Source organism: Oreochromis niloticus, linkage group LG5 (assembly GCF_001858045.2).
Source record: "Oreochromis niloticus isolate F11D_XX linkage group LG5, O_niloticus_UMD_NMBU, whole genome shotgun sequence".
In the NCBI taxonomy this organism is placed as follows: domain Eukaryota; kingdom Metazoa; phylum Chordata; class Actinopteri; order Cichliformes; family Cichlidae; genus Oreochromis; species Oreochromis niloticus.
The window spans coordinates 36239007-36310695 of NC_031970.2; the positions used below are offsets into that span (position 1 = coordinate 36239007).

The 71689-nt window shown below is 40.9% G+C and overlaps 4 protein-coding genes, 1 long non-coding RNA gene and 1 other non-coding gene across 11 annotated transcripts in view; 2 read left to right on the forward strand and 4 right to left on the reverse strand.

The window, feature by feature from the left end:
- Positions 1 to 1511: 1511 nt before the first annotated feature.
- slc2a10 (solute carrier family 2 member 10) lies at positions 1512 to 7381 on the forward strand. Of its 4 annotated transcripts, none has more exons than XM_019358525.2 (6): positions 1512 to 1666; positions 2890 to 3048; positions 3853 to 5121; positions 5260 to 5382; positions 6686 to 6821; positions 6904 to 7381. In XM_019358525.2, exons 2-6 carry the CDS (start codon positions 3006 to 3008, stop codon positions 6998 to 7000), a joined length of 1668 nt encoding a protein of 555 aa, XP_019214070.1. In that variant the 5' UTR covers positions 1512 to 1666; positions 2890 to 3005; the 3' UTR covers positions 7001 to 7381. The 4 variants fall into 4 exon arrangements, with proteins under 4 accessions (XP_019214070.1, XP_005452255.1, XP_025763319.1 ...); XM_005452198.4 differs by having other exon boundaries at positions 2893 to 3048; XM_025907534.1 differs by lacking the exon at positions 1512 to 1666 and adding an exon at positions 1742 to 1916.
- Positions 7382 to 9903: 2522 nt separating this feature from the next.
- csnk2a4 (casein kinase 2, alpha 4 polypeptide) lies at positions 9904 to 28190 on the reverse strand. The gene is made up of 13 exons (XM_019358527.2): positions 28034 to 28190; positions 20470 to 20770; positions 20267 to 20378; positions 20088 to 20189; positions 19130 to 19180; positions 18781 to 18840; positions 18435 to 18518; positions 18105 to 18215; positions 17653 to 17754; positions 16568 to 16668; positions 15936 to 16084; positions 15739 to 15828; positions 9904 to 10443 (listed from the first exon to the last, which is right to left on the reverse strand). Exons 2-13 carry the CDS (start codon positions 20568 to 20570, stop codon positions 10325 to 10327), a joined length of 1182 nt encoding a protein of 393 aa, XP_019214072.1. The 5' UTR covers positions 20571 to 20770; positions 28034 to 28190; the 3' UTR covers positions 9904 to 10324.
- Positions 18937 to 19073, reverse strand: LOC112847020 (small nucleolar RNA SNORA57). The gene has a single exon (XR_003220293.1). It is a non-coding gene; the product is annotated as a small nucleolar RNA SNORA57 (small nucleolar RNA).
- Positions 28191 to 40671: 12481 nt separating the features above from the next.
- Positions 40672 to 43691, reverse strand: LOC100703713 (transcription factor 15). The gene is made up of 2 exons (XM_003446480.5): positions 42803 to 43691; positions 40672 to 42041 (listed from the first exon to the last, which is right to left on the reverse strand). The coding sequence occupies exons 1-2, from the start codon at positions 43283 to 43285 to the stop codon at positions 41976 to 41978; spliced, it is 549 nt and encodes a 182-aa protein (XP_003446528.1). The 5' UTR covers positions 43286 to 43691; the 3' UTR covers positions 40672 to 41975.
- Positions 43692 to 60552: 16861 nt separating this feature from the next.
- Positions 60553 to 61393, forward strand: LOC112847010 (uncharacterized). The gene is made up of 2 exons (XR_003220280.1): positions 60553 to 60790; positions 60868 to 61393. It is a non-coding gene; the product is annotated as an uncharacterized LOC112847010 (long non-coding RNA).
- An 8030-nt stretch (positions 61394 to 69423) lies between these two features.
- LOC100711115 (transcriptional repressor scratch 2) overlaps positions 69424 to 71689 on the reverse strand; it is an 8552-nt gene continuing 6286 nt past the window's right edge. For all 3 annotated transcript variants that reach the window (XM_025907613.1, XM_025907614.1, XM_003446507.5), the window contains one exon: positions 69424 to 70742. In XM_025907613.1, coding sequence (XP_025763398.1) covers positions 69931 to 70742 — 812 coding nt within the window. In that variant the 3' untranslated portion in view covers positions 69424 to 69930. The remainder of the gene's footprint in view (positions 70743 to 71689) is intronic.

Here is a 71689-nt window from a genome sequence, read left to right on the forward strand (position 1 = left end):
GATGGGGTCAGGATGAAAAACTGTTCAGCAAATTAAGGATAAAGTAGAATTTGTAAATCCTGTGGCTTTGTTATATCACTTTTCTTTTCTTTTTTTTCTTTAATAACTCAAAGATCCCTGAATCTACATTTCTGAGAGGATTATGAAAAAGAAAAGACACTGGTGGAATTTTCAAAGGAAAAAGAAAACTTTCTTTATATCCAAAACTTCTGGTAGTTTTATGTCATTGTTGTCAAAGGAGTTTGCAAAGAAAAGCGTCTGGACTTCTTTAAGTTGCTTGAAGACGTTTCACCTCTCATCCGAGAAGCTTCTTTTTTTTTTTTTTTTTTTTTTTTTTTTTTTTTTTTGGGTGAAACGTCTTCAAGCAACTTAAAGAAGTCCAGACGCTTTTCTTTGCAAACTCCTTTGACTACGATGACCTGGATGACTGAGAACCTTCACAGACTTATGTCATTGTTATTTATATCACTGTGACTACAGGTTTTAAAATTTGTTTAGACAAAACTTCAAAATAGCTGCCCACAGTAGTTTCAACATGGATGGTCTTGAATGAGGGTGGTGAAGCTCATTTTTAGAAATTTGAGATCAAATTGTCTTCTTTATATATACTTTGGAAGACTCCTACAAAACCATTTTAAAAATAATTCTATAGTACATTCTGTCCAAAAAAAATAATCCATTGGCAGGTTCAAACTGAAGACAAATGGCAGCTTCCTGGCCTACCAGATGTTGATAAATTTAAAAGGGGATGGCAAATAGGAGGAGAGGAGGAGAGGGGCATGAAAACAATGATAAACTTGTGTGTGGCAGGAAGTCGACGTTTATAGACACACCACTGGAAGGGGGATTTGTGGGGTGTGGTCCTGCTCTTGAACTTCAGATACATTATCTCCGGTATGATAGTGAATTCCATATTAAGCACATATTTCTAAGGTACCATCAGCGCAACATTTTCATTGAAAATTAAATCGATCATATGAAGTAAGAGCAGAATTTCCAGTTTACCAAACCAGAATAAATGGCAGGCACACACAAACAGAGGTTGTTAAACAGTATTTCTGTTCAGCTACAATATAGTGTAATTAATTAAGGCAAGCCTACAGTGTATACAGTATATAGATTGCTTACATATCTCTTTTTTTAAACGTAAGAATATATTCTACAGCTTTAATTATTCTAGAAACCTTCAGTGTCAGCACTGCAAATTATGTGATATTATATTATGTTTACTGCACTGACATATCACTATCATCACCAGTAATTATATCACAGTTAATAATACGCGCAAAATGCAGTACGAGTATGTTTTTAACACTTCAGATCTTTATGCTACTCAACTCAGCACGTCACTTTCACGTTAAATGATTTCATAACGGGGTGTGGGGTTTTCTTTTTCGTCATTAATGTGTGTGTGTGTGTGTGTGTGTGTGTGACAAAGCGAGCGGACTGGTCCTTCTCTCTGCTCTGGCCGGCTGTGGGCGGTGCTTGCAGATCCTCTGCCTGGATTACCTTCCCGGGAAACTTCCATAGCTGACGACCTCTGGCGTCAAAACTTGGCCAAGAAATTCTTCTTTGCAATTCGACACTGCTGCCACGTAGCCCCAACTTCCTGGAGGGCCAGAGGTTTTCCAGGAGCATTTTTGTGTATTGTTTTCTGCTGCCAGAGGTGAGTCCATTTCTCTGTCCTACCCAAAAATATGTAAATTCACAACGGATTGCCCTGTGCGTGCGTGTGTGCGTGCCCACTGTGTCTGCTTAAATACGGTGGGAGAGATGAATAATGGAGCTACATTTCTCCACAACAGAAGAAGCTGGAGCGTTAAAATAGGCTGCAAGAGAGTTGTGAAGAGGAATTTTACGGAATTTAGAATTTTACGCAGAGGGAGAAGAATATGGTGACATTTACGTAACTAAAAGTAAAAATGCTATTGAAGTGTTTTATAAGGAAATATTTTACTTTTTACTGTCATGGTTTTAAGTGCGAAACCCAGCCGTGCTACAGATTTCTAAACATGGTATTTAATTCCAGGTGGATTGTTATTATTATCATCATTATTATTATTATCATTATTTTTGCAATAATAGTCAGAAACAAATATAATAGTTGTATACCGTATTTACTGCCTTACTATCTAAAAAGCACAGCAAATTTTGTAACTTATGAGAGTAACTTATGAAATCATTCTAGTTGCAGATTTTAAATATTTAAATATTTAATGAATTGAAAGATTGAATGAATCCATCTTTCACACAAAAACGTTTAACAAAAAAATTAATTGTTTTAAGTAAAGTGATGAAAAGTTACTCTGTTAAACTAGTTAGGTTATTCTCATAGAAGGCTCTTATACACCTTGGACTGACATGCGGCTAGCACAAAAAGACAGACGACTCTGCCAACATATGTCAAAGTTTCAGTTAAAGCGTTAAGTTGAATCGTTGTCTTTTGTATGTTAGTTATGAGCACTGTCCAAGTTATTGATCAGTGAATGAACTGTTGAATGACTCATCCACCAGTCAGGAAAGTTTGGATGTTTCAGTGACAGTTCAGTGTTCCAGCTACTGAATACTGAAGCTTGTCAGTGATAATTAATGGCTTCCAGAGTCAGCAGAGACACAAGTGCTTTTTAACTGCAGTAATGGTGTTCCTCTCTTGATATTTCAGAGCGACACATCAAATTCTCCACTGCCCTGTCACTGTCAGGTGACAGGATGTTTGGCAGAATTACACTTTGACAAGCTAACTGCTTTCTACACAGACATGTTTTATTTCATTCTTTTTATACCTACTTTGCATGGACTCCCTAATGAAATCATTGTAATCAACAAGAGCGTTGTCATGGCAGCGGTGCTGCAACAGGCTCTGATGGGCTTCCTTTGATTTTCTGTCAGCAGGGCTTCCTGTGGGCGCCAGAGCAGGAGGACAGCACACGAAATGCAGATCATCTTTTTATTATTTCCCATATACTCTACAGTGAATGTCTTCTGAAAGATGGATTTAGAGCTGCATGGTCTGGCTTAAATGTGCACATAACAAGACAGAAGCAATGAGTAGGTAATTTTATGTAAATTAGTTTACCACAATAAAATGCAGATCTCTACTGTGACATAAAGTCAATTGGTGTAAATATTGTGTAAAATGCATTAGCGTTGACTAATGTGATCTGCCAGTGCAAATGCATGCTTGATTGTTCTAGCTGCTGATAGCTCACATTTCACACTGAAGCCCTGAATCTACATTCAGAACTTGATTATTGAACAGCACAACATCTTTAATTACTCAAAGGTGCAAAGGTGAAAATTAAATCACTACATACACACATATGAAGGGAAGACTGAACTCCAGCAGGTTACATCTTCATCTTTTTCTGCCTCATTTGCATTTCACTCAATAGATTCTGAACATCAGAGAACCACAGGTTGATCACAGTGACCAATGTGGCTCATTTATTAGGGTACTTTCTAATGCTAAAATGCACCTGTTGATCTAACGTCATCAGCAAGATGAAGTTGTAATACCACTTGCTGATGATGTCAGGAGTTTAGTAAACTGTAAACTAACTCCTGACATCTGAAGGATTTAAGATTTTGTCCAAATAACATCATCCAAGTATGCACCAAACCAAGCTGTTTCAAGTTCTCTCTTTATTTCTAGACGCTAACCCAACAAACACAAAGAAAAAGAATGTTTCCAATTCAGTTTACCACGAATAACATAAAATGAATGGAGGCAAATCTTATAACCTTTCAGTAGTTTTCTTCTGTGTAATTCCTAACAACTGAGATTATTTGGGAGGCAATACATTTTCTTTTATACTTTGAAAATTAACCATCTTAATTTTTCTTTCCTCACAGGTCGTCCTATCACCCCACTGGCCAGTGTGGTGTCTACTCTGGGCGGACTTGTCTTTGGTTATGAGCTGGGCATCATATCGGGTGCTTTACTGCAGCTCAAGGCTGATTTCAGGCTGTCGTGCATTCAGCAGGAGGCGCTGGTCAGCTCCTTGCTGATAGGAGCCTTGCTGGCCTCGATCATTGGCGGCTGCCTAATTGACCGTCATGGCTCCAGGAACTCCATCCTCATCAGCAATGTCATGATCCTGACAGCCAGCCTGGTTCTGCTCATCAACTCATTCTTAGCACTGGTTATAGGAAGGATCACAATAGGCTTTGCCATGTCTGTATCCTCCATGTCCTGCTGCCTCTTTGTGTCTGAGGTAGTAAGTCCAGACCGCAGAGGTTTCCTGGTAACACTGTATGAGGCTGGGATTACTGTGGGCATCCTGTCAGCTTATGCCATTAACTATATCCTGTCTGGCTCTAAAAGAGGGTGGAAGTGGATGTTTGGTCTAGCTGTGGTACCAACACTGGTACAGCTCATGTCCATCTGCTTACTCCCTTCCAGTAGTAAGGATTCTTTCAACCAGAGTCAGTGCTTTCAAAATGACAGGACTGAAGCCCAAGAAGCAGATGACTCAGAAGTGCAGTCTAGCAAGAGAAATAAGAAGGTTCAACACAGCACTTTCTACCTGTTCAAGCGCCAGGACAATATGAGGACTCGGACTGTCATCGGGCTGGGATTAGTACTCTTTCAGCAGTTCACAGGCCAGCCAAACGTACTCTTTTATGCCTCCACCATCTTCCACACAGTGGGATTTCAGAGTGACTCCTCAGCAGTGTTGGCATCAGTTGGGTTGGGATTGGTCAAAGTGATTGCTACTCTGATATCCATGGCGTTTTCAGACAGAGTGGGCAGAAGGCCTCTGCTCATCGGAGGCTGCTCTGTCATGGCTCTGTGCCTAATAACCATCGGACTCCTCAGTGGACATTCGCAGGTGACCGCTATGAGACCTTGTAATTCTCAAAACATTGACGATAACGAAACACATGCATATCACTCACCTGTTGGCAATGACTCTGTTTTTGATATGTCTCTGGCTGGAAGCCACTCTCTTTTTAAAAACACCACACAAGATAAAGATGTAGTGTTCAATAAAATCGGCCACATTTCTTTGGAACCCACTCCAGAAACTTTTCCTAAAGTCCACGGCAAAGTATTCAACTGGATCATCCTCCTGTGTATGATGGGTATTGTCAGTGCATACTCTGTTGGATTTGGACCAAGTGTGTAAATTCACTCAATATTATTTACTTTATAGATTTAAAGCTTGAAATAATTTCTGTGTATTTGTCAAGCATAGCTTTACCTCCAATACAATTTTTACCTGTGGGTTATCATAACTTTTTCTTTTTTTGGATCAGTGACATGGCTCCTCCTGAGTGAAATATTTCCAGCTGCTGTTAAAGGAAGAGCATTCGCATTCACCAACTGCTTCAACTGGGCTGCAAATCTGCTGGTCACCTTCACCTTCTTGAATGTTATTGGTGAGTTTTGGAGTTTCAATAGCACTATAGGTTTTAAAGTAGCTAGATGTTTACCTTTAGTTTACCACAAAAAATAAATGAATGAAAAAATCATAATAATTATAATAATAACATGCTTCCAAAACAAATGTTCATTACATCTATTGATTTCATGATACATGATAAATGGACTGATTCTTATATCAGTCAAAGCCCTCTATACAACATGCCACATTATCCCATTCACACAAGCACTGTCTCTATGCTTTGAAGTGCTTTCTAACTGCCAGTCACACACATTAATACTCCAATTGATGCATCGGAGAGCAACTTGGGGTTAGTATCTTGCACAAGGATATTTGCAGAGTAGGGGGAGCCGGGGATTAAACCACCAGCCTTCCGATCAGTAGATTATCGGCTCTACCTCCTGCGCTACAGCCACCCACAAAAATGTGGAACGCTTCGCTTTAGTATTGTAAAAAGCGAGTTACTCTCTCATTCCCACCTCCAGTTTTTATCAGATTTGCTTCTGGCTGTGGATAATACTCAAATACTACAATTATTTGTGCTTCTTGAGATGGGAATTCGTGATTGGTGTCATGCTAGCATATAAAAGTTGAAAGCTGCTTGAAAGCTTGTTAACTGTCAATTATGTGAAAATTCGGAGTGACTTGTTTATAACTGGAGACAACTCTGAAAGTGTGAAATATGGAGAATTATACTTTATTTTTTTCCTTTTTTTAAACTAAGATAGCTATAATGTTGACTTTTAAATGAACCCAACCTTGACCCTAAAAGTTCAGCGTGAAATGTGATGAGCTGGGTCTCCTGTGCAGAAGGATAATTTGCATGAAGTTAATAGTATACCAAGATAAAAGATCTCCAGTTTGAAGTTAAATGTGTTGCACAAAATAGTTTAATATTTTTTAATAATAAATAAACTCAGAAAATGCAAAATATAAAATCTATAAATGCAGAATTTTTTTTGAAAGCTCAAAGTTTAACCATTAACATTACTTGTTTGATTTAAAATCCACTGTTGTGATTTACAGGAGCAAATTTCTTTTTCTTTATTTATTTTCATTATTCAAAAACTTATGGCCCTAGTTGTATGTCATTGACCTAGAACCCAACACACAAATGGCAGCCTGTGTATGTAAAACTAGTTATTGAACATTTAGGATTTTTAAAATAAAAGATTAATGTTCTTTTTAAATAATTGCTTTAGTATGAGAGGGGATCTTCAAAAACATATCAAGACCCACAAGTGTAAATATTTTTTTGAACATATTAGCAAAAAGAAATGTGTGTTTTAATTCTGCAGATATGATTGGACTGTCAGGGATGTTTCTTGTGTATGGGCTAACTGCTGTGGCAGCTGCAGTGTTCTTCTACTTCATGCTACCAGAGACAAAAGGGAAGACTCTGGAGGAAATAGACAAGGAGTTGCGTTTGAACAGGTGTGATCTGCAGTCTATTCATTTGATCAAATAGAGAGAGTCCCGAGTGATGCAATGTGAGGCCTCCACTGTTGTTTTACAGGTTTTACCACCATCGGGAGTGCTGTGGCTTCATCAGCAGCAGAAATACCTCCCCGCGATACCAGAGAGTGCACTATCAGGTTTGCACATCGGACTGAACCAAAAAGATAATGAACTGTTTAGGAAGACATCACCTCAAACAGCTGACCTGAAATCTTTAGTCAAAATAAAAGTCGATAGTTAGCGTGTGCCTAAGTTCATGAGGGTTGAACATGAATGATATAGGACTTTGTAACATGTCTTTTGAATTTAACTGGGTGACATGAGTTTTTTTTTTTTTACCATTGTGGGCTTATTGGATTTCTTTGTTAAGGGAACTTAACAGGTCAACTATCTTTCCAGCTCTTCCTTTAGAACAAACAAACAACCTTTATTTGTCACATACACATTCATACAGAGTACAACATGTAGTGAAATGCTTGTGTCCAAGCTGCAGAGACATAGATGTAGCTGCGGCATTCCAGGACATGGTTTTAGCATCCGGGGGGGGGGGGGGGGGGGGGGTCTAGCCAGGACCCTTACTGGATACTGGGTGGGGAATACAAACGTGCGAGTCTCACTCCAAAGGTGTGTAGTCTTACCACTACACTATCCAGCTGCAGGGGATAGTGGGGATGAGAGGTGACTGTCAAATAAAAAGTTTGCTTGTTTATCTCAAAGTATCAACATTAAGTGCCCCTCCCCCCGAAAAAAGTGTTAGGGAGTGCATATAGACACTGGAATTGGGAGCTGTCTACTAGAAACGTGAACTTGAGTTCAGCAGGTTTAAACACTCAACACTATGTTTTGCAAGGGGGCAAAATGATTGTCAATGCAACTGTATATGTGTGGTTTCACTGTCAAATTAAATTACAGCTTTTTTTTTCCCCCCCCCCATACACTGAAACAAAACAAACACCATTACTACTCCACTAGTTTACATAAGTGTTACACACAAGATTATAATGCAGTGGAAGTTCACAGAAGTCTTTTCATAGATTTTACAGCTTGTCCTACTGAATAAATCTTTCATACTACACCAAAGTAACTGTTTCCCCACCATCTACAACAGAAATGTGTGTGTGTGTGGAGGGGGGAGTTATAGTCCATCACAACTGGCCTATAAGCAGACACATCCTTATGGTAGACTTTTTGAATGGGAGGAGGACAATTAATGGCAGGAAAACCAACTGTGTTCCATCTATGTGAACAGGCTTCAAATTCTTGATACTGTGCAACATCTGAAGAAAAACATCCACTTCAACTGGACACAGATTTGTTTTTGCACAGAAAGAGGTAGTAGATTTTAACAAGTAGTAGAAACGGCATACATCCGATTGGTGCTGTGGGACAGAGTTGTAAACACTGAACTCGAGATGGCAACACCTTTCAAAACTGAAGTTGCACTTTGGGATACACACACACTTCTTCTGCATATTTATATTTTCAGTGTTCATTTAGCATCAGTGCATCTTTCTTAAAAAACTCTTAATTTCCAGATGTTGCATTTGTAGCAGCCAAGTCTATGTAATCATGACAGACATGAATCAGACAGATTTACCTGATAAATAAAACACATTTATTTACACAAATATTTTCAAATACTAGTCTTCTACATAAGGACAGAAAAATATATACAGTGATGTAGGGATTTAAACTGCTCCATTGTCAGGTCAATGTATACATGTTTTGATTTATTTGCATTTTCAGGTTTTGAAATGGAAAAAAGGCAAATGTACAGCAGGATCTAAAACTTGCACTTTCAAACTCTGGCACTAAAACATTAGGGGAAACTATCTTTCAAATGCTATTATACTCCACCGCTTCCCTCAACGTGTTGGTGAAAGCCAACAAACTGCGGGACTCTTCAAAAAGCATGTCACTCACTATACATAAGAGGTGAACTTTTCTCTAACAGTCACCAGCAGGTAGGGCTGTCTCAGTGAAAGGATTATACCTGCCCTACGCAATGCAACATTAATCTTAATTTACTTTACTTACTCTGGATTTTAAGAGCTGCAGTTCCCTCATTTAAGCACACTCCTTTTCAAATAGATTGGAGTCTATCGCATTTTGCTGTCATTTCTGGTTGCACTTGCTTCTCAATTCTGTTTCATTTGTGGAGCGGCACGTGAAGAGAGTTGATGACAGCCCCTTATCTTATTCTTCAGTTCCATAAAAAGTTCAGCAGAGGAACATAGAGGGCCAACAATGTTCCTCCTCTGATTGTGTCCTGATTACACAAATATACATCCTCGCATGTGGCTTTAAAGCACAAAGGTGTTCCAAAAAAAAAAGAAGAAAAAATATACATCACTGTACTTCATTTTGTTGGTATTGTGACAGCCCTACCAGCAAATGACAATGTCCTATGTTTTCATTCCATTCACTACACATCACACTGTCCACTCTGTGAGAAACTCCTATTAAACAAGCTTCCCACTGGAGGGGAAGGGAAAAAAAGCAATTGGTCAGCCTCTTCTTCCAAACAACTTGAGTAAACTTTGGTTAGAGCTTGAAGTAATTCAAGAAAAGCCACTTGAAGTATTTCAAGGAACTGGAAAGCAGCGCATTTAGAGAAACCATTTCTTTGAGAACCTGAATGACCCTTACCTGGCTTCTTAAAAGATCGCACAACAACACTAGAGTCGAACAGACACCTTGATGGTAGAGAACTTTTATCCAGCAGTCCACAATGTTTTGGATTAGAGAAAATAAAAAAAACAAAGGAGGATGACGTGACAGGGAGTCACATAGCAAAAGAAGACGAGTGATCTTGTTTGGTAAGAAAGGCAAGACAAAGCTACTCGGGCAGAGAAAGTGTTGAAGTGTCATTGTGTTTACATACACCTGGGGTACAGAACAGCACCAAAATCTTCCAAAATAGTGTGATCTGGAGGGTTTTTCAACTCTCCTGGGGAGGTCAGATGAGTGTTCTCATTAGGTTGTGTGTTTGACGATGTACATATACATATATATATATATATACATATATATACATACATACACATACATATATGTATCTCCTCTTGGTCCTGGCAGCCAGCATCTCCTTTTACCTTCTGCTGATATTCTTATTGACCAGTGGCCTTCTCTTGCCAAACTAAAACACACAGTGGGGGAGGAATGACCATTGCTTAGTCTCACCACCCAAAACACACTTGGGGGGCAAAATGAAAAAAATACCAGATAAACAACATTCATTTCATATGTCGTGTTAACACTCTCATTCACAGGAGGGAAAAACAGCTCTTTTTTTGTAAGATAACTGCTGCCTCCAGCTCCTGAAGCGTAGTCACACCGAGTTAAGTTGGATATGGTGACGGCTGGCAGAGAACTGCTAAGACACCCCTCCCCCATCCTGACTGGGTGGTGATGAAAGTGGGAGATTGATAAGTCAGGGAGGGGTGGGGGTATTTTTAGTGTGATTCTGGGTGAGGGTGTCACTGTGGGGCGCCAGCAGCAGCGGGCACCGGGGTGCTCAGGGCATTGGTGGCAGCAGATAGGACAGGTGAGCCAGTGAGAGGCCCCAGGGCAGTAGAGGCTGGCAAGGCAGAGATACCTGTGAGAGAAAAGGACCATCAGGACAGTCGAGCACTCCGACTATTAGCATTTCTACCTCAGAGTCGACAGAAAGTTTTCAATAGTTTCAAATTCGCATCGGAATTGATAAGAATGAACCAATTCCAATATCGATTCTGATTGGGTGCTCACTGACCCGCTTGAAGAGTCACCACCATCGCATCGCATATTAAAGACATTTGTGCAAATTAACTGCATGCTGTGTGGCCAAATGTTGGAGGTATCAGCTTTGGGGTCATTATTTTAAAAAAAGTACAGTTTTGCAGTACAATTATTCAGGGTTCGTACGCTTTTTTCAGGGTCAAATTCAAGCACTTTTTAAGCACTTTCAAGATCCGTTTTTAAGCTTTTCCAGTACCCCCCCGCCGCACTGCCCCGCCAAAAAAAAAGAAAAAAAAAAGAGAATGCATGTTTCAATTTGCATCACCTCAGTAAGACCATGTGAAAAAACACCTTAGCTCCCCTTTTGTTAGGACATAGAAAAACGCACCACACAAAAATACTGCAAAAGGAACGGTCACCTTATATACTTAGTGTATAAACTCAAAATGCACATTTCACTTAAAAATTAAGATGTGCAAATGTGAACAAATCAACTTGTTAGAGATATTCTTCTCCTGTTGAAAAAAGAAAAACGAAAAATAAAGAAATAAGTCTAGATATTGATGCTTCTTTCCTGTGTGACAAAAAAATAGGAGACAGATGTTTGTTTGTTTTTTAAGTTATTTCCCAACAAAACTGTTTTATTGCTAACTACATTGCTGTCTGTATTATTCCTGAAGTCCTAAATGATCACCTTTAAAGTGTTTGTGCTAATAACATCAAGTCAGGCAGGCATGGAGAACAGCACTGACTGTTTAAGTAGTTTAATGTGTAGGTGGCGATAAACACATTTTGAATGAAAGCCGGGGAACCTTGGTAGCACAGAAACAAGTGGCTATTCTTTGTGACCATATGGATCCCTCATATTACCATTATTTCACCCAAAGGCACCAAATTAATACGCAAAAAAGCTGCAGCAATACACACAAATATAAACAGTACTTGGTAACAACTTTGCTTTTAGCCGTTAACCCTCTGGTGTCCAGGGTATAATTGGCCGTTTTTACCTACTTTTGATTTGGCCTCTATATTTCACCATTAAAAACTGTTTATCTTGCCAATCTGTTATTATCTCATTTTGACATAATGTGTCAGCACAATTTATCTAAATTCAGACAAAATTTAAAATACAAGTAGAAAGTGATATTTTTGACTGTAAAAACCACAAGCATGTTTAAGGAATCATTTTCATAACTTGAAATGCAAATAGAAATTGGACATTTTTAAAAAATATGAACAAGTTTTGCAAACAACAAAGTTATATAGTACTATTTACCTAAAAATGCAGCCAAGGCTCAGAAGTTTTTTATATAACCATTCAAAACTATTTACAGAACAATCAGCTGTGCTGCATCAAATAAGGCACACAAATTATTTATGCAACTCCAAAAAATAGTTTGTGTCCACTATAACACAGATGATAAACCACAGGGATAAACCTGCAGGTTTGACGGCAGGTGTGTCACTCAGCGTTTACACTGCAATCTGCCTTTGGTGGCTTTTTTGCAGCAACTGTGACATTCACTAGTAGAACTGACACACAAAACAAAAACTACACACTAACTACACAAGACAACACACTAACTTGAGACTCCAAACACGGCAAACGTCACAAATCTCTCACGTATCAAAACTCTCTCTCTGTCTTTCGCTCACTCGCTCTCTCTCTCTTTCGCCGGTCACTCCTAAAACTTCCCTCTCTTCCCAAACGACCAAATTGCACATGTTGCCATATCATTTTTTGATTGGTCGACATGGTACATTTTTCCACCAATAGGGAAGGAGTGTTTTTTCTTTTTCTTTTTTCACTCACAAGCAAAGCGTCTTTGCTAGCGCTCTCCATAGAAAACGCCGTTTTTTACCGTTTCTTCCCGGAGTAAACGCCACTGTTTTATTAAAAACAAAAAACACCGGTTTTACGTGACCTATCAACACAGTTTAAACACTGGTATATAGCTTGAAGTCCGCACGTTCGACCCAAGTTGAAATGGAGACTCTGGGTCGACCCCAGAGGGTTAATCAGAAAGCCTTAAGTTGGCTAATTATGTATCGGGCTAATGTTTAAAGCTTTCACTTGAGTAAATTAACTCATATCACTGCTAAGTAATGTTAGCTAAGTTCACAGCATGTTCCATAATAGCGCTGCCATACTGCATCACACTCAGTGCATTTCAATCATTTCTCCAGCGAGTTTGATAGCTAGCAAAATAATAATCATAATTTTAAAAAATTGCATGCGTAACGTACACTTACTGGAAAATTATTTACTAGCACTCACCTATCATGCGACTGGAGAGCGCAAACTCCGCCACTGTCGTTTTCCATCATACACTCATTTAAACAGCAACCTACAGGTATGTTAGCGCACTCATCCCCGACTGTCCGAGGGAGGGGCGGGGTTACATATTGAAACAGACGCAGCCCAGGCAGGGAAATTTTGCTTTTACATTTTGCGACTCATTTTTATTTCTCTATCTGATAAGAAAACTATTTAATCAGATAGTTATTTGTGGTGAATGAAATACAGTTACATTTTCAAGCACTTTCAAGCACCACATCTGAAATTCAAGCATTTTCCCAACCTTGAAAAGACAACATTAAAATTCAAGCATTTTCAAGGATTTCAAGCACCCGTACGAACCCTGATTATTACTCCCAGGAGAAAGTTTTTTTTTTCTGTAAAATAACATGAAATGTATTATCTCATAATTACCTTTTAATAATATAAACCTATGGGTTAGAGTCCCACACAGCAACACAAATCCCTATCCTAATAAGACAGAGATGATATTTCTCTTAGTATTTATGTGTGAACACAAAGCCAACAGCACAAAGCAAAGATTAAAACCCAGCCCACAGTAATTCTACTTTAGACATATGATAGAGGCTGCAGCCTGACTGCTCATCAGTTTGCTGAAGTTCAGGGTCTGGCTGCTGCATTCACTCAGCTTTGGGTTCTTGACTAGCTGTGGCTAGCATGCTGCGTGTGTAGCTGCTTACAAAGAGTCAAAGTTGTGTTAATTAGTGTGAATGCTTGTAAAAGCATTCACAGTATTGTTGTTGTAATTAGTGTGAATGCTTGTAAAAGCATTCACAGTATTGTTGTTGTAATCTTTATTATTATTAGTGTGAATGCTTGTAAAAGCATTCACAGTATTGTTGTTGTAATCTTTATTATTAGTGTGAATGCTTGTAAAAGCACACTATTTTTCTCATTTATATTTTTAAAATTATTCAACTTTTTTCAACAAAAATTTCCCATGTATTTCAATGGAGAGACCCTTCAAATTCTCATTCAACTCACTCCTCTTTAAACTGTATCTACTTCCACATACGGTGACATAGAGCCACCATTCAAACTTTAAAACGAAGACAAGACATTCAACTAATCAACTTGTATTCATCTTTTCAATATCTATTATACTTTTTCTTCAGTTCCAGTTTAAGTTTCATGATGATTTTTCAGCCGTTTCAGAGTTTATAATGGGTGTGTATGGGACGGAATGTTGGGGCTAGAGTGAGACAGCTCAACTGCTAGAGTGAGAGGAGCAAGAAAATTAATCTTAAAATATTTTTTAAAACTGCTGCTGTGTCCGCAGCGTTTGCTCTACAGGTATGATTTTACCCTCAAAACGTAGACATCGCTGTACTCTTTCATTCAATGTGTTTACTATTGTACTAGGTGTTATGGTTCTTTCATAAATGTCAGCAATGTGCAGCCTCCTCCCTCCAACTCTTCCATAGACTCTAATGTTAAAATGGCTCAGAAGGTTCGTTTGAAAATCAGAAGTACAGGCTGTCTTTACACTGTCACCACGTCCATATATTAAACTCTACAGGCATGAAAACTGAGAATTCAGTAGACTAGACATTGCTGTCGCTCACGGTGAAAGAATTTTGTCAATACGACCTATACTTTTCATTTGGGAAGAATTTGTTTCGGCCTGACTTTTCTGTTCATTTTAAGCAGCAAAAGTGAGGTGCATGTCTGTGTGCGTGTGTATGGAGCCATTGGGTGCAGTCACTATAGCAACCAGGCTCACACCTGCCTGCCTAACGAGCTCTGTCTCTCACTGTGCCAAGATTCATCTTAAACACTTCTCTTTCAACTGCTGCTGTGTCCACAGTGTTTGCTCTACAGCCATCATTTTACCCTCAAAACGTCGCCATCGTTGTTCTCTTTCCAACACCGTGTCTTTCAAAGCTCAGAGATGTAAACCTTTAAAAGTGTGTGGATCCAAGTGGAGGGATCACATTTTAGTCATTCAGTGAGTCAAAGAATATGAACTTTTAATATTCATTCAGATGTTTTTCGACTCTAAATTTTCTTTTCTCATTTCTTGGGTTTTTCTAATTTACAATTAAAACATTTTCAGCTATTTTCCAACTTCTTCTGTGTGAACATCAGCTTTCAAAAGTTCAGCACTTTTGTTTTCAGGTTAAAAACTCTGTATTTTCCAGCACATTCAACATTTTTAGCTTAATATTCAGTAATTATTTCATTTCAGTGCATACATTCAGATTCAAGCATTCACACTGCAGTTTCTTCAGAAAATGCACTTTCTAGTGGGATAATGTAGTCGTTTCTGTCCTGGACACAATTTAAAATTTACCACTGCACTCTGATCCTTTTGTGCAATAGAAATAAAAGTGATGCCCATATCCATGCTGTAGACCGCACTACTAGTTTCCTCCTCCAGCACACAAACTGCCCAAGTGCAAGTGAAACCAGTAAGCGAAGCAGGCAGCTTTATCAATTCCAAGGATTTGAACTACTGGTTCTGTACAAGAGGAAATAAATCCATAATTTAATGCAACCACACTGTGTTTGACCAAAGGTAAACCAGGAAGTAACATTAAGAATCTGAAGTAAATTTTTACTTTAGGACAACAGTGGATATCCTTAATATGGTCGTCCCTGGTACACAACTCCCTTTTTTTATTATATGACAGTAAACTGAAGAGATTTGGATGTTATACTGTAGGCCATCCATCTTAATGAAGCTAATACATAACTCTGCCATGTTGGTTGAGGAAAACATAAACCTAAAGCACAAAGATGCACAAACCCATGAGTTTTGTTTGTTTTTTAAAGAGAAACTTGGATGGATTAAAAGGCATGGGGATTTAAATTGTAGGCCAGTATACTATTGGCATAGGTGCGCGTTCTCACCAGTTATCATGTTTGCTGTGCTAACAGCAGGGTTCCCACTGGGTAGGTTGGCTGATCCGGTCACACGAGACTGATCTTTCCCAATAGGGACTGTAGAAACAATAAATAAATTACTTCTTGTCATGGCAACCTTCATTTTATTGTTAGCAGAAAAAATAAATGAATATAGATAGACACAGGTGATGGTGAGGGCTTACAGAAGTATGGGTGATCCATGGCCTCGCGGGCAGTGAGTCTGGCCTGGTGGTCGTAGCGCAGCAGTTTGTCTAGGAAATCCAGAGCCTCGGGGCTGACCAGGTGCTGGTTCTCACTATGGACAAATCGCTCCCACCGCTTACGAGAATGCCTATTTTTGGGGGGGGGGTATTAGTGCCTTGTGTTTGTATTCGTTTACAGCATGTAAACACAAAACAGTAAACACTTTAGATCATCCCATTACAAATTTCTGTAACATTTTGTGGCCACCAAAATGGGTATACACACATGAATGAGTAATAAGATGGGAGTGGAGAAGACATACTCAGTGGATCATCAGTCACCCAGCAGCTAAAACTCTTCTTTTGAACTGTGATATTTAACTTAAAATGTGCTATATAAATACAACTTTATTCACATTGATTCTTTGTATTGCTCCGTTCTCTTGTGGATATTTAAATGAGTTCAGTCTTTGTGGAGTTTGGTTGTGTTTGTTTCTGACTGGATTATCACAAACCATGAAGAAATTCCAATTTGACCCATCTTAGATTTACCTGACGGCATGATGCCCCGTCGCCGCCTCGCCCCCCCCCGCAGGCGCATTTGCTAACAATAATTCAGCTGAATCTAGTACCTGCCAAGAATGTCATTGAAGCGAGGTTCCAGCTCAATGTTGTATTTGTCTATGTAGTCGTAGAGGTCTTCTGTCCCCAGCACCTTGGCTATTCTCACCAACTGCAGGAGAACATGCCACAGTCATTCAGAAATCATCACACACACACACACACACACACACACACACACACACACACACACACACGCGCGCGCTATAATAAAATCTATTTCCCAGCTGTTTACAGAAAACATCTAGACACTTAGATCAAAACCCTATTAAAAAAAAGCTCACGGTAATATCTATAAATCCTGCTGGGAATTCATTTAATAGTCGTTAAAAAAATGAAAGAAAAAGAAACTACAGTAGTTGACTAGTTTGGAGGACAGAAAACATCAACAGCCAAAATAAATATTCTGTGTATATAGGGCTGCTCGACTATGGCAAAAATGATAATCACGATTATTTTCACTGAAATTGAGATCTCGATTATTTGACGATATTTATTTAACAATAACAATGTATTGAATAATGGCTTTAAAGATTGTCAAAAAATAATATAAAATAGTGTGCAAATACTGATTACAGTGCAAATGTTTGCAATATAAAAAATAAATGCAAAATGTAAACATCTATGTTTAGTGAACTTCAAAATACTGCACAATATTTGATCCACGTCTGACTGCGTGAACCCGTAATGTTTCCACACCACTGAAGTCGTTTTACCTCTTTTCAACCAACGGCATTCTTTCTTCAGCAGCCATTATCCTCTCCTCTACAAATAACTTCTGCTTAGCTTTCCGAGCTTCCCTCGGGTCCTCTTAATTGTTGTGACGCGTGTTCGAAACGCAGAGAGGTGCGCTCAATTTGCCACACGGAGCAGCGCGAGAGGAGGAGCTAATAATCGGCTCAGTCATTTTTAATGATCGTTGAAAGCCCAGATCGTAATCACGATTAAAATTCGATTAATTGAGCAGCCCTATGTGTATACCCTATGTGCACTATGAAACTCATAATCTTTAAAATGAACAAGTACAGACAAAGAGCAAAAAACAATTTTAAAGTAAATAAAAAGGGAAAGACAATAATAGCTTAGATTTATTCACCTGGTCATAATTGTCATGACCATGAAAGAAAGGTTCCTTTCTGAAGATCATGGATGCCAGCATACAGCCCAAGCTCCACATATCGAGGCTGTAGTCATACATCTGAATACAGAATACATACAGTGGAAGAACCAATCATGAGGAAAGATGAGAAGATGGCTGAAACACTACTCGCTGAAATCTATTACAAAGTCTATTATTTACCTTACAATATAAAACACCTTGAGGTGACTTGATATGATTTGGCACAATATAAATAAAACTGAACTGATTTGACTTAAAATACAGCCTAGCAGTTCAAAAGGAACAAGACTGTAATTTTGGACACAACAGGATCATTCAGGGTTATTCAGTGACTGACAAAGACTCAAAATTCAGTATCCACAGCACAAAGACCTCCAACTGCACTCTAGAAAAATGCTAAAGCACATGCTACTGCCTCACTGCCGTACCTGATAGTCCACCAAAAGTTCAGGGCCTTTAAAGTAGCGAGATGCAACTCTGACATTGTACTCCTGTCCTGGATGGTAAAACTCAGCCAGACCCCAGTCAATAAGACGCAACTACAAAGAAATTAAGCGATTAGCACTCAGAACCAGGGCATGTACTAAGTACAAGTAAAGTAAGTGGAAATTAAAACATTGCGCTTCAACCTGTGAATGCAGTAGAGTGACTGTGAAGAATCGGAATCCACACAGAGAGGCAAACAGAAAACACAACAGCAATGACAATGAACTTTATCATGTTGTTACATTTCCGAAGCAACGTCATCTCTTACCCACCTTACGGTGCTCATGATCTATCATCACATTATGTGGCTTCACATCTCTATGCATTATTCCCATGCTATGGCAGTAATCCAGAGCCTACAAACAATACCAAAGGGACATTGTTAAATAATGTTTAAGTTTTTCTTCCCAAGATTTCCAAAACAGCTAGAGATAATTAGATGACTCTCCCTACGGGAAAATTCATTTTGTTATCAGCATTTAAGTATAAAAAGCCGATGAAAAACACAGTCAAAGAACATTTTCCAGGGAATTATAGTGTCGTGTGTAAGGTCTTCATCTAAACAAGTATCACAACGTTCTGAGTTTGACACATCATAGAGTGAGCTGGAGGACTCACCTTGAGGATCTCATACATGTAGAATCGAATATCATAGTCCGTCAGGGTCTGGTATAGTTGCTGAATCCCAAAATTAAAATCATTAGTCTTTAAATGGCAAAGTCCTAGAGCTAAATGACAGCACCCATGTGTCACACAGAAGGAGTACAGAAGGAGCACTGTGCCAGTGATTGAGGATAGAACCAGAAGACTGTTGACTTTCTGGCACCGAAGACATAGCACTGGACTATCCTATTCCTCCATCACATACACACACGTGTACGGTAAAACATCGAGTATGCCAAGAAAGGAGGATGAAATATATTACAATAAAATGCGTGACAGAATAAAAATCATAGTGTGTTCCTACCTTGAAGTCTGTGTTGTTAACATGTTCAAAGACTAAGGCAGGTGTTCGGGACTGCAAGTGAGACATTTGGTCTATTTTATTTTTCGTTTGCAGTTTCATACAAAATCCAAACAATTTAAGAAGAAGAAGAATGCACAAAGAAAAAGCACTAAATCTATCTCTGTACAAGCCAAGTAGACAGCCACACTGTGAGCCTTAAATTTTCTTTTAATATAAAACATCAAAAGTCTAATCAAACTGTGGTCTCTCTTACCATAGGCTGCACAACCATATCCACAAATAATGCTAATCACAGTGTGAATCAGAGCTACCAACTTTCACTATTAAATCTTTGATGCTCTATTAAAATCAGTTTTTATTTAAGTAGAAATAACCATGAAAGACATTCTCCACTCTCACCCAGGGAGATAAGTTCTGGAGTTTTCAGCCCTCTGCTTTTTGGACACTTTTGGTTTTTTTTTTTGTTTTTTGTTTTTAAACTGGTCGCAGAAGGTTTGTCCAAAATCAACTAAAATAGGTACTCAGAAACTACATGTTACAATGGGGTATACGTTGTCATAAACAGTGTATTTCTGCTCTTGACTTCTAAAATTCAAAATCAGAAATCTTAATCTGTATTTGTTTTAATCTTGAATGACCATGATGGCTCAGACACAGTGTGTTGTTCCACTGCTTGGACAGAGCCCTCACTGCATTTTATTACTATAAAACTGCTTACATCTAGCCGTGGTTACTTAAGTACTTACAGACACAAATTTCCTGAGTGTAACCAATAAGCTGGCACAAGTGGTGGGTTCAATGTGCTATTGCTACAATGACACCATCCCAATATTTAATGCATCTTTTTTCTGAATAACAAATTATGTAATCAGAAAAAATAAAAGGCAAATAAAATATAATCTCTGCTGTACTTGTGAACAACACCTTAGATGTTCTTCAAAATAACTATGATACTTACTACAGGGTCTTTCACTATATCAATCAGAGAGATTATGTTAGGACCTCCACGCAGGTTCTCCAGAATCTTAATCTCACGCTTTATTTTCTTTTTCTTTACAGGCTAAAGGATAAAAGAAAAAGAGTTAGGATGCATAATGACTTTATGAGATATAAAAGTAAGCCTTTGTACAGCTTTACCTTGAGTATCTTCACCACAACCTTCTCGTTATTGGTGATGTTGATTGCCTCAAAGACTTCACTGTACTTGCCACGTCCTAACTTCCGCACTAACTGAAAATCATCCTGGTTTCTGTAAAATACAGTAATTTTGCAACCAAATATCAGTCTCGAACATTTCTCAACTAGCATGTGTAAATTTGTCTACAAATCAAAATATTTACCCCCATTCAACCACATGGGACTCATAGTCCCAGTACTCCCTTGGCCGGTGAGTGTTGACCTCTGTGTACACTCGGGCCCGGCTTGGCACGGGTCCTGACATGTCCGACAGCTTGGCGGATATGATGGGGAAATCTTACTGCAGCGGATGACAGCCAGAGGGATGGAGGCTGGGGGGGAGGAAGAGGGGATGGGGGGAGGTAGGGGTGAGGGGGTAGATGCCACAAGGGAATGGGGTTGGGGGGGGGGGGGGGTTTTGCCTGAGGATGGGGGGGAGGGGCCACCAGGGGCAAGGTGGGAAAGCTGACAAAAAAAAAAAAAAAAAGATTGGAACAGAAAATTAATCATCAAAGAAACCTGATTTGGACTCACACTCCTGTATTACCAACTCCATTGTCTTTTTGCTGTACATTAATCAAGCCATCATTCTGATGGCAATGCAATTTGTTTGCAATAAATACAACAAAAGAGTGGCTATTAAAATACTGGCAAAGTGTACACCTTTTTAAAGCTACAAACGTAAAAAGAAAAAACAACAATTATTTTAGACTAGAAAGCGAAAATTTCAGAAGAAATTTTATGTGTGCCTATGCCGCTGCTATTCAGTGTAGTTTGCCATTCATATAGCTACAGAGAGCAAAACTCAGAAGAGCACCCATTCTCCACCATGAACTATGGTAAAAACAAACACCGCTCACGCTTCACAGATAACAGCTTACAGTTTTGTGTAAAGATGAAGTTACTTCGTACAGCGCCGATTTGCAGACGCTGTGCACACAGGTTCATGAGCAGAAGTCCCATTGTACCACGGCAGACCCGACAATGTTTGCATGAACACGCTTTGAAGCATTACGTTATGGACCACTTTTCACACATGGTTGGTGTACCCAAACAGCCGGCTGTAGCTTTTCAACTCACAGCCCGACACACACCCAAAAACAGCCGAGAGAGCACAGACTACACCTGAGAGGCGTGATTGCAGGTGCCGCTCAGGTGGGTCCACCTCCCCTGCAGCGGCACTGCAGACCACGCCCCGCCACACACATCAAACACGTAAAATAAATATTTATGCACTTTTGCATTCACTTTTTGTTTTTTGTTATTTTTACACAGTGTTCTGAATGATGAACAATGGTCTACAGCCAATCTTGTGTATTATTATACAAACTTTGGTTGTAAGATTCAGATAACTATTTAATAAAAGCTAAATATTTTATATGAGAGTAAGAAAGAAAAGTATATCTTTATGTCCACCTTTCTCTGTTAATGCCCTACCTGGCCCCCTGGCAAAAGCTTTGCTAGATCCGCCCCTGCACAGTTACAAGCTGTCAGCTACACAAAAAAAGGAGCTTGGTGTATATTTGTCTGTCAGAAACAGTTCATAACTTCCCTTCAACTCATTCATGTCACCTAAGGGTAAACCTGTTTCTCCATCACCAGTTCAGCTCTGATGATTCAGTAAGGACATCTCCTGATTTCATCTTCATGCTCCAGCAAACATCAGCTGATACTAGAAATTAAAATCAAAAGAATTCTAACAACAGCTGATCAAGCTTAAACGTGCTGCTGTTGTTTAGCGCGATAAACAAACAAGAGAGAAAAGCCGATCATTGATCAGTTTCATGACTGAAGTTTCAACAGGCGAGAGAATGACAGGGGAGGCTGTCATAAAGTTCAACATCGGTAACATCGGTAACTTAGCGCGCACACAGCTGTATACAGACTCCGTAGTGCTAGCTAGCACGCAGTACGAGTTATTGTAAGTGATTGAAAAAGTCAGCACAACGAAAATAAACTACACCTAAACTCGGTTTATATCTGACCCAAATAGAGTGCAGGTCATAACTTCTTACCTGAAATTCAGTTCACCTCACGCTCCTGCCTTCGCTTTCCCTGATCCACGATTGACCTCCGCGTTAGCAAACACCGGACGATCGGCGGTAGCCTCACCGCCTTGTATGTCTCGTTCGCGGCATGTCCTTTCTGTCACACACCGGTGGATAGCTGCCCTCTGTTGTAGCTCCACCACCAAACAACTCAGTTATTTTTTCCACATCGACCAGCATCATCGGCCCATATAAACGAAAAATAAGTCCAGCTAAGACACAGACCCTTGCCGAGCGATCGGGCGATTAAACAAATTTTAGCCACCTCACTATCAGCCAAGCCTGGGTGGTTTTTCACGAAGGGTCGCTAGCCGCGCTAGCTAGCTAAGCTAGCGGCGCTAGCTAGCTAGCCAGCCGGCTATCAGCAACACGTAAGAGAACTGTTGCTAAATAAACTACACCTAAACTCGGTTTATATCTGACCCAAATAGAGTGCAGGTCATAACTTCTTACCTGAAATTCAGTTCACCTCACGCTCCTGCCTTCGCTTTCCCTGATCCACGATTGACCTCCGCGTTAGCAAACACCGGACGATCGGCGGTAGCCTCACCGCCTTGTATGTCTCGTTCGCGGCATGTCCTTTCTGTCACACACCGGTGGATAGCTGCCCTCTGTTGTAGCTCCACCACCAAACAACTCAGTTATTTTTTCCACATCGACCAGCATCATCGGCCCATATAAACGAAAAATAAGTCCAGCTAAGACACAGACCCTTGCCGAGCGATCGGGCGATTAAACAAATTTTAGCCACCTCACTATAAGCCAAGCCTGGGTGGTTTTTCACGAAGGGTCGCTAGCCGCGCTAGCTAGCTAAGCTAGCGGCGCTAGCTAGCTAGCCAGCCGGCTATCAGCAACACGTAAGAGAACTGTTGCTAAATAAACTACACCTAAACTCGGTTTATATCTGACCCAAATAGAGTGCAGGTCATAACTTCTTACCTGAAATTCAGTTCACCTCACGCTCCTGCCTTCGCTTTCGCTGATCCACGATTGACCTCCGCGTTAGCAAACACCGGACGATCGGCGGTAGCCTCACCGCCTTGTATGTCTCGTTCGCGGCATGTCCTTTCTGTCACACACCGGTGGATAGCTGCCCTCTGTTGTAGCTCCACCACCAAACAACTCAGTTATTTTTTCCACATCGACCAGCATCATCGGCCCATATAAACGAAAAATAAGTCCAGCTAAGACACAGACCCTTGCCGAGCGATCAGGCGATTAAACAAATTTTAGCCACCTCACTATCAGCCAAGCCTGGGTGGTTTTTCACGAAGGGGCGCTAGCTAGCTAGCTAAGCTAGCCGGCTATCAGCAACACTTAAGAGAATTGTCGCTAATATGGGATGTCTTGATAAAACGAGCAGATATTTGAAGTTTACACACCTACATTCTCGCCTGAAAATATCTTTAAAGTGTATTTTGTGACCTAGAAACACGAATAAAAGACATATAAAACGAAGTGGTGTCCGCCATTGTTTAACTCGGCAGAGGGGTGCTATGAATTATGGGATATGGAGTTTTGTAACAAGCATACAGATTTTCAGCCGTACTACTCCCGGTATACCACTAGAGAGAGCCAACCCACCACAAATAAAGTCTGTTTCTATGGAAATTGGCCTAAATTTGCACTAAAATCTAAATATTTCAAAAACTATAAAAGTCATAAACACCAAAAGTGTATACCATACTAGTCCAGCTCCAGCCGCACAAAATGATCTAACATATGTAACCCTATTTTCAAAACTGTTTGGCAGAGAAGCGCGGGAAAATTTTCACTAAAATATTAATATTTAAAAAACTATAATAGTTATAAACACCAAAAGTCATAGCACACCATTCCTGATCCAGCCGCACAAAATGAGGTAACATATATGAAGCTTGTCTCAAAACTGCGGGGCGAGTTTCGCTGCAAAATTTCAGGCGGAAACTGAAGAATAATAATAATAATAATAAATCCGACGAATAGTAATATGTGTGCCTCTTGTCATAGGCACACATAATAACATACGCTAGCCTGTTTCAGTTCAAGGTTAAAGGAGCTAGTAAACACCATCAGAAGTAATCAATTAGTCAAATGGCTTTGGCCAAACCCTAAGAGAGAACATGACATCAACAGGTGGATTAAGGCACAGTACCAAAGCAGTATGGCAAACTACACACCAACTACGGTCATTAGCTAATGCAAATGAAATGTATGTCCCAATTATAAATGTATGTCATACATGTGATACCAAGTCATAAAACTGCACTTTGAAGCGTCCTCCAAAAAACAACAAAGACACCCAATGAATCTTGTTATTGTGCTGTGTTTGTGTTGAACACAAATGACGTAACGGGACTTTCGGCTGTGATGCTATAACGGCCCCACACACATTAGGTAGTACCCAATTGTAATGGAAAATGACCGAAACCCAGTAGAATCACTCGAATAGGTACTAGGTGAAAAGGGCTATTAGTCCCAAATGGGGCAGGGCAATCTGGCGTGTACCACACAAAATCGGTTCGGTAATAACAACGGTCCACTTGCATGCTCTACCAAAAATTGTGCTCTGGTGTGTATCTGACGGACAAAAGCCAAACCAGTTCCACACCACTGAAGTTGCACCATTTTAACAAATTAATTCTGGTTCATCTGTTTCATTCAATGATCGTTCTCATTCTCCGTCACCACCATGCTTTTTCCGCCATGTGCGTATGAAAACAAAGGCACTGCGCATGTGCGTTTTACCCATGTTCTATGGCGATATTTCATTTTCTTATCATTTCCTAACATTATACCGGTATTACCGTGAATGGTATGATATGGCCCAGTCCTAGTCCCAAACTCACCCATTTCAAATCACAGAGCACTTCCACAGTAGACTACAGGTGTATAAAAATCAAGCACAAAGGCAGGCAGACCGTTTCTACTAACATCTGTCAAAGATTTCACATTTTCAAAATTTGTGTCGCTCTCAAGAGCTCAATTAACTCCAGCACAGTAGAATGGCACCTGTGCAAATAAGTTCAGTTGTGACATTACCTCACAACTAAATATTACAGTTAGCTGTTAGTGGACGAAATCCAGAATGGGTGCAATTCAGCCATGTACGATCAGAGTGGGGTCATTGGATGCTGAGGCACATAGTCAGCAGAGGTCACCAACTTTTTCCAGAGTCAATCACTACAGACCTCCCAACTTCATGTGGCATTCAGATTAACTAAAGAACAATGCATAGCGAATTTCATGGTAGGGCTGGGCGATATGGCCTAAAATCCATATTGCGGTATAATTTGAAGTATGTGCGGTAACGATATATATTGCGATATATTCTTTTCTTCTGTATTTCCCGCATTATAAAGGCGCACTTACGATCCTTTAATTTTCTCTAAAATCTTAGAATTCGGGTTGCCTTATGTATGAATTCTGGTTGTGCTTACTGACCTCGAACCAATTTTATGTGGAACACGGCGCTCAAAAATCTGTCAAAAATGTTTGAGTACAGGTTTGGTTAGCTACAAGGCCGCACCGCTTGACGGATTGTTGGGAGCACTACGGCTACCGTAGTCAGGAGCCTCGCGGAGTAATCTGGGTCCAAAACTCCGTCCGCTTCAGGTCCCAAAGTCAAACGGACACTGCATCACTGAGCGTTAAAAACTGTCTAAATTCGTTAATCTTTAATAAAATGGTCAGCGTCACTGCTTTACCAGGTGTAACAATGAAGTTTAACATCCAGGCTTCCATGAAAACAGAACAGAGTTAGAAGTTAGCAGGAAGTTAAATCAAATCAATTTTATTTATATAGCACTTTTAAAAACAACAACTGTTGACCAAAGTACTGTACAGTAGAATAATCAAATAAATTTAAAAGGAAAGTAAAACAAAAGATAAGAAAATAATAAGAATAAAATAATGACAGACTCATACAGAATTAAAAGCCAAGGAGTAAAAATGGGTCTTTAAACGAGTTTTAAAAGTATCCAGTGTTGGACCTCTCCAACAGTGGAAATATCCGAGGAAGTTACCTCACTAGTTTCTACCTAAACATGCTGTAGCATGTTCTGACAGGTTTCTGGAAAAAAATAAAACGTAAAGCTCTGCTATCACTTCCAACATAAACGAAGACAGAAAACTAAACGGCAGTGACTTTTGTAATTTGCCGATGATATTGCTTGCAGCCGCTACAATGCTTTCGACCAAAACAGGTGCAGCTTGATGACACCATCAACATGCACTATCGCGGTAGAGCGGTATAGTCAAAATCTCTACCATTGGCCAAATTCATATCGTTTCTACCGTATACCGTTTATACCGCCCACCCTTACTTCATGGGATGGGTTTCTATGGTCAAACAGCTGCATCCAAGCTTTACATCACCAACCACAATGTAAATCATTGGACACAGCGCTGTAAAGCATTGAGCTCAACTGGACATGGAGTGACAAATCACACTTCCCTGTTTGGCAATCCAATGGACAAGTCTGGTTTTGGTGGTTGCTAGAATTGTACTTGTCTGACTGCACTGTGCCAAATGTGAAATTCGTTGGAGGGAAATTATGATGTGGGGTTGTTTTTCATGAGTCCGTTAGTTCCAGTGAAAGGAACTCTTAACGTTTTAGTATAAAAAGACATTTTGAACATGTCTTTGACATGAAGGCCTCCAACTTTGCCAGGCCTTCATGTCCAACATCAGTGTCTGACCTCACAAATGCACTTCTGGAAGAATGGTCAGAAATTCTCATAAACAGTCCTAAACCTTGTGGGAAGCTTTTCCATTAGAGTTGAAACCATAATAATAATAATAATGGGATGTCACTCAAGGTCTTACGCATGTCAGGCAAACAAGTAAAAGCAACATAATGTATATAACGCCAACTGGATTTTATCACTTCAACTTTGTTTCGACTGATAGGTTGCTCACCATCTTGGGGAATAAAAAACCTTTAGATCTCACTTTCACACGTGATTGACACAGTGTTCCACAAATAGAATAGAATAGCTTTTTACCCTAACCCTAAATGAAAACATAAGTAAATACAAAAACATCCCGAATGTACCTTTCCGCATATATTCCTAAATCTAACTTAACATTAAGAAATAATTCGTCCGTCACTTATAATCAACGAAGAATCATGCACTGGGGACCTTTTTTTTTTCCAGATGAACCGGTGGAACGCCGGATAAACTCATGGGTTCAATAGAAATCTCGCTAACTTTAGCTAGATGGAGGAATTAAGTAGTCGTCTAGCACATTTAAGTATTGCCAAATTAAATTAACCTTTTGCACAAGGCTCGCATACCACCTTTCACCGAAAACCGCAATACTAGTTATAACGGTAACGTGGACTAGTGTAATGTTATCTTTCAATTAGATAACTTACGTACTCGCTTGAATTCGTCCGACATTCGGTAAGTCAACGTTATAGCGACTTACGTATTAAGCCTGAAGAAATGCAGTGTTTTCAAATGTAATGCGGTGGATATTGTGTTTATCGATAGTTCAAGCACTTGATCTAGTTCGTTAAATCCAAGACCGGTATTGCTTTCTGTGTATTGAGGTTTCGTTAACTTGTGGGCTCTGGGCAGGCCCTGTCTAATAGCCTGCTAATCTTAGCATGGCTAACATTAGAACTCGCCAATTCCAACAGAAAAGCTGTTTTTGCGAAATCAACAGTGAACACAAAAATTGGCTGATATTTACCCCCTTGATCAGTTCTACGACCGAAATGCTTCCAAATAATGAGGGTTTCGGCAAACTAACAGTCCTCGCCTCCCTCCTTCGCCGGTGCGCCCGTGCCAGTGTATGATTTCTGCTGTATCAGAGACAATATGGCTGCCCACCACCACCACCTACGTCCCTACGTCCCAGACATTTGCTAGGGGGACACTCGAGGGACAAACTTGTAGAAAGTTGCAAAACCATAGACTGTAGTACTGGAGACTCGTTAAAGCATTATTATTAAGTTATTCTGGATTGTATTTTTGTATTTTTAAGGTAGTAATATAAAAAAAACGGATAGAGTTCCTTTATTGCTTTTCTAGTGGTGATGAAATCATCTTAGCATGACAGCTGAGGATAAGCATTTTTTGTATACAAAGACAACACGACTGAAAGACGTTATTGTCCTGTATTTCTTCTGTGCTTGCTGCCTCTTAGCTTGAAGAAACAAGCCAAGAGGCAGTGTGTTCCACAGAATATCCCATCATCAGTAGCTCTTCTCAGGCTCAAGCTTGCATGTTGGGTGTTAGTATGACAGATAAAAACTGAAAATATGAGAAGAAGAAGAAACATTAAACTAGAATGAACTTACAGAAGCATATTTTTATTGTTTTCTTGGCTGAAAGGTGTGTCATTTTCTTTGGTCCAATTATCTGAGGCTTGTTTCTAATGAATACTTAAATACCAAAGGTGGTTCTACAAGCAGCTGAATCATGGTGTGCACTTAGTTATTCACGAAACTGCATATAGTGCTACTTCTTTTTCACTCGACTGCAAATTCATGGAGCTGGAAGAGGGCGTGTTGGGATAATATGGTATGCTGTGAGGTCCTTGAGGAAACTTCAAAACTATGCTAGCTGTGTCTAAAAGGGGGCGCCCCAACATTAAGAAACATGCATGGTGTTCTTCAGCCTGTCTCCTTTCAGCAAGCCACCTAAGGAGTAGTGGAAACATAATATACTGTATACCACACAGCTGTGCATCAGGATTCTTACACAGTGTTGGCTTCTTTTTGGAGCTCACTGGTTTATTGCAATCTTTGCAATGATTTCATAAATTAGGCCAAAATGACTTTCAAATGATTGTGTTTTGAATAATAATTTATGCAAATGTGGTTTTTAACCACGAAATTTTACATTTTCAAAGCAAACAGAATTTTTGCTCTCTTATCTCTTGCTGAAAAAATAAGTATCTTCAAGTATATTTTTAAAATACGTGTCTTTAAAATGTTAAATATTATAATATTATATTATAAATAATAACTATTATTTTGAAGTTGGAGTGCTGAGGATTGAGTCTGTTTTGTATGTTTTAAAAACATTTTAGATCGACTTTATTAAAAAATAAAGACTGCAAAGTACAATACAGTAAAAGTGAGCAAACTAGCATTACTAGCATTAATATTTTTGTTGTTTGTCTTAATTTTTGATCTTTCATACCTTATTATTGGATCACAACAAACTATTACAAATCTGTGTATACATGTTTGGAGGTGGAGGAGAGGTTCTGTTGCAGTTCTTGTGCATTAAAATGTTCGGTGGTTGTATTCAGTTTCATTGTTGTGTTGGAAAAATCATCTCCTGACAAAGTGCTCGAGCTGGGAGTCATCTTTTCATCCAGTATTTAGCTATATAATCTGATTCACCTTGTGCATCCCCTCTCAGCACACTTTTGTTTTGTTTTTTGGATAGCATCCTTCTGTTCTTGCATGGTCTTAGTATCACTAAGTCAAAACCACTTACCTTCAGATTTTCAAAATCAAGAAATCATGTTCTTTACTTTCATATAATCTCCCTTTTAAATTATACAATCTAGCATTTCTGAAACTTCCTTATGAAAGGATCTTTAATAGCTATTTTCACATTCTTAATATTCTAAAATGGAAATAGGATTCAGTCATCATATCGCACATCAGCAATTTTAATCAAAAATAGTATGAAAACATTTAACAGGAACATTTGGTTAATGTAACTTGTTTATATTCCCAAATACCCTGCTTATCAGATAAGTGAGATGTTTGAAACAGCAGGAGCCTCTTTTTGCTTTGTTCTCTGAGAGGTAGTTGGAGTATAGGATGACATATTCATTTCTGATGGCACACAGCGTGCAGGTCATGGAGGTTGTTAGGGGCAGTAGGTTTCTATCAGTGAGACTATTCATTGTGCTCTTTGGGGAAACTGATTGAGGATATCCTCCAAACAATTACTGTGGATGTTGAAATTGGTTCAAAAGTTTTCCAAGGTATATTCTTCCTCCCATCCATCTCCCAGATTCAGCAGGCTCCAAGCAGCGAACAATTGTATTTATTGGGTCCAAGCTCATTCTTCATGTCTAGTTAAAATTTAGACTTGCATGCTTCCTTACACCTAGGATACATTTTCCTATGTGATGTCACAACTTAATATATGTTGCTTTGTGTGCTGGGGATTTGTCGGTGTCGAGTGGACAGTTATTGCTTAAAAATCTCTCTACACAAGCACACTACCTTTAATTACTCTGTGGTGACACAGAGGGTCAAAGGGAAGTGCACAGTAGAGTTTGATTATATGTCACAAAAGAGAATGGGAATTTAGTTACCCAGGAAAAATCTGTTTTACTTATCTAGTAAGGGTTAGATATATATATTTAGGGAACATGATCCTTTTAAAAGTAAAGGAGTCATCAAACAAAGCAAAAAAAGAGAAAACACAATAGCCTATGAGATCTTTAGGGGCCGTTACAGGCATCAGGTTACTGCGGAAGTCAGCCTCTTTCCTCCTTCAGAGCTTTCTGTGCAGATATATTGTTGCATTATTTTGACAGGGGAGAAATCAGGCCACAAATTAGTCACCTTTCACCTCTAAATCAAGGACCACCGCCCTAAGGCTGAGACAGAGCACCACAAGCAGCAGCCAAACTCGGAGCAATCAGAGGCCTGCCCCGCTGGACTGATATTGTCTGTACTAATGTCTTGGGTCATTCCACCGCTTCCTCCCACTTGCATGTTGGGAGGAAAACAATAGTCTAGAGAGTGTCCGTTGTTGAGAGCACAGTGTGTCAACATTATCGCCCATACAAAACACACACACCCACACACACATTCATCTGCTCTTTTTAGACTAATATAGCACTCAAATTTTGGTGTATCATGGATTTTCCTCACTTCCAAATTAAATGTATCATAAAGGCATTACACCTTTGTTCAATGACCGTCGTTCACAGTTTAGATGGCCTCTTTTACTCCTCTCTCAAACTGTCTGTCTTCTCTGTCCAAAATGTGAGTAATGGCATGCCTGAAAGAGTGTATTTTCTCCTTTAAGTGCGGGTGTATAGCTGAGTCTTATCCTGTTGAGGTAAGTCTCCTTTGTTGTTTAATGTGTTTGTAGAGTAGCTGTTTGGTTTCACTGCACTGCATACACTATGTTGTTTAGCTTGTGCTTGGGTGTTTTGTCTTTGGGATGAACCAGTGGTTTGGGGGTTTTTTGTCTGAGTTGCCAGGTCTAAAATGCACCGGGAGATAAGATAAAGATTCAATAAAATCTTGAAATCTTTTGTCTGTCATTTGTACACATACACTAGGTCTGGGTATACAGGAAATCATGTGCAGAGCTGAGAGTTAGGGTCAAATAAATACAGATAAATATAAACAGTATAAAACAAAGCTGTGGTGATGTGAATCTTTAGCTTTTTGTTTGTTTGTCTTTTTGTTTGTTTCTTTTTAGTTGAAGTGTTCACACTGATGGCATCTGCTTCTTGGGAACTGACTTCAACCCAAGTGTCCTCAGTGCTCAGTCTGGCTACTATGGGTGACACTGGAGAGTCCATGGCACATGCTTTTTTCTGTAGAAACCTTGTATTTTAAATTTGTGGTTGTAGGGCAGAGATCTAACACATTTGATTGGGGTGCAATTGGTTCTGTTTTAGCAGCTGAGCAGCTGACCATACAAAGCAAGAGTAAACTATTACATTTTTATTTTTATTTTTTTTTTAATCCCCCGCTTGCCCCTGTGGGCGGTCTATCCTTCAAGCTCGGGTCCTCTACCAGAGGCCTGGGAGCTTGAGGGTCCTGCGCAGTATCTTAGCTGTTCCCAGGACTGCGCTCTTCTGGACAGAGATCTCCAATGTTGTTCCTGGGATCTGCTGGAGCCACTCACCTAGTTTGGGAGTCACTATTCATGTAACCCCTTCCGCCAGGGTTACTTGCATAGTAGCATTCCAACAACGCCCTATTTTCATCTCTTGCACACCGATGCCTTTTTGTTCCAGTAGCCCACCTCTCGTCAGGGTGCCCTGGTTCTTCAACACCTGACCCGGACCTTGTTGATCCGGGCGACATCCGAGCCAGTATGCCTTCATGTTTATCTGTCTCGCTCATGTCTGCGGTAGGCTCACTTAGCACGGGGGGTCTAGCCTTAGGACCCTTACTGGATACAGATATATATATGTTTATATAGTGTGTGAATGGGTGGATGACTGAATGTAGTGTAAAGCGCTTTGGGGTCCTTAGGGACTAAGTAAAGCGCTATACAAATGGTAAATGGTAAATGGCCTGTATTTATATAGCGCTTTTCTAGTCCCTAAGGACCCCAAAGCGCTTTACACTACATCCAGTCATCCACCCACTCACTGGTGATGGCAGCTACATTGTAGCCACAGCCACCCTGGGGCGCACTGACAGAGGCGAGGCTGCCGGACACTGGCGCCACCGGGCCCTCTGACCACCACCAGTAGGCAACGGGTGAAGTGTCTTGCCCAAGGACACAACGACCGAGACTGTCCGAGCCGGGGCTCGAACCGGCAACCTTCCGATTACAAGGCGAACTCCCAACTCTTGAGCCACGATCGCATATATATGGTAAATATATATATATATATATATATGTATATATATATATATATTTACTATATATATATGTATGTATGTATGTATATATATATATATATATATATATATATATATATATATATATATATATATATATATATATATATATATATATATACATATATAGGGAATGAATGTAACACAGCTGAGAAAGAAATATTCAAAACTCCAGAAGGTTTTTTTTGTAAATCAAAGAACAAAGTTGCAACTACGAATTGGTATTTATTACTGATACTCATTTGTGAAACACAAAGACTTCAGACACTGTTAAAAAAAAATTTATGCCCTCTGCCCACAGAGGTCTGAGACATCTATCAGAAGTGGTGGCATTATTTTCGAGAGATTTGATTGGCCAGTGATTGAGATTTCCTACCTTTTGATCTCTAATCTGGAACAGTTTAGGTTTGCAGCATAAGTTACAATATCGATGGAGACCAGTAAGAAGTGAACCACCATCGTAGTGCAGAAAATCCAGAGAGAAATCTGAATAAGATGAAATCTGTTTACAGCTCTGTTTGCATCAGACTTTGTTTTCGTTTTGCATGAACAACAATATGGGGACGACAACCCAGAATGCCTTTTGATTTCCAAGCTCTTGAGCTCTGTAGATTATGTGTTATTGCCTTTTTTGGAGAATTTTATGTTACCCATACCTTGGTTAATGCATTGAGTAATTTCACACAGGCTCACTATCTTCATAGCTAAAGACCTATTCAAATGGATACCAACACAGGATAATAAATTGTGACAATTTACCTAATCATCTCAGGGATTTTGATGACAGTGGAAACACAGCAAACTAAGTGCTCAGACATTCTAGTCCCTAAAACTAGAAATTCAGTAGCTTTTGTTTCAACTATGTTTTATTTTGTGCTCTTTTATAGTTAAAACAAACATGATAAAAGTACATCTTTAAGAAATACACTAGAGCAGGGGTCGGCAACCTGCGGCTCCGGAGCCGCATGCGGCTCTTTAGTCCTTATAGTGCGGCTCCGCGTGGTTTGGGCAAATAAATTAGAAGTATTTAGCTGAAGTGTATTTTATTTATGTTAGTTCTTTTTAACTTGTAGTTCTAAATTGGAAGATTATTGTGATATTGAAATATAAAAATAAAATTATATTCTATTATTTTTTCATCGCTCAAAATAAGAGTCACTCGCAGAAGCCGGTGTACCCGCCGAAACGCGGTGCATTTATCGAGACTTTCAACCCCAGGTAGGCCAATTATGGATCTTCGGATCCACATTATGTCAGCAGCTGTTCTCCACCGTGAACTATGTTAAAGACAAACACCGCTCACGCCTGACAGATGACAGCTTACAGTCCTGCGTTAACTGACTTCGTAAAGCCCCGATTTGCGGACTCTGTGAGCAGAGGTTCAGGAGCAGAAGTCCCATTGTAAACACATCACGGCAGACCCGACGATGTTTCCATGAACATGCTTTTCAGCATCTCTTTATTGACCACTTTTCACACACGGTTGCTGTACGCATACAGCCGGCTGTAGCTTTTCAGCTCACAGCCCGACATACACCACCAACAACACAACAGCACAGATAGCGCAGACGTAAAGGCAGCGAGGCGTGATTGCGGGTGTCGCTCAGGTGCGTCCGCCTCCCCTGCAGCGGCGCTGCAAACCACGCCCCGCCGCACGCATTAACCAGGTAAAATACATATTTAGGCAGAATTTTGCAAATATCTATTTTTCCTTTTTTTTCAGCAGCATAGTGCTTTTTTCCAATTATTTTTAAAAGTCAGGTCAAGGCTCCAACAGCCCAAAGGCGATATGAGGATGGTGGCTGACAACAGTTTTTGTTTGCTACATGGATCATTTAGTTTTAGTTGATTACATAAATAAAATGTAATTTTCTCTGTAGCACTTCATGGATTTCATAAGCAGCACACCTTTGTTGTTCACACAAAGCATAAAGATAAAAAACAATATATACAGTGTTTTCTTCATTTTAGATGTCAAAAAGTATTTGCGGCTCCCAGTGTTTTCTTTTGCGTGGAAACCGGGTCCAAGTGGCTCTTTGGGTGTAAAAGGTTGCAGACCCCTGCACTAGAGCATAAGAAGATACCTTAGTATAGCTGTTCAAATATTCTAATGTTATGGCATCCAGATATATTGCTACGTCTGGCCTATTCACTTGTTATCTGGCTGCTGCAAAGGATTAGGTTGCTCCCTGCTCTCCCACTCCACCCATCCATGGAAAACAATCATAAAAATCTGAGGCAGCCGATCCAAGACCGCTGTCCCATGAAAGGGCCCACAGTCCGTGTCCAGTCGTTATCTTCTCTGACAGACTGGCTGGTAGGGAACCAACTTCAGGGTTAGTGAGGGGGCGGAAGGTGTCTGTAATGTCAACCAGTTGAGCTACAGCACCATAAGGGTCTGTTTAGGGCTAAATGTGGTGGAGGGGAACAGTATCGCAATCTTAGCCCTTCCTATATGCCCCATGGTATCTCCCACTAATGCTTACCAGATGGAGCTGAAGATGGGGAAAGTGCCGCTGATGACTTTGACAGAATAATTTATGTTCAGATGGAATTTTATACAGTCATGTACAGGGATATCACTAACTTTAATGAGAAAGAGGTGGTTGTTTCATACTTTCCATCATGCGTCCTGTATATAAAAGATATCAGTTGACTAATGCACAGGCTCTTGTGTGCAGGCTTACACTACTGTTGGTTGCAGTCACAATTCTACAGTTTTTTGTTTAAGTAATGAAAAATCCTAATTCTGTGACATATCTCTGACTGAAACAGAAGACATTACAACAAGTCTCTAATGATGCAAAGGAAATAAAATGTTCCACCCATTATTTGTAATCAATCAGGCAAAAAGCTGGCCCAATGAATTAAATTATTGTTTTTCTGAATCACCTCAAAGATGCCACTGAAATTAAGTGCTTTCCCCCTTCTCAGTTTGTCATTTTTTCATCAAACTCATTTTAATATTAGACAAAGATAACCCAAGTAAATACAATATGAGGCTTGGGTGGGTGCCATTCTGTGCTTCAGGGGCGTGCCTGGTTCCCTGGTTGTTCCTGCTGGTGTCCTTTCTGGCCTTTGGATCTGTCCACTGTCCCTGGACTCTTGTGGTGCTAATGGGTCCTCTTCCTGGCTGTCCATGCTGCCTGGGATGTGCTGTCTAGACTCTAAATCACTAGTTGTGACCTATCTGCATGTTTGTGACTCAGCAGTGTCCACTACAGTTTGGTCTTCACTCTTGGTTGTGGCCACTGGGAGTTTCTGGTCACATGTGGATTTTCATCACTGTTCTGTGTTCTGATGTTTGGACTCTGGTAACCTTGATCCAAGTGGGGCTGTGATTCCAACATAAATCACCAGACTTCCTGCTTTTGTTTCTGCTTGTTTCTTCATCTGTCCTCTCTGTTCTGTTTCTGAGTTTCATTGTGGTGCATTTATCCGTCTTAGATGTGAAATAGACATCAGGGATAGGATACTAGGGAAGATGACATGCACATGTTCACATTTTTTAAAGAGCTAATGATGTGTCAGAAGACCTGCATCTGATGGTACATATGACATGTCAGTTGGCTTCCTGTTTCAGGACACTTGTAAGTACTTTCCTTATTTATTAGTAAGGTGTAGAAATACATTTAGAACTATACGTGAATGTTTCCCTTCCTGTTTAACTGTGACCATAACTATTCAAGTCTGTTATTGTTGCTTGTTTTGGGCCAGTAAATTTGTCACAGCTATCAAAACCAATTAAACAACTGGTTGTATAGTACTTGTATAATCTGATTGCGTGTGCCATAAATATCATGCTAGCTGACAGTTTACAGTAAGTTCACTGCACAGTTGTTGGCTGATTTTCACTGTCTTTTTGGAGACATTCCCATCCAGGAATTAAAATAACCATCAGATGAGTGTAACAGGCCATCTGGGCCCAGACTGATGTCAAAACTGGCAGTGACCCAGGGCCTCGGGCCCCACAGGGAGGGTCTCATTAAGGTTGAGCACTGGAGCTTTTTTTTCCTTCCTGTACTTCTATGACATCTTCCTGTCAGGGGGAACAAAGGCCGCTGGGAGCCATTGATCGAGCTCCACAGGGCCCTTACAGTTATCAGATAAGCTCACACGGCAGCTTCTAATTAGGTTTTAGCACTGACTGGTGGAGAGAACTGGAGGGTTGGGATGCTTTATGCAAGTGTGCAGTTATTTGTGCTGCCCCCAAGGACTGCAATAACTTTCTTTCAGAGGGGTGTACCTCCAAACATCACTTCAAGACTTAGAGGATTCAGTTTAGTCATAGAATAAATCAAGATTAACGTTGAGTTTTACTATATGCACTACTATATGGGAATGAAAACTTAAAAAATTGCTGCCTACATACAAGAATGCTACTTGTGGTGTCATAAGGGGACCAAGGGCATGTGGTCAGAAATATAAACCAGACAAAACCACTTGAAAACTAATTGAAAATGCAGATTATAGACAAATCTCCTGTTTTCACAAATTAGGATTGTTAAGATTGTCTACAGTAACAATCTGCTGGCAACATTTAGCATTCTTGCACAAGATGCAACTGTAAACTGCAGTTTACTCATACATACATTGTTTTAGATTATTTAGTTCTTTATATATAAAGAACTCGGGGAATGGTGGAGCAAAACAAATCACAGCACTGTTAGGAATTAATTTTTCAAAACTTAAAAATGTCAAAAAGCATTTAGTTTATTTGAAAAATATAGCATTGATTTGCACTTGGAAGCAAATGGCATTGCAATTTAGACTCTACAAATATCCCAAATCCACTACACTGCAAGTCTGCAAGTTAGCAAGAAACCAAATACTGTAAATGGTATTTTTGGTATAGCACAGTCTTTCTATGCTGATAGTGTTTCGGCCTTAGTATCATGGGAATAAACAAGCCTACATAGATTTGACTTGATCTTCCTATTATTTAAATAGAACCTAGAACAAACCACACAAACCAAAACAAATGTGTTTTGGACCCTAAAAAATTCTTACAATCTTCATTTTTGGTTATTATTAAGCTAATCTTAATTGTTATTCTAGTTGACATTTTAAAAAGCTCTAAAAATGTTCCAGAGTCTGACTTGTATTAAACAGGAACTCTTTGTGGCTGCACTGATATAACACAATCATTATAGAACAGTTGGGGTGATCAAGATGTACAAATTGTACAAGATGTATTAGCTTGGCACAAAAGCCTAGAAGGATTCAGCATATAACTACTTTTAGCTACGTTTAGCTTTTTTACCTGTTTACTAAAACATATTCCAGTTATAGTTATATAATCGACATAATGTGTAGACTCTGTGTATCCCAATCAAACTGGATGAAGGGTTTAGGAGTTTCAGCTCCTAAAATGTGCCACCCTTTTTTTTAGGGGAGCAAAAGTAATTGAGCTATTTCATGGACAGGTATGGGCAATTCCTTTGTTATGTCATTATCAGTTAAGCAGTTAAAAGGCTTGGAGTTGGTTTGAGTTGTGGTGCTTGCATTTGGAAGGTTTTGCTGTGAATAGACAACATGCGGTCAAAGGAGCTCTACATGCAGGTGAAAAAAGCCAACAAGCTGCAAAAACAAAAAAAACATCTGAGAAATTGGTACAATATTAGGAGTGGCAAAATCTACAGTTTGGTACATCCTGAGAAAGAAAGAAAGCACTGGTCACTGGTCACAGCCAACCAAGTGAACAACAGTCTCCAGGAGGGGTAGGCGTATCGACATTCAAGTCTACTGTAAAGAAAAGACTGCATAAACGTAAATACAGAGAGTTCACTGCAAGGTGCAAGCCACTCATAAGCCTCAAGAATTTGCTAAGACAGTGTCATAGGACGGTGTTTCATAATATAGATGGACAATGACCCAAACATACAGCCAAATCAACCCAGGAGTTTATTAAAGTAAAGGAGTGGAATATTCTTGAATGGCCGAGTCAGTCACCTGATCTTAACCCAACAGAGTATTTCACTTGCTGAAGACTAAACTTCAGACACAAAGGCTCGCAAACAAGACAGCAACTGAAAGCCGCTGCAGTAACAGCAACAGAGCATTAAAAAGGAGGAAGCCCAACATCTGAGTTCATCCATGAGTTCAAGACTTCAGGCTGTCATTGCCAGCAAAGAGTTTTCAACCAAGTGCTAGAAATGAACATTTTATTTTCAGTTATTCAATCTGTCCTGTTGCTTTTGAGACCCTGTAATAAAGGGATTGTGTTAAGATCTTTTTGAATTAAAGCTGCAGGTCTGCACTTCAACTCCATCTGAGTTTTTTTCATTTCAAATTCATTGTGGTAATGTAGGGAACAACAATTAGAAAAACGTTGTCTCTGTTTAAATATTTATGGACCTAACTGTTAGAATATTTACCAAACAAAAAATAGAATAATCCAATCTTTTAACATTTTTTTAAGAAATAATGAAATGTGATTTCTGTTGATTTCACTAATCTGCTCGCAGACTTGCAGATTGAGTACTATAATCCATCACAGTGGACAGCTTGTCCACTTTTATTCTCACAACATTGTCTGAGGTTACACGGTTATACTGTGCAGATTTTTCCAGTCAATTTCCAGCATTTATCCTTCAACCCCGTTAAAAAGGTGTACTCCCATCAGCCTCTTCATGTGGCCAGAGCGCTGCTCTTCTGATATAATCCACAACATTAACATTCAGCAGCAGCTGTGTTTGTCTGCACACAGGGTGGTAGGTGATATTAGCCGTGACTGATAAACACCACACGTGAATCCCAACTAAAATGATATACTACCAAAGTGGAGTTATGCACAGATCAGTCCTTAGATTTCTTTATTTATGTAGACCCTGCCTCCAAATTTACAAAACTCTGAATGGAGCATAGGTCATGTAAGCAAATTAGACCTTTTTTTTTCTCATAGGAGACTACAGACATTTATGAAGAAACTTGAAGCTCTACCACCAAAGTTCAATCTTTGTCTCTTCCTCTAGTCCATGGATAAACTTGTGCAGTTCTTGATATTTTCATCAAGAAGTAATCATCAGTCACCACAAGAGATCCAACACTAACTTGTGACTTTCTTGTGAACCTCCAAAAAAAGTTTCATCTATAGAGTAAATACAAATCAAACAGCACAGCCTGTTACAAGAACTCTTTAAACCCTGACACCTACTTAACCACACAACTTGTTTGAACATGCTGGTGGGCCTTGAATGGAATTTCATGGTTATCACTATGAGCGCAATCTAAAAAACTTTTTTTTTCTTCTTCTGGTCTGTTTATGCAATTTTTATTTATTTAAAAAAAGGTTACCAAAGAGAAACAAAGGACAACAATGTAAATGTGACATGCAATTAAATCACTTCTGATGAAATGAGTTGATCAAGGATTCTTGCATGATAACCAGTTAGTCTTTTTCTGCTTTGGGCTCTATTATATCGGCTGGGGCCTGAATGAACAAAACTATAAAGACGTTACCACTACAGGTCTGAAACAAGTAGAGAAATGTTGACATTGTTTATTTATTTATTTATTACTTAAACTCAGTTTATTTACTTAAATTGAGTGAACCTACCCAGGAAACAAACTGTAAGCTTTGTTCAGCTTTGTTATAGACCAAACTATTTCAAAATATGCCAAATATAGTGTCACAAAAACAGTTTCTGTGCATCACCAATAAAAACCCCTTTAACAGGCCATGCAAAGGGGGCCTTTAATGATCTCATCACATACTTATTGCTATGTTGACAGAAAAATACAAGAGAGTCATGCCTATGTAAAAATAAATTTAATCTCAAAGTAGATAAAAACATGTAGATAAAAACATTGCCTCTCAGATATCTCCTCTGACACTCCAGAAACTATTCAGGTGCATAGGTCTATTTGAGAGAAAAGCTTCACACAAACATCTTGAGGACCAGCACCAAAGTGTTTGTGAATGTTCATTAGATCAGATCAAACCATTGTTTTTGTTTGTTTGTTTGTTTGTTTTCTTTTGTTTTTCATCACAAAAAGGAATGACATTAGTAACATTTGTGCATGATAAAACCCATATTTGTAAATTGGAACCAGTAAACAACACTGATAATATGTTTTATCCCTCCGTGCAATAATCAATCAGTCAATTAGGTTGACAGGTAACAGTGGTATAACAGATTACATGTAATTATGTATTCCAATATATCTTTAAATTATCCCAAATTATATTTAAAAACTGTGCAATTATACTTACATTTTCATGGATTACTTGACATTTTTATTATGTTCTTTGTGATATTTCCAGGAACTTAAAGTTACTTTGGATGGACTACTCTTTGAATCAGCAGCATCTTTTTCTACTCAATAGTTAAAGCACTGGTTATTATCATCAATGTGGTAAGGGTCAACAGTTTCATTGTAAGTGCAATTTGATATGAGTCACTGTAAATGCTGAGTATGCAAAATGAATTGTACTTGTACGGAAAATGTTCAAAGTACAAAACAAAGTACTCTTGGACACAGAGTTCTAGGATGTTACAGATTTTTACTAGATTAAACATTTTCAAAATGTATTCTGTTAGTAATTTTAAAAAGGGAATTGTATGTGCTCATTAATAAACTGCATTTTAAAGGATTCTCCATTTTTTGTTTTGTTTTGGTTCATAGTTTCCAACTATTAGTAATCACACTTTAGGTGAGTGATCCAAAGTGCTGTATGTAAGTGTAACACCATTATTGATCTAGGGTTAGTATGGATTTCTGTTTCCCTAATGTGTAAGATCTGTTCATCTAATGTATGTATGTAAGTAACCTTCTTAGTGCTGCTCACTTTGTATGTCATAATGTTATAATTTCAGATTATTTATGGAATAATCCACTATACCCCTAACAGTAACAATTTGTGTACTGGATTTCTGGCAACTGCTGGAGACATACAGGTAGTTCACTTGGCAATCCTCCTGTCTCACTAAATAAGCAGACAAGGCCTCACAAAGTAAGAGGAGCCCTTCAGGACTGCTGTAGTGCTGAGATGCTTCAAGTCTCTAGGAATATCTGCTGGGAGGAAGAAAAAAATCCCACACTGCTCCAGTTTAGACATTTTCATCGTCGACTTAGCTGTCTCACACTGCTTCCATGCATTTTCACACAGTCTCGTCTGTCCTTCACCTGTGAACAAAGATGAATAATCACCTTCAGTTTCAGTACTGTCATCATCTCTGCGCACCCAAGGAAAGTAACTCATTGCACTCAGGATCGTTGCAGTTACACAGTTATGATATGACACTTATAGATTATTAGATTTTTCACAAACACGGTTGTCAGTGTGGTGTAAAAAGGCCTCATATGCTTTACACTAAAGTTTCTAAATTAATCTCTCAAATTATTTGCAAAATAACAGAATTAAAAAAATTACTCATTAGAATTCATTAAAGCACACTGTCAGGTCTACCTGAAAACAATATTTAACAATTAATGTACTGGGGTTTTTTTACTAGCTATTTTTTAAGCTGTGCTTACCAATCTGACCAAAGCTCTTTTCTAAATTTGTCATTTTCGTATTTCCTCATCTGTCGATAAAACCGGACACGTCGTAAGTTCTAAGTGCACATGTCTTCTGAAGTGTTTGTTTATCAAAAAGTCCAGCACGGTGTGTATCCATCATGTATGTTTCTTATAAATATTGGAACCTTTTGGAATTAACAACGCCCATAATTGCACCCTTCTAGTCCTGCAGCAGAAATGGTGCAGGAATTGTAAATATATTTTCACCCTGAATAGAGACTGTATTCCACAGAATGCGGAATTAGTGAGACTGGATTTAATAATATAAGCTATACGTGTGCGCATCGGTCGAGGCAGAAAGTATAGAACATAATAAATGTAGTGTCGTGTATGCTGGTGAGCTGAGTATCTTCTGAGTATTTTACCCCTTTGCGTTGGTTGCTCAGGCAGAATGTGCAGATAGTCCGGGGCTGTTTGCCCTGCCCACCCCCCTTCACTTCTCTGTACACAGCACTCAGGCACGGCTGTTCGCCCTCTCTTCCGTCTCCTACCACCAGCACGTTGGCCAGGTGAGAAATATAGCTGGATGCCAGGCGCAGCGTCTCGATTTTGGAGAGTTTTCTGTCCACCGGCTCGGTGGGGATGAGCGTCCGCAGCGCCGTGAAGGCCGTATTGACGTTCTGGGTCCGATGTCTCTCTCTGGCGTTGGCAGCGTTCCGCTGTCCGACCACAACTCCGCCGGACTCCCGCCCGTAACTCTCTCCCGTAGTGCCGCAGCAGCCGTACCCCTGATCGCTGCTGCCGTCGCTCTCGCTGCGGTTCCCTTCATCGTCGTCCGACATCAAGGTTAGGTCCGCGGGGTAAGAGAAAGGATGCGTGGAGACGGGTCTCAGCATAGTGAAAGCCATCACTCAAAGGCAGGTGGGGAAATCAATCCCTTATATTCAAGTGGAAAACAGCGGCATGGAGACAAGAGTCGTGCGTAAAAGTTGCAGTAGCTCCAAGCCAACAGACTTCCCCAGTACGTTCTGACACCCTCCTCCTGTGTGATAGTCAGCGTGACAGGCAGGGCTCTTATATACTCTTTTACAGTAGTCTGCCAGCTTTACGGGAGGGGTGGAGCAGATGCAGACACTTCCATTTTCCCAAATGTTCGTTCTTAAAGTGTGGTGTTCATTTGATGAGATGTGTAACACAAATGGACGCGCCACATAGAGAGTGAAGAGCAAAAAGGCACAAAAGAAGATGACAAATCTCGATTGTGCCGATCGTTAAAATAAAAACAAATCTGATCTGGTCATATCTGTCAGCTACTGCAGATTAGGGTCGTTTTAGACAGAACAAAGATGTAAACTAGTCAATATAACAATATCTCAGCAAGCTACAACATGAAGCAGCCAGTTACACAAATGCCCTGAGCCTTAAGTATCATTCTGAATGTCTCCCTTCTGCTATACACATTTCATGTAACATCCTATGACACTGTCTGCGAGTTAAATAAATAAATACATGTCTCATTATCTGCGAACCATTTGAAGTCATCAAAAAGTGTAAAATAACTTTTTGATGTTAAATGGGCAAAAATACACCCCACTCAATAAAAATGAGGACAGGGCTGTGCTTTTTCAGTATTTTTGATGATACTCAAGATTCTTTGATGATTGTTAGAACATAAGAGATCCTCAAATAATGTTCATTGTATGGTCATTTCTTTAAACCTCAGGTAGTTAAACAGATTTAAACAAAGGTTCTTTCGTAGTAACAAACTTCCACTACGAGTGTGATATTCCACCAGAGTTGAGATCAAAATCTGGACCAGGTGTAGGAGTCCAAAAAGGTGTCATACACAAAGTCCACAATATTTAGGTGAAAGTTATAATAATATAATATAATATAATATATATAATAATAACACAATAGCATCAGTCACAGATAAAATGAATGCAGTCACACTGTCAATTAGAAACACCTATTAATCCAGTGCACAAACTTCACTTTCCACATTGCCCATAAAACAAAATGAACAACTTTGAGCTTTATAAGTTAAATGAAGGGAGGATACACTAGTAACAGACTTCTCTCATCATTAGACTCAGTGAGCAAAAACAATTAAGCAGCTGAACAGTCATAATATTGAATTATTACAATCATACAGGGGTGGAAACATTTAATTTACCATTTAAATGCATTTATTTAATTGGTAAATTAAATAAATGTATCTATAACTTGTAACATTTGGATTTGGATGTTAGTACATTGCTGCTTCATATAAATAAAGAAGCTGAATATGTTTTATGGCTGACAGTAAACAGTCTGTACAGACTTTAGAGGACCATTTTAAAGGTGCTCTCCACCACCATCACCCAAGGCACCATGAGAATGGTTGTCTTTTAGAAATATAGCTTTCTGAAATCACCTGTGACTGGTGACACGGTGTAAATGCCATACAGTTATATATAGCTAGCGAACATCTCATCAGCTCAGCGCTTTGGAATTTCCTCTTAAATTTTGAACTTCCTTTCAAGTTCTTTGTCACTTCAGCCAAAGTTGCTCCAGCTTGTCTGATTTCTTTTAGGTGTAGAAATCCCATGAGGCCAGCAATTACAAGAGAATGTGAAATAAACAACAAAGCTTCACATGACAACAACTTTTAAGTGTTTTAATGTATTTTGATTGACTGTTGATCAGCACAAGAAACCACTGAAACATTTTTACAAGAATGACAGAAACTCATTGTCTTCATAAGAACTAATGTATAACATGCATCCATATCAGCAATGTTCTGTCAGATTTTAAAAACAAGACAGTCAGCACCATTGCTGGCTCCTGTCCTCAGAGGGCCAATGTGATTAGTGGCTCTACAGTTATCCTATTAAAGTTTGTCTAATGGGTTAAGTGTTGTGGGTAAATAAACACTCAGCAGATGCTGGAGGTGATCAAGCCTGAACCTTTCCCCATGGAAACCAAGCAAATGGTTTCCAGATTGACTGGTGCTGTTAGGATTTAAGTAAGCAGGGAGGGGTTGACTGAGTGTCATCAAAGGGCCTGTTTTTACAAACACAATCCCCCAAGACATCAAACCTGGACACAACTCCTGACCCCCAGGGGCCCCCAGCTCAGCTGCACCAACAATACCACGACCTACACGGAACCTGGTCCCACTCATAAAGCGGGACACCACAGTGTTTTACCACGCTCTGCCAGCCAGCAACACGACCCCACTGCATTTTCTCTCCTTTCACAGTCTGGAACCGTAAATTCTTCACCCCACCCGCACCCAAACCCCTCACCTCCTGCATCAACTTAAAGGAATGCCATTAAATGTCTGTTGAGGTGATTAAGGTTGTAAAGCTGGTAGGTGGGATGTGTGTCAAGAATGATGCAAAAAGTGTACTTAGTAACAGCTTCTTTTAGGTGATATCACAGGATAATCCTACCGATGTGACATTATCTATATAAATGATCTGCTTCCCTGGCTGATTATGCTACAACAATTCAGCTTGATTGTATAAATAAATTAATTGCAATTTCTTGTCTGTGTAATATTCCGTTTTTAATAATGGCATTAATTGGAGTGAATTCTGCTGTTCTGTGTGTTAGTTAGGTAGTGAGTGAGCGACCTGGATGTCACCCTGAAAACCAAAGTTCTATCATGAATTGAATACCTTGATGGTCCTCGCCCCACCTTTCCCAAATTACTATTTTTGTTTGCCCAGACAGGTTTCAGTAGATACAACTTTTGAGTTTTTATGGAGTTGTTTTTGTGCTAGAACCTGGTTGTTTGAGCTGTTAGTAGACTCTGTTTTAAAACTAACTTTAGTTGGTTAGCTACCTAGTGTTTAGCTAGTGGGGACTGAATGAAAGCACTCATGCAAGTTGCTTGTTGTTCCTTCTTTAGTTTAGGGTTAATCATGTGTTCTTTACATGGAAATCACTGTGCAGGCTCTAAGAAGCAATCTGAAGAGTCTGAGAAGGTCTGATTTTTGCAGTTATGTTACCGTCTATTGATTAATGACACCTGCTGAACATTCCTGCACATGGTACCTTACCTACCCTAAGAGTATGTGTGAATAAGCCATTTTTCCATTGTCAGCACTTATTTTGTATACAATAGAGAGCTCATGAAGCTCAGCATTGACAGCTTTCAACACCCACAGCACACAGCCTTTTTACTATTCTCATAGCGCCTTCAGGTGAAAATAGTTCAACTTTTGGAAAAATACTGCATGTTACACATGTCACTTCCATCTGCATTTCCAAAACAAAACCAGCTGCATATGGATATAGAGCCTAATTATGAAGCTTTTATTTGTGCTGATCAACCCATCATCAGCTAGCACTTGTCTACAGAAACATTTTAGCCCTTTTTCAAAGTCTTGGTTTAGCAGCAAGTTTAAACTGTTGTTTCATGCCAGTTAGAGAAGGCAAAAAAACTCTCTTGCTAAATCCAAAACATGTCTGCCAGAAAATCTTTCCAGTACAAACAGCAACAGAGCAAAAAAAGGTAGAGTGAAGAAGTGAATCTAAGCACAAATGATAAAAGCATGTCTGCTGAAAATCACACTTGCCGTGGGTTTTCTCTGACAGAGTCTGTGGTCTTCTGCCTCCAAGAGGCCAAATAGGGGTATGATAGAGCAAGCCTGTGATTTCTGCTATGAAGGGTCAGGGTGTCATTTGTAAAAATAAAAGGTGTGTGAGTTTCCACCTCACTCCAACTGGTCGCAGCAGATGGCCTGAGCCTGGTTCTGCTGGAGTTTTATTGCTGTTAAAATGGAGTTTTTCCTTCCCACTATTGCCAAGTGCTTCATCTGATTCAGTTCATCTGATTGCCAGGATTTCTCTGTGTCATTGTAGAGTCTTTACCTTACACTATAAAGTGCCTTGTGGTAACTGTTGTTGTGATTTGGTGGTCTGTACATATATATATATGTGTGTATACATATACATATATATATATATATATATATATATATATATACATATATAGATATATATATGTATGTATGTATGTATAAAATGTAATTGAATTAAGCTTTAAATCAAATTTCTGTTTTTATTTACATTTTACACACGATCACAGCTTTCTGCAGTTCTTGAGGTTGTATTTTGACCACTTTAATTCCACTCTACTTTAAGAGAGAGGAATTAAATAAAAATATCTCATGCTTTCTTTAGTTCTACTTTCATGGAGCTTTTTCCCACATTAATAACATCAGCATACCAGACAAGAAATATTCAGTGGTGCTTTAAGAACTGATGTCAACATTCTGAAATGGTATAACATGATAAATAAAAAAGACATACTTAAGCATTTATTTGTCAGTTTCTTGTGTTTTTATCAAATAAAGGAAGCAAGCATTATGCCTTGACAGTTCCCATCATAAATATACACCAACAGGAAAGTGTTATTTCATTTTAAACATAGTTTACACATTTAAATAAAAATAAAGGCGATTCAGGTTTTCCAAGCAGTAAATTCCCTTTTTGCTATACCTCCTGGTGTATGAAGTGGAGTGACGAGAGAACAAGATCTGTCGGCATTAACGCTGTGGTGTCTCCTGTGAGGGAATCTGCTGGGAAAAACTGCAGTCAGATACCTTGACTCATCGGAAACAGCTGCACTGGAGAGAGAAGAGCCTGCTCAGCCAGCTGCAACCTGCTGCAAAGGGACATTTATGTGTGCTTGTGCTTTTGTGTGCATGTGCTTGTGCTTTATTAAAGGGAATACAGCAGAGACTGGTAGGGGTGGCAGAAGGTTAAGAGTATGGAGGAGCCACAGCAACAGCTTTTACTGGAGTTTAATGTTAATGAAAAGAGCATCTCCAGTGTCTTTATAAAAAACTACTGTGAACCTGGAAGAGCTCCAAAGCAATAACAGTGATCTTGTGAAGTCATTGTTCCAATAATGTTGCATTTTGCACAGAAACCAAATGACATACGAGACACAGCAATGTCTCTCTTGTCTCTCACATATGTGAGCTGTCCAAATTGTGTTGTTTTGGCTTTTTTTATTTAAAAATGTAAAGCAGCAGCTTGAAATACACAATATTGAACTAAATTTCATCTTTAACATGATAGAACCAATGTGAGTAGCAGCACACTAAAACCAATATTTTGTCATAAATCAAAAGAAATATCTAGTTTTGATCATTGTACTTTAACTTTAACTTAACATTTCAATAGTTATCTTTATTTTCTTTTGTATCGTATGTGCGAAATGGTGTTTAAAAAGGAATCAATCCTGCAGACAAGAACGATTTACTACTTCTGGTCTTATGGTAATTCTGTGGTTTACTACAAGTGTCTACAGTTCTGTCAGAAACAGGGAGAAATCTTTTTAGTCAAATAATGCAACAGCTCTCTTCTAGTGCTATGAGATCTCTGTTTTTGGTGTGCTATATAATAACAGTTCCATATTAAGGAGTAGCTTCCCTGACCCCCTGCAAATAACAAACAGGTCTCTGGGAATGTGGATGTTAACAGCTTAAAGAATTCTGTATTCTTTATCGTCACAGTACTGACTAATGTAGCTGTTGAAACCATCAGTTAATCCAGACAGTGACTAAGTAATATATTCATCATCCAGCTGTCTCCTTGGATAAAATAGTCAGCACTTCTCATGCGAACAAAGGCTACTGTAAACCCTCTCTCCCAGTATGGAAGCAACAGGATTATCTTTCATTTGACCTTTGGTGTGACCTCCAGATAAGACACAGCCCATCCTCCTCCAACGACTCCACTTTCACACTCACATTTCCCCTCTTTTCTCTCTGATTATCTTACATGCCTCGTGACAGTTTGAGCAACCAAGACAGGTGGGGAGGTGAGTCAGTAAAAGTTCAACAAATATAAGCAGACGCATTTTGCTCACCTCTTGTTTTGAAGATGACATCATTGTTAGAAATTGGTCCCAAGTTCCAGTACCGTCAGACTAATGTGTAAAGAAGCAGTTTTTCCTTGAATTTGAGAGTAGAAGAACTAGGAGTGTCATCATTTCCCATGGGATCCCTCAAGGACCCTAAATAGGCAGAACATCAAATCAACCCCTTGCCATACAGGAATTTGACTCACACGCAGTGATTCCTGTGGAGAATCTCACTGCTGGCTGCAATACCATGCTGAGCTCCAGCCCAGCCGGTTTCCTCCAAAGTCACTTGGGACCTCTGTGCAAAGGCTTCCATGGGTCACCAGAGTTTATCGCACCAGAGTAATCTAAAAGTTGGCTATAAAACCTTCTCTTACAGTACATGATGTAAGCGATATGGCTTCAGATCTGACAAAGGGGGCTATAAAAAGAGCTGTTTTGGCCTTGAGGTCGGTCACCTGCTCAGGACACAGTGGTCATATCTTCCATGTTGATTGGCAAGCAGTTCTGACCTGCAGTGGTGCTCTACTCCTTTGTCTGCAGTGGAATGCATTCTTATGTTTACCAACATGTACTGCACATAGTCTTGTCCAGAGACTAGAAAAGAAACTACAGGGCAATGTACTTGCATTTATGGAGCACTTTTCTTACTGACCATAAAAAAGCTTTCGATTTTTACCACACAACACTTCACTCAATACGCTTCATCTAGCTCTTATCAGCCACTTTTGAACCACACAAATTAACCTAAAGCGCTATCTTTGAACTGTGGGAGAACATGCAAGCTATACACAAATGGTGTCAGGATTTTAACCAGGAACTTTCTTTTTGCAAGTAAACAGTGCTCACCACTGTACACCATGACTCACAGTTAAATGAGAAATATTTTTATTTTGCTAGATTTGTTTGCAATGAGTTTTTCCATTGTGTCAATCATTTTGCTTTCTATATAAATAAGGCCAGCAAGCCATCCAAATCCAAAAATTCAAAATGTCATGAAGCCGAGAAGGGAAAGTCAAATCTTTCAGTGTGAAAAGAAATATTTTTCATACATGGGCGTTTTTACCATGGCCATGATGTAAGATTCATTATTTTGCCCAGTCGTGGCTTACAAATGACAAATTATAGAGCAGAATTCTTTTGTTTTTCAGTTTTAAATTTGGATTTGGAATTTTGAAATTTTGGTGCTTTATGAATTCACCAGTTGATATGGATGTCTATATGGGTATGTGGTCTGTGTGTAAACATATATACATAAATAACTTGAATATGTGTTTTAAATGGTAGCCATCAGGTCTCATAATAGCCATCTCCAGTCTGTGGTCTACTGAGATACATACTTGCATTTCCCTTGGGAAGTTGGCGGCCCCAGGACAGCTCTGTCTCGTCTAAACCAAGAGCCCAGTTCTCACGACACCTGACCCAGAGCACATCCTGTGACCATACTGCAGTGTTTTGCTGTATGATCTATGAAGGAAGGGTAAATATTATACATCATCACTGGCACTTCTGACAAACATTGTGGATTCCTGAATGCAGCTCTTAATCCTCATGATAAGCATACAGGCCTAACACTTCCATCTGTGTGGAGGCCAGCATGTGGCTGTGTAGTGTTTATGTGTTTTTCCTCCCTCTGCTGGTCATTAGAAGAAGAACAACTCTGAAATTGTCATTTTCTTTTTAGGTTTATGTATGCTGTCTCTCAGGGTTCACATCATCTAAAGGACATAAGCCACAAAAATTCGACTAAACCAGCAGCAGATGTTCAGACTGAGACATTATCAACCTGTGTGAGTGGATCAGAGACAGTGGAAGGAATAAATGCCAGTGGTTGGAAGACAAGACATATTTCTGTTACTTATTTCTGTATTCTTTACAAAATGTGACATGAACAAACGTTTATTTGTCTGCAGAACTTTGTAATGATATAGATTAAAAAATCTAAAAGTGCAAAATCATTTCTTAGTTCAACTGCATCTATGAGGTATTCCTTATGTAATCTGTCAAAAGGGTCCATGTGAAAAATAACTGGTTCTGTTTGTCAGGAAGTTTAGAATTAGGAAACATTAAATGTCAGGATACAGTTCCATTTCTAATGGTCAACAAATAAATGTGTTTAACAATGCCAGGTAAAGAGTAAATATTATTTATTATTACAATTAAACATGCTTATTTATGTATTACATGGCTTTTTTTTTTTAGCAAAATTTATTTTTTTTAGGGTTTCTTTTCAGCACTGTAGCGAGGCTGACAAATAGTAGAAGCTCTGCTGAGCAAAACATTCCTTTAACTTTAACCTGTAATGACTTTTAACCATTAGAAAAAAATACTCACAAACAATCAATATATAGCTACTTTCTGTACCACTGATATTTATTTCAACTCTTTCTCTCTGAGTTAAATTCAGTGAAAAAACCTTCAACGTGTCCATTAGACCCCATTCTTATAAGTCTCCTCAAAGATGTCCTATCATTAGTTAATCAAACTTAATTATCAATTAATCTATCTCTATTACTGGGCTACTTACCACAGGTGGCAGTAGTTAAAACATTACTAAAAAAAAGGCCATCACTTGATCCAGCTGCAGGTATTACAGGTACTGCACGGCAGTGGTTTGAGTCATATCTATCTAATAGACTCCAATTTGTTCATGTAAATGGTGAGTCTTCTTAACAGACTAAGACTAATTATGGAGTTCCACAGGGTTCAGTGCTAGGACCAGTTCTGTTTACATTATACATGCTTCCCTTAATATCAGAAGGCATAGCATACTTTTTTTTCACTGCTATACAACCGATACCTAGCTTTATCTATCTGTGAAGCCAGATGTCAGACACCAAGAAGTTAAACAGAAGAAATGTCTTAAAGACCTGGATGACTTTTAATTTTATGCTTACTTTGGATGGCATTACCTTGGCCTCCTGTAACACTGTCCCAAGAATTACCTGAAAAGCCTTCAGTTGATCAAAAATGCTGCAGCAAGAGTACTGACAGGGACTAGAAAGAGAGAGCATATTTCTCTCATACTTGCTTCCCTTCATTGGCTCACTTTTAAATCCAGAATTTAATTTAAAATCCTTCTCCTCACATACAGGGTCTTAAATAATCCCCATCTTATCTTAATGATGTGATAGTACTATATCATCCCAATAGAGCACTTCATTCTGAGACTGCAGGCTTACTTGTGTTTTACTAGGGTATTTTAAAGGTAGAATGGGAGGCCTTTAGCTTTCAGGCCCTCTTCTGCTTTTAAGGTTATGCTTAAAGCTTTCCTTTTTGACAAAGAACATAGTTAGGGCTGGATCAGGTGACCCTGAATCCTCAGCAATAGGCTTAGGCTCTTGAGGGTCCTCCCATGATGTACTTAATAACTAAGTGTTTCTTAGTTATTAATTATCTCTGTCTCTCTTTTATCCTGTCTTCCTCACCCTCCAATCACCTCCAACTGGTTGTGGCAGATGGCTGCCCTTCCCTGAGCCTGGTTGGGTTTAAAGGGAGTTTTTTCCTCCCCATTGATGCCAAGTGTAACCCACATCAGATTTGTGGGTTGTGCTGCTGCATAAGGTTGGAGGTGTAATTTTTCCTCCCCACCACAAGGAGGCGAGTATGCCCTGAGATGACTTTCTGTTAGTCAACATTTCCTGTGGTGAAAGCCATTACTCACGAGGCAACCACCAAATTAGCTGAAAGATCCTGGTAAGAAAAGCTAAAATAAAAGTTAAATTCGCAATTTATCTTCACATACTAGCTGTTAACAGATGGCTATTTATTAGGATCTGAAATCTGTGAAATACGGCCGTGGGAAGCTGCGTCAGCCGGGCGAGCTATCTCACCACGAGCTCCGATTGGTTTTTGACCAGGACCGGATCAATTGAGATCTGAACCCTGTGGGTTCAGTGGCGAGCCAATCCAAGAGAGTGACTGTAGACGGACCAGAGTACGGTGTGGCCAGCCGTGGGATCCATCTTCAGCGAACCTCAGGACTATCACTACATCCCTTGACACAGATAAGACTGACACTTTAAAAAATCTACCCGGGTAGTGTTAGAACCAGTGGACAGAAACACACACACACACAAGGAACTCTAATTTCTCTTTCCAAAGAGAAGTGGACTGAACAACAGGAGCGAAAGCTCTTTAATTGAAACTCTTTGGAGAATTTCCTCAAAGAGGATGTTTGGTTTTGATTTTATTTTTGAGTTCTGTAATGTGCGTTTGTGCACTGTAGGAAGCCGGCTTTAGACAGGCAGGGTTTGTACACTTTACAACTTTTCAATACAGTTTCTATTTAAATCATATCTTATCTATCATTGTGTGGTTCTTTCTCTGCTGATCTTTTCAAGGCTCCATAGTCTTACCTAGAACTTTCTGATACTGGTCCAAAGTTGTCGAGACAATAATTTAATACCTATCTCATATTATTTAATTGTAATACCTGTTACAAAAGTGGCGAGCCAGCCAGGAGCCTAGTTAAGTGTCAGCAGTGAAACATATCTTAAGTTTGTGGAATTGTATGAAAAAAAGTTGTTTAAATGTTTTAGAGTCATTGCCAAAGATGGAGTTCATAGCTAACTCAGGTATCAAAGTCCCAAATGCAGTGATTGTGAGTGGGTTGCTTGGATCGCCAGAAGATGAGGAGATTATAGACTTTCTGAAGAAATATGGTTCTTTTAGGCTTGTTCCAGTAACTGATGCTGAATCAGAGTTTTATAAAAACCTGATTATTGAGTATCAAGATGGTGCCGCCATTGAAGCCTTATCTCCTCTTTTGCCTTACACACATGAACTCAAAGAAAACCCAAGTGTCAGGTATCTCGTTCAAGCTTTGGCTAGCATTTACACTACAAAGGTTGGCTGCAATGTTACCAAAACCTACCTCAATGAGATAAAGAAATTGGCAAAATTAAGTGGGAAAGACTACGAAGAAGTGCTGAGAGACATGATGTCAGAGATCAGTGAGGCAATTGGAACAGACAGCATTGATGAGGCATCTGTAGCCAAACCGTTCGACACATCTCTTGAAACATTTGAAACCTCAGATCACCAGATGTTCAGATGTCCCTCCTTGATGGATTCCGGTCAAGATTGCCCCGAACCAAAGCCACCCACCATCCTGAGGAAAAGCCTACCCATCAGGGAGAGTGACCCGCACCCACCAGAAGTTCAAAAGGTCATCGTTGAACACATTGTAAGGAAAAGTGACAGTAACACATATCCACATTTTCCCATCAAGCTTCATCCTTTTTCAGGCAAAACCCCAAGGCCCAGTAATGAGACTGACTACGACACATGGCGATCACATGCTGAGCTTCTCAGGAAAGATTCCACTCTGTCCAATCTTCAGAAGTCTCGGAAAATGGTTGAGAGCTTGCTCTCCCCTGCAGCAGATATTGTCAAAAGGCTAAGTCCTGAAGCTACCCCTGAAACTTACCTTCAACTGCTGGATGCAGCCTTTGGAACTGTTGAAGATGGCAAGGAACTTTTCGCCCAGTTTATGAACACTCTTCAGGATCCTGGTGAAAAGGCTTCGTCCTACCTCTGCCGCCTCCAGGCTGTTCTAAACCTTGCTGTTAAGAGGGGAGGAATTGCTGCTGAAGAAGCAGACAAATATATTCTCAAGCAATTCTGCCGCGGTTGTTGGGACAACATCTTGCTCTCTGACCTCAACCTAGAAGAAAAGAAAAGTCACCCTCCAGCATTTGCAGAGCTCCTGTTACAGATCCGTACTGAAGAGGATAGACATGCAGCCAAAGTCACATGCATGAAGAAGCACCTCGGCTCAAATCGACAGCGGGCCGTTACTAGCTCGCAAAGCACATGTGCCTGCAGCCAGCAAGTAGTGATCCCACCCGAGTCCAACACATTGGCGGAACTCAAACAGCAGGTCGCATCTCTCCAGAGCCAGCTTACCGCACTGATGTCAAAGAAACCCCAAAAGACCTCGAAACCCAAGGGGAGCGCTGAGCACACATCCAGCCGACCAGTACCACCTAAACTTAACCCTAGAGCACCAAGCTGGAAGCCATCCAACCCAAAACAGAACGCAAGGCCAAAGGCCTGGTATTGTTTCAAGTGTGGTCAGGATGGCCATATTTCCTCAACTTGCACTAACGAACCAAACCCCACCTTCGTTGATGAAAAAAGGAGTCAGTTAAGAGAAAAGCAGCGTCTTTGGGATGCAACAGACCATCTAACTCCCAATGAAAATTTTTAGATGTAGCCTCTGTTGTAGGGCAAACTGAGGCTGAAGCAGCTCACCAGCGCCCTGTTAATAAAGACGCTGCACCTAAATTAAGTGCTGCTTTGAACCAGTGTAATGTCAGGAAACACCTTTCGAAGGTTTCCCCAAAACTGATAGGTACAAAGAGTACATGCCAAGTGATGATCCAAGATAAACAGTTTAACTGTCTGATGGACACAGGTTCACAAGTGACTACGGTTACCAAGTCCTTCTTTGATCAACATCTGTTTGAAACACAGATAGAGCCACTGTATGATCTATTGGAAGTTGAAGGTGCCAATGGGTTACCCGTACATTATTTGGGCTACATTAAAATCACCATCACCTTCCCAAAACAATTCCTGGGGAAGGAGTGTGATGTCCCAACCTTGGCCTTAGTGGTCCCAGACAGTGGAACATCTGGCTTTCATGTACTGATTGGTACTAACACCCTTGATGTGGCATATAACATGCACAAAGAGAAAGGTCCAGTGATCCACCACACCTCAGCAGATGGCTACAAGACTGTGCTGAAAGTATTACAGTATTACATGAACAATGAACAATGTCATGACAGTAACACTGGAGTGGTGAGGATGCATGGGAAAGAAAAGAAGGTTGTTCCAGCTGGAGAAACTGTTGTTTTAGAGGGAACTGTAGCAGTCAAGGGATTCCAGTCGGAGAAGTGTGCCATCGTGGAGTACCCTACATCATCTCTGCCTGGAGGACTTCTAGTAAAGACCTGCCTCCTCAACATACCGACCAGATCCCCATGCAGGCTACCAGTTGTGATTTCTAATGCGTCTGAGCACGACATCACTATTCCGGCCAAGAGCGTGATAGCTGAGCTCAATGCAATCCAGGCTATTCTACCGCACAAACAGAGTGCGACGGAGGGTCAGGAGCCAACCAAGCTACCTGGATCCAAGTCCCCTGATCAACCTGAGCTGGTCTTTGACTTTGGGGAATCTCAAATTTCCCCGGAGTGGAGAGACAGGATTGTGGAAAAGCTGAATGGCATGCCTGAAGTCTTTGCCATGAATGATATTGACTTTGGGAGGACAGATAAAGTAAAGCATCACATCAAGCTGTCTGACCAAACACCATTCAAGCACAGGGCCCGGCCAATCCACCCAAACGATGTGGAAGCCGTCAGAAAACATCTTCAAGAACTTCTTGATGCTGGAGTGATTCGTGAGAGCGAGTCTCCATTTTCATCTCCCCTTGTTGTGGTCAGGAAGAAAAATGGTCAAGTTCGCCTCTGTATTGATTACAGGAAGTTGAACCTGCAGACAGTGAAGGACGCGTACGCACTCCCAAGGATGGACGACACTTTTGCAGCACTCTCTGGTTCCAGGTGGTTCAGTGTTCTCGACCTCAAGTCTGGTTATTACCAGATTGAGGTTGATGAAGCTGATAAGCCCAAGACTGCCTTTGTCTGCCCGCTTGGTTTCTGGGAGTTTAATCGCATGCCTCAAGGAGTGACGAACGCCCCAAGTACCTTTCAGAGGCTGATGGAAAGGTGCATGGGCGACATGAACCTGAAGGAGGTTGTAGTTTTTCTGGATGACCTCATAGTCTTTTCAAAGACTTTAGAGGAACACGAAGCCAGACTCATCAAGGTTCTCAACCGGTTGAAGGAGTACGGGCTGAAGCTGTCTCCAGAAAAATGCAAGTTCTTCCAGTCTTCGGTTCGTTATCTGGGACATGTGGTGTCGGAGCGGGGAGTGGAAACAGACCCAGAGAAGATAGCAGCGTTAAAGACCTGGCCAGTTTCTCAACACCTAAAAGAGCTGAGAGCCTTCCTGGGATTCTGCAGGTACTATAGGAAGTTCATCGGAGGCTATTCAAACATAGTAAAGCCTCTGAATGATCTGACATCGGGGTACCCACCTGTTCAGAAGCATTCCAAGTCAAAAGACAAGAGTGGCCAGTACTACCACCCAAAAGAACCATTTCTGGACCGTTGGACATCTGCCTGCCAGCAGGCCTTTGAAATGATTATAGACAAACTGACAACATCCCCAGTTCTAGCCTTTGCAGATCCCACGTTGCCCTACATCCTGCACACGGATGCAAGCTCCACCGGCCTCGGAGCGGCCTTGTATCAGGAGCAGGAGGGGCAGCTGCGTGTTGTTGCCTACGCTAGCAGAGGGCTGTCACGTAGTGAATCCCGCTACCCGGCACACAAGCTCAAGTTCCTGGCATTGAAGTGGTCTGTGACGGAGAAGTTCAGTGACTATTTGTATGGCAATCAGTTTACGGTGGTCACTGACAGCAATCCTCTCACTTACATACTTACTTCTGCCAAGCTCGATGCAACCAGCTATAGGTGGCTGGCTGCACTCTCCACCTTCTCTTTTAAGCTCCAGTACCGCCCTGGGAAACAAAATGGAGATGCTGACGTGTTGTCAAGACGCCCTCACGGCAATCTGCGTGACGACCTACCATCTCAGAAAGAGTGGGACAGGATACATCGTTTCACTCAACATCACCTATCTGACCCAGGAGACATTGGAGTGGTTAATCCAGAAGTCGTTCAAGCCATTTGTGAGAGACAACTTATCTATTGCGCCGACAATGCAATGGTCTGTGATGGTAGTATCTCCCTGGTTGAAAGCCTGGCCATTTCTGCAGATGCAGTGCCTGACAGCTTTGGACATGAGGACGGGCTTGGAGGACTACCCATCATCCCAAACCTTTCAGAAGAGGACCTCAGAGACAAGCAACGAGCTGATCAATGCATTAAGCATGTCATTTCCCAGATTGAGCATGGAGTGAAACCACCACCTAGTCTAAGAACCGAGCTTCCAGATCTGCCTCTCTTGTCGAGAGAATTGAACAAGTTTGAGCTCCGAAATGGCATCCTCTATAGAACACGCCTAGAAGGGGGACACCCACAATATCAGTTAGTCTTGCCTGAGGAACTTCGAGACGTGGTTCTGAGAAGCCTGCACGACGACATGGGTCACATGGGAAAGGAACGCACAGTGGATCTAGTCAGAGCTAGATTCTACTGGCCAAGAATGGCTTCGGACATCGAGAAGAAAATAAGAACGTGTACCAGGTGTGTGTGCAGGAAAGCTCTACCTGAGAGAGCTGCACCACTGGTGAATATAACGACGACGCGACCACTCGAATTAGTATGCATGGACTTTTTGTCTGTTGAACCGGACAGAAGCAACACAAAGGACATCCTCGTGATCACTGATCACTTCACCAAGTATGCTGTAGCTGGACCGACACAAAATCAAAAGGCTCGAACAGTTGCAAAGTGGTTGTGGGACAATTTCATCATCCATTATGGATTCCCAGAGAAACTGCACAGTGACCAAGGTCCTGATTTTGAGTCGCGGTTGATCAAGGAACTCTGTCAGATTGCGGGCATCCGTAAAACGCGAACAACACCATACCACCCAAGGGGCAACCCGGTGGAACGCTTCAACCGCACTCTATTAGACATGCTTGGCACTCTGGGAAGTCAAGAAAAATCCCACTGGAAGGACTTTGTAAAGCCGTTGGTCCACGCGTACAACTGTACCAGGAGTGAGGTGACTGGGTTCACACCATATGAACTAATGTTTGGACGCCAGCCAAGGTTGCCTGTCGACCTCACATTTGGGTTGCCAGTGAAAGAACAGCGACACAAGTCACATTCCCAATACGTACAGGACCTTAAGTCTCGTCTTGAGCAGAGCTACGAAGTTGCCACAAGGACTGCTGTCAAGGTAGCTGAGAGGAATAAGATTCGGTTTGATAAGCGAGTGAGTCCTTCTGCTTTAGGCGTTGGCGACAGAGTACTCGTCAGAAACATGCGTATTCAAGGAAAGCACAAGCTCGCTGATAAGTGGGAGTCCACAGTCCATGTGGTACTAAAGAAAGCTGGAGACCTCCCAGTCTATACAGTCAGACCAGAGAACGGCGAGGGTCCCAAGCGCACACTGCATCGCGACCTCTTACTCCCATGCGGATTTCTTGCTGCACCAACGGAGGAGCGTGCTCAGCCCAAACGAGCTAGAAAGCCTAGGACACGTCAGAATACTCCCAACAGCACAACGGCGCTTGACCAGTCTTCAGATGAGGACGACATGGGGCGACCGTGGCTCACGGGGTTGGGAAGCGCACCTGTAACTGGAAGGTCGCCGGTTCGATCCCTGGCCTTTCTGTCCTGGTCGTTGTGTCCTTGGGCGAGACACTTTACCCTACCGCCTACTGGTGTTGGCCAGAGGGGCCGATGGCGCGATATGGCAGCCTCGCCTCTGTCAGTCTGCCCCAGGGCAGCTGTGGCTACAACCGTAGCTGCCTCCACCAGTGTATGAATGTGAGCGTGAATGAATAATGGCATTGTAAAGCGCTTTGGGTGCCTTGAAAAGCGCTATATAAATCCAATCCATTATTATTATTATTATTATTGTTCCCATTGCTTGGTTCGAAATACAACCACTCTCTGAGACGACTGGGGGTGCTGCAACGCAAAATGCCCCAAGAGACCTAGGTTCTAGTCACAGCAAGAATAACCTGACATCAATCTCCGCCGAGTCAACGGATGTTCCAGAAGTTGCCAATGTTATGCCTGATGTCACATCAATTTACCATGAAACAGATCAATGTGGCGATGAGCAGACTCCAGATGATGGTCAGACCTCACCTCCTGCTGCGGACGTACCAGCACCTGAACTCCATGAATCTGTGGGGGAAGCCAAGATGGATGATAGTGCATCCACTGAATCTGAGGGACAAAGGATGCCGCTGGATGGCAGTTCAGGAGAAGAGGAGTTGCTCAATGAGGTCAAGGACTTAAGTGAGGACCAACCTAAAGAAATCCCAGTCCTCCCGGACAGGTTGGAGAATGTGATGAATGATCCTGGAACTGGAGGACAGGAGGAGGGTGGTGAAGTAGAGGAACGTGCTGACACTGATATCCATGTCAGGAGGTCTGAGCGGGATCGTCAACCACCAATGAGGCTCGACTACACTGAATTGGGGAAACCAATTGTCACCGTGGTAAAGTCTTTCTTCCAAGGGTTGACTGATGTGTGGAATGACATGGTAAATGAAGGTGAAGCACCTGCTTCTCCTCTTGCCTTTCCCCCCAAGAAACATTTGTGTGAACCTTGTCATGCACAGGGACGTGCAAGAGTTCAGGAGGGGAGAGTGTAACCCACATCAGATTTGTGGGTTGTGCTGCTGCATAAGGTTGGAGGTGTAATTTTCCCTCCCCACCACTAGGAGGCGAGTATGCCCTGAGATGACTTTCTGTTAGTCAACATTTCCTGTTGTGAAAGCCATTACTCACGAGGCAACCACCAAATTAGCTGAAAGATCCTGGTAAGAAAAGCTAAAATAAAAGTTAAATTCGCAATTTATCTTCACATACTAGCTGTTAACAGATGGCTATTTATTAGGATCTGAAATCTGTGAAATACGGCCGTGGGAAGCTGCGTCAGCCGGGCGAGCTATCTCACCACGAGCTCCGATTGGTTTTTGACCAGGACCGGATCAATTGAGATCTGAACCCTGTGGGTTCAGTGGCGAGCCAATCCCAAGAGAGTGACTGTAGACGGACCAGAGTACGGTGTGGCCAGCCGTGGGATCCATCTTCAGCGAACCTCAGGACTATCACTACATCCCTTGACACAGATAAGACTGACACTTTAAAAAATCTACCCGGGTAGTGTTAGAACCAGTGGACAGAAACACACACACACACAAGGAACTCTAATTTCTCTTTCCAAAGAGAAGTGGACTGAACAACAGGAGCGAAAGCTCTTTAATTGAAACTCTTTGGAGAATTTCCTCAAAGAGGATGTTTGGTTTTGATTTTATTTTTGAGTTCTGTAATGTGCGTTTGTGCACTGTAGGAAGCCGGCTTTAGACAGGCAGGGTTTGTACACTTTACAACTTTTCAATACAGTTTCTATTTAAATCATATCTTATCTATCATTGTGTGGTTCCTTCTCTGCTGATCTTTTCAAGGCTCCATAGTCTTACCTAGAACTTTCTGATACTGGTCCAAAGTTGTCGAGACAATAATTTAATACCTATCTCATATTATTTAATTGTAATACCTGTTACACAAGTGCTTGCTCTTAGGGAGTTATCTTTCTCTGTATTATTGTAGGGTCTTTACCATGCAATATAAAGTGCACAGAGGCAACTGTTGTTGTAATTGGGTGCTATATAAATTGAATTGAATTGAACTGACTGCTGTACTGTGCCTGGATACAGTATGCAAAGTTCTCCAGACTGTGGGTAAACTTACTTCACTAGCTGATATGACAACAGACTCTTTGGCACTTTATGATCTGACTATTACTCTGTTTGAACTCAGTAGTTCAAATAGAACTTCAAATAACTGACTTATGTCAATTATTGACATAAGTGAGGCCGTTTGCTGGCATAATGTCAGCTTGTACGGTAAGTGGTTAAGCAGGTATACTCTTAAATGGCACAATGTTGGACCTGCAGAGTTCAAATGAACATGTTGTCACAGTTCTGGGTCACTTGACCCAGCATTTTCGGTTTCTTGTACTGTGGTATTTATCTGTATAATGGTCTATGTTCTGATTCTTTAGTTATCCTGTTTTGAATATTATATTCTATGTTTCAGTTTATTCTGGTTCAGGGTTTTGTTCTCAGGTTTTGTGTTCTTGTGTTTAATGTAGGTTTAGTTCAGTGTCAAGTCAGCATACTTGTGAATTGTTTCTTGTTTCCTGTTTTATTATGTAGGTCCGTGTCTCATGTGAGTGTATTCAGTTTTCCTTCCCCTGTCTCATCTTGTCAATTACTTCCAGCTGTGTTCCCCACCTGTGTGTAATTAGTGTGAATGCTTGAAAAGCATTCACAGTATTGTTCTTCGAATCTTTATTATTAGTGTGAATGCTTGAAAAGCATTCACAGTATTGTTCTTCTACATCTTTCTTATTAGTGTGAATGCTTGAAAAGCATTCACAGTATTGTTCTTCTGTTTCTTTATTATTTTCTTTTCCGTACGTTTTTTGGCATCTAACTCCTTCAAAACCGTTCAACTTAGAAAAACCATTCAAACACCGTCAGATTCCTCTTCTTTTGGACATGACTACTTCTATTTTTCTCATTTTTAATATTTACATTTTTAAAATTATTCAACTTTTTTCAACAAAAATTTCCCATGTATTTCAATAGGGAGACCCTTCAAATTCTCCTTCAACTCACTCCTCTTTCAACTCTAACTACTTCCACATACGTTGACACAGAGCCACCATTCAAACTTTAAAACGAAGCCAAGACATTGAACTATTCAACTTGTATTTATCTTTTCAATATCTATTAAACTTTTTCTTCAGTTCCAGTTTAAGTTTCATCCCTTTTTTTCAGACGTTTCAGAGTTTATAATGGGTGTGTATGGGACGGAATGTTGCCGCTAGAGTGAGACAGCTCAACTGCTAGAGTGAGAGGAGGGGGGGAATTAATCTTAAAATCTTTTCTTAAAACTGCTGCTGTGTCCGCAGCGTTTGCTCTACAGGTATGATTTTACCCTCAAAACGTAGCCATCGCTGTCCTCTTTCATCCAATGTGTTTATTATTGTACTACGTGTTATGGTTCTTTCATAAATGTCACCAATGCACAGCCTCCTCCCTCCAACTCTTCCATAGACTCTAATATTAAAATGGCTCAGAAGGTTTGTCTGAAATTCAGAAGTACAGGCTGTCTTTACACTGTCACCACGTCCATATAATAAGCTCCACAGGCATGAAAACTGAGAATTTGGTAGACTGGACATTGCTGCCGCTCACGGTGAAAGAATTTTGTCAATACGACATGTACTTTTCATTTGGGAGCGATTTGTTTCGGGCTGACTTTTCTGTTCATTTTAAGCAGCAAAAGTGAGGTGCATGTCTGTGTGTGTGTGTGTATGGAGCATTGACTGTAGAAAACATGGACGACGCAACAGCTCCCCAAAAATGAAGCCAAAACGTCTCTATCGCCCCCTGGTGTCTGGCTGCAGTATAGGTCATAAACCCCGCCTCCTCCATGTTAGCGGATGGGACTGGGGTCAGACTAAAATAAATTTATTCTCCTCAGATAATTTTTTTCCAAAGATTCTTTCTTTTGTTATCAATAGTTCTCATCATGCTGATTGATGTCCAAGGGGTCTCCTTTCCCATAAGTTTGATTCTAATTCATACCGCGGTGATGTTAAATTGGGGTGAAACGTCATCATAGCAGCTTTGACTGACAGCTGCAGTCACGGAGAAACTTGCGTATCTCTGTTCTGGAATAGCAGATAGAGTGTAGGCTCTGAGAGGCGGGCCAGCGTTTACGCTACAAAAACACGACCGAGTGTTTTAACCTGACAGCCTGAGGTGCTCTTCAGTAAACTGGACTACCCGACAGAAGGACCCGAGGCCCCGCTGCACATTTTCGGTAAGTTAAACGTGTTTGTAAGCTAATCCGTAACTACCGTCCTTAGCTAGGTCCTGAGACCTAGCTAGCTAAAATGAGCACTCGGCTGTCAGGGTTCGTTTAGCTAATCTGTGCAGGTGAATGAATTTACTAAAGAAATCAAGAGAAACGCCCCGGGCTACTCAGTCACTAATTACTGTTACTGCACTTTTATTACAAGTATTATACTGTAAAAGCAACAGGCTGCACCCTGCTGCAGCTCCTGTGCAGAACTGATTATTAAATATGTGCAAACAACAGCATGTTTTCAGTCTCTTGCCACATCTGTAAAGACAGTAACATCTTTTTTAAAAGCTTGTACTTCAGTAACTCCTCATTAATCAGGAACTATGGATTAAAGTACTGTAGTGTACTGTAATACTGAAAAAATGTAAGAGAAGAACTTCAGATCCTGAGTGTGTGAGGACAGAAGAATCAGCTTTATTTCAATTTTGAGGGATAAAATTTATATCTGAGTTTGATGGTTCTGTTCTCTTTGTGATTACAGGAGCTGCCCTCAGATTCAGACCTCAGCACCACCCAGTGACCGCAGACAGATCATCCAACATGTTCATATGTTAACTGCAAAATGAACTGATGAAAACAGTACAAAGGTTAAAGTACCACATGTGCTGTCAGTGAAAGCTGCAGCTGTTTTATTCCATCCATCCCATCCATCTTCATCCGCTTTATCCGAGGCCGGGTCGCGGGGGCAGCAGCCTAAGCAGAGAAGCCCAGACCTCCCTCTCCCCAGCCACCTCCTCCAGCTTATCCGGGGGAACACCAAGGCGTTCCCAGGCCAGCCGAGAGACATAATCTCTCCAGCGTATCCTGGGTCTGCCCCGGGGCCTCCTCCCGGTGGGGCATGCCCGGAACACCTCACCCAGGAGGCGCCCAGGAGGCATCCTTGTCAGATGCCCGAACCACCTCAACTGGCTCCTTTCGATGTGGAGGAGCAGCGGCTCTACTCTGAGCCCCTCCCGGATGGCCGAACCTCTCACCCTATCTCTAAGGGAGAGGCCAGCCACCCTTCGGAGGAAGCTCATTTCTGCCGCTTGTATCCGCGATCTCGTTCTTTCGGTCACTACCCACAGCTCGTGGCCATAGGTGAGGGTAGGGACGTAGATCGACCGGTAAATTGAGAGCTTCGCTTTTACACTCAGCTCCCTCTTCACCACCATCACTGCAGCCGCAGCACCAATCCGTCTGTCGATCTCCGGCTCCCTTCTCCCATCACTCGCGAACAAGACCCCGAGATACTTGAACTCCTCCACTTGGGGCAGGAACTCATCCCCGACCCGGAGTGGGCACTCCACCCTTTTCCGGCTGAGAACCATGGCCTCAGATTTGGAGGTGCTGATCCTCATTCCCGCTGCTTCACACTCGGCTGCGAACCGTTCCAGTGCGAGCTGGAGGCCTTCACCTGATGAAGCCAACAGAACCACATCATCCGCAAAAAGCAGAGATGAGATTCTGAGGCCACCGAAGCAAAAGCCCTCCGCCACTTGGCTGCGCCTAGAAATCCTGTCCATAAAAATTATGAACAGAACCGGTGACAAAGGGCAGCCCTGGCGGAGCCCATCACCCACTGGGAACGAGTCCGACTTATTGCCGGCAATGCGATATTGATAAAGTTAAAGACAAAAAAACAAAAGGTTTAATCACTCATGTAACTGTGTCACTATATATCAGCATTAACAGGACCTCAGTTTGTATCTCAGACCTGCACAGCTTCCGTTTTAAACACTTGATGTACTCAGCTGCATGAAGAGCATATGAGATTTTCTCTAACACAATTAAATAAAACCTGATGAAGGTCAAAGGTCATCACTTGTATGTTGAACTACAAACTTGTCATCTGGAATTCTTTCACAGTTTTTTGCAGATAGTATGTTATTTACCATAAAGTGATGCAGAGTTATTCATACCAGAGTAACCAGAGAGGATCATATATTTTTAAATATATAACTTACAGGACTGAATATAATATCTTTATGTAAAAGTCTGGAGCCTCTGGGGAGTATCCGAGTATTTATAACATTACACAAACCAAAGGTCTCCATCACAGTGTTCATGAAATGCTGGGTTTATCCATCTCCTGGGGCGGGCCTACGGAGGAGTGCTGAAGATTTCCCTGTGAGGGAGCTGCTGGTGAAGATCATGAGTCCTGCTTGATCAATGCGATGAGCTTCAGTCTTCCTGGTGTTTCTTAAATGAAGCCTCTCTCAGTGGGTCAACAGAACATCTGGCACAGGACAGCTGTGATGAAAGAAAGGGAAGAAGTTTCTCCAAACCTCTGGACCCAGGAAACCCAGCTTGGTCCTGGTGGTCTCCCTCACTAGTTTCTCTCCAGGGTGAATGTAGCTGTTGATATAATATGGACTCTATTATTAAATGAAAAGAACAAATTAGACTACACTACTGAAACGTTCTGCTGATGTTTTTAAAGTTTCCATGTTACCAGGCTGTAGAGGGCTCTGAAGATTTAAACAGTTTTAGACCCATTACACTCACAGTCTTATGTTAAAATCTCAAAGGACAGCATTATATGTTTGATATTAACAGTAACTCTGGGCCTCTGTAGAGTGTGCAGATGATCTCATCGCTGTCTAAAAATGGATAAAAACAAACATAAGAAGTGCTGAATCCTTCAATAACACAGACTATTAGAGTAGCAGGTGTGTAGCATCGCTAACTAGCTAGCAACAAGCCTCCAACACAGTGCGTATGCTAGCGGCTAATCTAGCAAACGAATTAACAACAGAGTGATTTTAGAACTATAAGATGATAAGCTGTGTGTCTTTTTTTTATAAAGGTGACATGGTTGTATTTACCTTAATTAAACGAGTCGTCAGTAGCTGTAAACCAGCAAAAGAACTGGAGCAGCCGGGCTACGTAAAAAGTGTAGGGGGGGTGTTTGCGGTCACGTCCAGCGGGTGTGTGGGCGGGAGCGTTACACAGTCGCTCCACCTCAAGTCACTACTGCGCAGACTCTGGGCGTTTCTCAATATGCGTACTTGTGCGTACTTGCGTTCTCGTGTACTCGTGATACGTCATCAGTCGGAGACCAAGTACTGTTCCAATTCGAAGTACGCATCAAGCCGAGAACGCGAAAAAGTCCCGGATGTGTTCTCGCTCCGCCCGTTTTATCGAGCATGCATCGGTGTGGACTTGGTACAGCTAAATATCCCAGAATGCATTTCGTCCAAAACTCAACAGCGGACTCCCGGCACATCGTTTTCAACCCCCCCGCTCGCGGTCTTCTCACTACTCAGGTTAAAGAAACCCCAGCAGCTGTCTATAGTATTGAGTGTCCACTAAAATAGAAATAAAAGCGTTCTAACATCTCACCTGCTTGTTTTTATTAAGGTATGTACACGTATGTACATGTACACTATTTTTATTAATAGAGGTTTCACTACTGAGGTTAAAACTGATATATAAGTCACTTAGATCACTTCTAAATGTTAATGTCTGTGAAGGTTCTCAGTCATCCAGGTCATCGTAGTCAAAGGAGTTTGCAAAGAAAAGCGTCTGGACTTCTTTGAGTTGCTTGAAGACGTTTCACCTCTCATCCGAGAAGCTTCTTCAGTTCTAAGGTCAAATGGCCGAGAGTCCCAGATTTAAACCCAGTGGGAGTATCCCCCCAAGGAGGGACAAAGGACCCCCTGGTGATCCTCTAATCACATGAGCCAAGGTGTGAAAGCGGGTGTGGGTCCCAATCAGCCAGGGTTTCAGGTGAGCTCATTGTGAAACCTGGCCCCACCCTATCATGTGATTTCCTGAGGTCAGATGGCCCAGGATGTGAGTGGGCGTTAAGGCATCTGGGGAGGGAACTCAAAACTGGATTATAGATGGCAGACAGTTGATGTCGTAAACCACCGCCTCTGTTCAAAGATGGTCGCTCACAGTGGACATAGATGGCCTCTTTCACTCCTCTTTCAAACCATCTGTCCTCTCTGTCCAAAATGTGAACATTGGCATCCTTGAAAGAGTGACCTTTATCCTTAAGATGCAGATGGACTGCTGAGTCTTGTCCCGTGGAGGTGGCTCTTCTATGTTGTGCCATGCGCTTGTGAAGTGGCTGTTTGGTCTCTCCGATGTAGAGGTCTGGGCATTCCTCGCTGCACTGTACAGCATACACCACGTTGTTCAGTCTGTGTTTTGGAGTTTTGTCTTTCGGGTGAACCAGTTTCTGTCTGAGTGTTAATGTTTGGTTTATTTCAGTGTTTTATTTGTTCCTGAGTAAACCGGTTTGGCTGTGATTAAAGTTAAGCTTCATAACATGTTACTCACAGTTAAATTAAGAGGGGACGGCAGTAAAAACTCCGGACCTGTGACATCATCACGTACGCAGGTGTTCCAATTGTACATATTGCGAGTCCATGCTCACGTTCTCGGTGGGTACGTACTCCCGTGCGTTCTCGGCGAGTACGTACTCACCGAGAACGCGAGTACGTACTCGCGTACTTGAGAATTGAGAAACGGCCGCTGGCTCCAAATTTGCAAGATGGCAGCCTCCACAAGCGGGATATTTTGGCTTCATTTTTGCACCATGGGAGGAGGCGGGGTCGCATCGTCCATGTTTTCTACAGTCAATGGTATGGAGCCATTGGGTGCAGTCACTATAGCAACCAGGCTTACACCTGCCTGCCTAACGAGCTCTCTCTCTCTCACTGTGCCAAGATTCATCTTAAACACTTCTCTTTCAACTGCTGCTGTGTCCACAGTGTTTGCTCTACAGCCATCATTTTACCCTCAAAACGTCGCCATCATTCTTCTCTTTCCAGCACCGTGTCTTTCAAAGCTCAGAGATGTAAACCTTGTAAACTGTGTGGATCCAAGTGGAGGGATCACATTTTAGTCATTCAGTGATTCAAAGAATATGAACTTTTAATATTCATTCAGATGTTTTCTGACTCTAAATTGTGTTTTCTCATTTCTTAGGTTTTTCTAATTTACAATTAAAACATTTTCAGCTATTTTCCAACTTCTTCTGTGTGGATTTCAGCTTTTAGCAGTTCAGCACTTTTGTTTTCAGGTGAAAATTTCTGTATTTTTCATCTCATTCAACATTTTTAACTTAAAATTCAGCAATTAATTCATTTCAGTGCATACATTCAGATTCAAGCATTCACACTGCAGTTTCTTCAGAAAATGCACTTTCTAGTCTCCCTGTGTTCTTCTGTGCGTATTTAAGTCGTGTCTACTCGTGTACTAGTTGCTGGTCTGTCTGTAAATTTCCTGTGAATCTACTGAGTTTCATCCGTGTGTTCTCCCTGCTATCTACCTTCATGTGCCTCTGCTCACCCTTCTTCATGTTCATGTTTAGTAGTTTTGTTTTTCCCAGTTCAGATTATCTTTAGTTCTGTTTGCCATTTTCACCTTGTGTTTCATTTTAACAATAAGTCTCCTTCACACCTCCATGACTGCCTGCGCTTGGATCCTCATGTAATTCCTCCACACGGCTCATCCCATTCGCCATGACACATGTTTTGTATTTGCATATACCCACAGACATGAGCAAAGGGAAGTTACTCACTGTTTTTATTGTCATTACCAAATTGATCAGACAGGCAAATATACTATATCAGAGTATACTTTGGCTTTTGTTCTCATCAAATCCAGCACCTGGCTTCTTAAACATGTTAAATTGACAAATACATTAACCCATAATAAATAAATAATCTTCAAATTGGCATATAAATAGTTAAATAAGTTAATAAATATGCAAATATATTATGCAAGTAACCAAACCATCTGAGATAAATTAAGAGCTTGGTGATATATCAAATGATAGTGATGTGTGAATTATTGCAATCTATAAAAAGAATATAAAATATTTTGCATTTGTAATCAACACTGAGATTTTTTATGAATTTTTCTACATGTTTCCTGAAGAATTTACTGTGAGGTTTTGCTTATGTCAAAAGGCAGGGTTTTGATACATGCATTTGAAAAGTCTGAGAAGTCACAAGCCGTCCTCTGACTCAGATTTTTGAACTAGAAAAAAAAAACATATAAAGAAGAAAGGATTGTCCTTTCAGTCCTCAGAGCTGCAGTCACCCTCTGTTGACTGCCCTTTGAAACAGGCCGACTCATAATGCTTGTTCAGGTAGGATTTGAGCGCGAAGCTTTTACGACAACGTTTGCAGGAGTAGTGTTTGAAAGCTGAGTGCGTCTGCATGTGGGCACGCAGGTTGGAGCGGTCAGCAAAGGCTTTGCCACAGTGAGCACAGGCAAACGGTTTCTCCCCAGTGTGAGACCTCATGTGACCCTGCAGGAGCCAAGGCCGGCTGAAAGCTTTGCCACACACCTTGCACTCGTGCTTCATGTCATGGGTCAGCATGTGCATGGCCAGAGCCGGCATAGACACATAAACTTTGTGGCAGGTTGGACATTTCCTGGCCTGCTGACTGTCCAGACTTCGGTGAGTCTGCTTGTGCCTACTCAGATTGGAGGATGTGGCATACGACTTGCCACACTCACTGCACACATGACGTTCTTTGGATTTTCCTTTGGCGGGGCTGCAATCTGTTGAGCTGCTTCCCTCGTTGCTGTCCAAATGGCTCCCTTCCATGTGAGAGCATCTCTGTTTAGGCCTCCGGTGCGAGCGACCATCAGAGATGAGAAAGCCACTGATTGTGCATGCCTCCGTTTCAGGGCTGCTGCTGTCCGACTCAACTGTGGCACTAGAAACGGGGCTGTCCGGATCTTCCATGTCGTGGTCAGAGAACTCTTCCCCGCTGCTGCCCCCTGGGGAGTACAGGGGCCCTGCTGTGAGCCCAGTCTGCTCATGACTTGACTCCTTTGTGCTCTTAAACACTGAAGGGATGATGTAATCCTGGATGTAGCCTGGGAAAGAAAATACATATTTAATATAGACTCTAGAATTAATACGTGGAAAAGAAAAGTGTCTTCTTACCCCAACCTCAATATGAAATCTATTCAGGAAACTATTTGTAAGTGCCAGGTTTAGCAAGCTCTAAGACTGAAATATTAATGAATCTGTGATGCACCTTTGTGATTCAGTCGATACTCTCAGTGGCTCCATTGAGAGCAATCACAAAGTTAAATAAATGAAAACATAATGTGCTGACTCTGAATCAAGAGTCAGGCATGTATAGTGCAAGCCAGCCTGGACTTTCTTGTCAGAGCCCTGCAGCTGCAGCAGCAGCAATCTGTCTAAATGTGTTTTGGAAGAAGGAACGGGTGGGGAGGGATGATCAAAACAGAGCATCTATGCAGTGAATCCCCTCAATCACTAAATCGTTTTAATCAGATCATTCCCCATCTGTGACGTTTGTGAGAGTGTTCATGAGTATGGTAATGGGGAGACTGAGTGACAGGTGGGGGTCTGCAATTTGGCAAAGAGGGAAGGGAGGGTTGGAGAGTGTTTTGTGGGTATGGTGGGGGTTCTGATCTTAGCAGCAGTCAGTGGTATATTCACACACACACACACACACACACACACAAAATGGAACACAAAGGGAAGCAGACAGCTGGCATCCTAAATCTGAGGACAAATTATTCAGCTCTGACACAAGACCTGTGATGTTGGTTGTGGGTGAAAAGGGGGAGGGGGTAAATCCACTCAAAGAATACGTTTCTTATTTCTTAAATCTAAACACACACACACACATCATGTTGTTCTCACACCCAGCCTCTGTAGAAATCCCACAGATGAAAATCTCCTCTGCCAGTGCACAGCTCAAGTTTCACTTTATTGAATTACCTGCAGCACTCTCTATTTTCCAGTCAATACCCATCCTCTAAAAACCCTGTTCCATAACCTCTCACTG

Excerpts from the sequence above, each read along its gene's own strand:
- csnk2a4 (XM_019358527.2), bottom strand. The coding sequence starts at position 20,570 with ATGTCAGGACCCGTGCCAAGCCGGGCCCGAGTGTACACAGAGGTCAAC. Across the intron at positions 20,379-20,469 it reads TCCCATGTGGTTGAATGGGG|AAACCAGGATGATTTTCAGT; the intron begins GTAAATATTTTG and ends TGTATTTTACAG. Across the intron at positions 10,444-15,738 it reads CACAGCAAACATGATAACTG|GTATCTCTGCCTTGCCAGCC; the intron begins GTGAGAACGCGC and ends TTTCTCTCACAG.
- LOC100703713 (XM_003446480.5), bottom strand. The coding sequence starts at position 43,285 with ATGGCTTTCACTATGCTGAGACCCGTCTCCACGCATCCTTTCTCTTAC. Across the intron at positions 42,042-42,802 it reads TGAGCAACCAACGCAAAGGG|GTGAAGGACAGACGAGACTG; the intron begins GTAAAATACTCA and ends CTTTGTTCACAG.
- slc2a10 (XM_019358525.2), top strand. The coding sequence starts at position 3,006 with ATGGTCTGGCTTAAATGTGCACATAACAAGACAGAAGCAATGA. Across the intron at positions 3,049-3,852 it reads TAACAAGACAGAAGCAATGA|GTCGTCCTATCACCCCACTG; the intron begins GTAGGTAATTTT and ends CTTTCCTCACAG. Across the intron at positions 6,822-6,903 it reads AAGGAGTTGCGTTTGAACAG|GTTTTACCACCATCGGGAGT; the intron begins GTGTGATCTGCA and ends GTTGTTTTACAG.